The sequence below is a fragment of the Anarhichas minor genome, unplaced genomic scaffold (genome assembly GCF_050575085.1).
Source record: "Anarhichas minor isolate MPS153535 unplaced genomic scaffold, ASM5057508v1 ptg000017l, whole genome shotgun sequence".
Taxonomy (NCBI): Eukaryota; Metazoa; Chordata; class Actinopteri; order Perciformes; family Anarhichadidae; genus Anarhichas; species Anarhichas minor.
The window spans coordinates 15,602,698-15,674,786 of record NW_027466463.1 but is presented as its reverse complement, the minus strand read 5'-3'; the positions used below and the strand labels follow the sequence as shown (position 1 = coordinate 15,674,786).

At 40.9% G+C, this 72,089-nt stretch overlaps 4 protein-coding genes across 4 annotated transcripts in view; 2 read left to right on the top strand and 2 right to left on the bottom strand.

Annotated features, from left to right (window-relative positions):
* cpxm2 (carboxypeptidase X (M14 family), member 2) overlaps positions 1–20,367 on the top strand; it is a 23,535-nt gene extending 3,168 nt beyond the window's left edge. The window contains 12 exon segments of the mRNA XM_076093922.1: positions 3,042–3,151; positions 5,076–5,215; positions 8,409–8,493; positions 9,544–9,694; positions 10,942–11,030; positions 13,750–13,873; positions 14,553–14,749; positions 15,326–15,505; positions 16,244–16,541; positions 16,836–16,975; positions 17,489–17,588; positions 20,103–20,367. Coding sequence (XP_075950037.1) covers positions 3,042–3,151; positions 5,076–5,215; positions 8,409–8,493; positions 9,544–9,694; positions 10,942–11,030; positions 13,750–13,873; positions 14,553–14,749; positions 15,326–15,505; positions 16,244–16,541; positions 16,836–16,975; positions 17,489–17,588; positions 20,103–20,359 — 1,871 coding nt within the window. The 3' untranslated portion in view covers positions 20,360–20,367.
* A 7,229-nt stretch (positions 20,368–27,596) lies between these two features.
* On the bottom strand, positions 27,597–32,239 carry LOC142951978 (G-protein coupled receptor 26-like). Its single transcript, XM_076093924.1, has 3 exons — positions 31,572–32,239; positions 30,689–30,802; positions 27,597–28,126 (listed from the first exon to the last, which is right to left on the bottom strand). Exons 1-3 carry the CDS (start codon positions 32,237–32,239, stop codon positions 27,898–27,900), a joined length of 1,011 nt encoding a protein of 336 aa, XP_075950039.1. The 3' UTR covers positions 27,597–27,897.
* Positions 32,240–43,496: 11,257 nt separating this feature from the next.
* LOC142951977 (uncharacterized) lies at positions 43,497–61,891 on the top strand. Its single transcript, XM_076093923.1, has 7 exons — positions 43,497–46,666; positions 47,037–47,167; positions 47,437–47,537; positions 48,441–48,589; positions 49,371–49,599; positions 50,188–50,408; positions 60,434–61,891. The coding sequence occupies exons 2-7, from the start codon at positions 47,049–47,051 to the stop codon at positions 60,599–60,601; spliced, it is 987 nt and encodes a 328-aa protein (XP_075950038.1). The 5' UTR covers positions 43,497–46,666; positions 47,037–47,048; the 3' UTR covers positions 60,602–61,891.
* Positions 61,892–71,018: 9,127 nt separating this feature from the next.
* The window catches only part of bub3 (BUB3 mitotic checkpoint protein), a 5,454-nt gene continuing 4,383 nt past the window's right edge, over positions 71,019–72,089 (bottom strand). Inside the window, exon 8 of the mRNA XM_076093920.1 lies at positions 71,019–71,367. Coding sequence (XP_075950035.1) covers positions 71,358–71,367 — 10 coding nt within the window. The 3' untranslated portion in view covers positions 71,019–71,357. The remainder of the gene's footprint in view (positions 71,368–72,089) is intronic.

Here is a 72,089-nt window from a genome sequence, read left to right as displayed (position 1 = left end):
TCAGAAGTGGAGTCAAGCCGCAGAGGCATGGACGTCTTCTCTGCCTATGAAGCATTGTGTTTTGGTTTCCATGGATCACGATATATTTGCTAAACTGAAGCCAGGATGCCCCTGTAGCCTTCCTGTCATGTCAGATGACAGATTAAGCTCGCTCGACTAACAGCGTGATGTAGGGCAAAGCACATGTGCTTTGACCTCAGACTTTCCACAGCCCTGAACGTTGTGATATTGCCGCTATTAGACTTATTTACACAGTGTCAGATATTTCTAGCTTAATGAGTATTTAAAAATTCTCAGAGGTTAAGAGAGGCAGTGCTGGCCAACTGTGAATTTAGGTGTTTATGTCGAAGCTAAGGAACATACCGAGACAGAAAGGCTGCCGTTTTTTTATTTGGCAGTTGGGAATAGGAGCAGAAAGTTGGATATTCTTGCATGTTGGAAAATGGGAACTCCATGCGGACACGCCTGGTAGAAAGAACAGCAAACAGTCAAGATCTGGAAGGCTCGGGCTCCCAAAATCATGTTTTCACGGCTGAAACTGTGACTCAACACCAATCTGTTTTCCAAATCTGTTTCAGCATCTCCAGCTGATTTATGTAAAATGTAAAAATCATGCACTTTCTATATATCAAGAGCTGCATCAGTTTTAGAAATTGTTTAGCTTCCAAATGTTTAATTAATCGGCCATTGTTGGAGGTGTAGAAGAACCTCAGCGACTGCTTCATCCACACATACCAAAATAATAGGGAATTAAAAAAACAGGGTTCTTAGACCAGCGAGGACTTTCAGAGTTTGATTCAACAGATGGTCCGACGGCTCAGTCCTTACTCCCCTCAGTCTGACAGTAATGTGTTGAAACAAGATGTTTCCAGTCAGATATCACAGTTTGTCACATCTTGACAGTCAAGCTGCACTTTAACCTTTATCTTTTGGGCTGCTTCGAGGGCCAGGATGTCCCTAATATGTTGGCTCCTTTCAGAAAGCCTGTGGTATTAGAGTGGGTTTGATTCCAGGAGGATTTCAAATATAAAAATGCAGGGTCACATAAGATCAACACGTGTTTTATTGCTCTATAGAGTTACTGTGAATACTACGCTAACTAGTCTAACCCCTGGCTTGTTAAAAAACTTTTATGCTTCAGTTTTACAGCAGGAATCAATTTGCTCTCAAGCTATGTTTGCTTTATGCACCAAACATAAATTATCTCATGTGTGGATTTTGGTTGCTGATCTTCTTTGTGGCTTCTCTGAATCCTGGTTCATGTGATTGCCGGTCTTCAGTGTCTCAGACATACCAGGCCGCTATACAATGCAAAGCCAGCTTCCTTTATGGATCAAAGACCGGATATTCTTAACTTCAGAATATGTCCAAAATCACATGCTTACAACGTGTAAGAGCCCAACTCCACAGAACGTTTTGTCTTCTTTGAGCCTGTTACCCCTCTGGGAGTCCATTTGCGAAGGCAGTCTTGGCCGTATGACAGCAACATGTGCAGCATATGCTGCATGTAAAAACAGTCGGAAATTCTTCCTCTGAAATTATATCGCTGTGATCCCGGGTCGATATCTGCAAACAGAAACACATGGTGTGACCCAAAGAGTTGTTGGGCATTGGGGATTTCGCACATTAACCTTTATCTGCCCATTTGGCGCTCGCTGGTTGATATTCATTGCAGCGTAAAAGATGAGCCAATCTCACACAAAGAGCTCTATTTTGTGAACACCGACTCAGTTCCTGCAATCACTTAAAGACAGGCATTTGTTCAAATCAACTGCTAACTCTCTCCAGCAGCAAATTAAAACATTCTTAAGTGATGTGCAGCTTTTGAAGACTGTACTTTTCTGAAATAAAATAAAGGCCTGAATGCCTGCCAACCCATTGATGTGGCATCAGTGGGTGTGACTGGATAATTGCCATACTCAAGGAGTTGATTACAAGATGATTAGTCATATATATATGACTGCTAATTGCCGTCGTCTGCACTGCCAATAAAGACAGGAACTGTGGGACTCGATGCATCTTGGATTACTATCCTTCGGTTTGGACTGTGAGGAAACCTGCACAGTAAAGTCTAGTACCATCTTAGGTCTTGGAAAATAACCCCAATAACCCTGATGAGGTCATAGTGATGTCATCAGGGTTATTTCTGTTTGGGCTTGGAGACATCAGAAAACAGAATGCTTTTAAACCAAGGGCGTGGATTGTATCAGGCAGGAAGGGTGAAAAAGGCATTATTAGGTTGCTTTATGGGAATTTTGGATCCATTTTCTTTGAGCTTGACCCACGCTACGAACTTAAAGTCAGGAGATATCCGCCTCTGCTACTTTCATTTCTTTTCTTTTTTTGTATCTGTCTGTCGGAAGAGCAATTTAAAATAGCTGGAGTGCTCCAAGGGAACTATGTTGTGCAAAAGGTCTTGAAGGATCGCAACTTCTTATGATTTTCACCCGTCTGTCAGCTTATCCAATTTCTGCTAATAGGACTGGCACAAAAAAACCTATGCAGTTGGCAGGTAATATAAGAATATAGCTTTTAGTTATCCAAAACCTTTCTGACATTGAAATATCTTCCTTTGATCTAATTACATATCTTTTTGCCAACACCTTTGAACATTGCAATTTCCCATTTTCTACCATTCATGATATTGCTTGAGTCCTTCTGACAAGTTAACCATGTATTCAGGGTGCAGTTAGAAATGCTGAGAAAGGTGTGCAGTAGAAAATTACAAAAAAAAGGAAATGTGCCTAGTTTACAGTCATTAATCATCCATTGAGATTGATGCGTGTCAAGCTGTTAAACTGTTTATTGCTCACAATGTGTGTTGTGCTGACTACATTATGTTTTCTGTAAAGAGCACAACACAGAGTTCAGCTGCTGTCTTGTTTGCTCCACACATTTCAGTTCAAAAGTCTAAATTGCTCATTACTGTTGAGCCAAGGGGTGAGGAGCTATACTGTGCAGAAAGCAATGATCCCGGAGCAATGCAAATCGTGATACATAACATTACCATCGCAAGCCAATTTGTCATTCTCGTTACCCAGAATGCCCTCCAATGGGACTGGAGACATTGAAGATTGATGACTTTCAGCTTCATGCTTCAACTACGAAACGCTACGGCCTTGGAGCACACAGAGGCCGTCTTAACATTCAGGTAAGACAGGAATGTAAAGTGTTGGTAGTTTGGGAAAGCCTAGCAGAAGGGGGCTCGCATTGTACTCTGAGCAATCTCACCATTCCTTGGAAGGCAACGTGGAAGCGTCATTTTTTCCCCCACTGAGCAGCTATATGAAGGAAATATGATCCAGAGATAGCATCTTTTCATTTCAGGATCAGTTCAGGTTCACAGTCAAGCTCCATGGAAAGATGTTGGCTGCTGACTGGCTTTTGCTCGGTAAAATACGGATTTTTAATACTCCAAAAGCCAATCAACTGAGAAAGTAATATGCCATCAAACTAGGGGCACATCCCCAAACCTAACAGAAAGGATTGGCATTTGAGAGAAGAGGTATTTCCTGTTAGTGCAAGATGTCCTTTCAGGGTATTAACATGTGTGCAGCGTGCCTCATCTTCTGCAGGCTGCGCTGCAAGCAATTAATGAAACATACACACACATGCTCTTAATCCACACAAGACAACACAAGACAAGGCCTTATGCTTCAGGAAATCCACAAAAAAATGATTTTTTTGCTTGGCGTGTGTGCGCATGTGTGTGTGTGCACCTTCATCTATGTGAGGGCCGGTCAGGAATCATAGAGGGGCAGAGATAGTGTCAGGAGAAACAACACAGAAAGCAGATGTTGCCTGTTGCATCGGGCCTGTGGCCAATGAGCTTGCTTTATTTCCACTTTTGTAGCTGCTATAGTCTGTTTAGATTACAGACACCAACAGTTCTGTCATGAATTTAAAGTTGTCAAGGAGATTCATACACACAGTAAAACAAGAACAATCGAAATTCTAGACTGAATGTCTCAAATTGTAATAATTGTAAAAGAAATATTTAGAAAGTAAAAAGAAAGCATCCATATCCTGCAGCAAGACAGAATTGTAAGATATTTGTGACAGATTTTCAGAAGTAATGACATGTCCTGGGTCTGCACCTGGATCTGGATTGGCACCAGAAGTAATCACTTGTTCCATGCTCAGACAGACATTCTCTATATTTCCTTTTAATCCGTTTAAACATATATTGTTTAGATATTTTGCTATTTGACAGACAAACGGGACATAAAACAGATCCTCCTTGGCAGACGAATTCATTTGCAAATCTCACAAATCATTGAGCAATAAATCTAGTCGTGCATTTTTGCTTTAGGAATTTGGTTCAAAAGCAGCTGAACCCTTACTTTTTAATGCTGGAACATACTTCTCATAGCTGCACTTAAATGAAACGACGGGTATTGTTTCGGTTTCTTTTGTATTTTCTTTTTGTTATGGACATACTGTAACTGGTTAATGACTTCACCCCAATTCCAAAGGTTAATTTACATAATAAACCTTAAACTCCTCTTTGAGGTGGGAATATGTCAATTTGATTCATTATGTCTAGTCACATGTATCTGTGTTCAGATCTTTGAATAAGTAGCTGCTCCTTGTAAATTAGGAGCGGCTTACTTCAAACAGAGACACAGTCATGATACAGAGGTAGTGATAATACTGTACGCGCTCAGCATGTACAGTGCAGTATGCCACAATGTTAACTTTTGGATGGAAAAGATGATCAATGTGACCTGTCAGCACCCACACAGCCTGTGAGCGACTGTTCACACATCACACAGTGTCCACTGATACATTACAGGCTTCATGGAGAGAGCAGCATTATATTCATTATTAGTTTAACATTTTCAGCCGTTGAACCGTCAAGAAAATGTGTCCTTACGTTCCATCCATCAACACTCACAGATGTGTCCTGTGTTCATTCCCATGACTAAACTTCGTTGGCTTTGTTTTGCCTTTGTTCCCTCCAATTAGGTATGATCCTGCCTTGCCTGTTGCACCCAACATGGACTGTGTGTTTGTGTTTCCACATGTACATCTGGAATAAAATTCTGCCCTACACGGCTGTTTCTGGCCTGCAGGCTGGCCTTTATGAAGATGACCTCTATGATGGGGCCTGGTGCGCCGGGAGAGATGACCCGCTGCAGTGGTTCGAGGTGGACGCCAGGAGGCTGACAAAGTTCACAGGGGTCATCACACAAGGCAGAAGTTCCCTGTGGTCGTGAGTAGGAACCAAGCAGACATGCATGGAGAGTTGCAGATGGTCGAGGATGAGGATTTTCTCGTCCAAGCTAACGATATTTTGTGAGGGATGGGTATTATGCCAGTTCTCTAAATTGCCTTAAATCCTGGTGATATCTGGTGATGTCTGTTTGAATGTTGTTTAAAACCACGAGAGGACATTCATTTTTGTATATACAGAAAGGAAACCTCTCACATAGCATGATAATCCAGCACATTTAATATAGATCCCTATTGTCCATGTAAGAGAAGGATCAAAGAAAAGAAAGATTAAATATGAGGAAAAGATGAAGAAATATGTATTATATGCATAAAAACATGTTGCTTTAATAATCTGCATTGCGACATCACTGATCTGAGATCAGCAGTCCATTCTAAGCACAGGTTGGCATCATGAAGTTTATACAAAAACAGCTAGCAGCTCTGTGAGGCCTGAGATAAATGCTGACGTCAGCATGCTAAAATGGTCACAATGACGATGCTAACATGCCAACGTTAAAAAATATATACTGTTCACCATGTTCATCATCTTACTGTAGCATTTTAGCATGCTAACAATTGGTTATTTCCACCAAACACAAAGTACAGTTGACACCAATGGGACTTGAATTTTCGTACCAAATTTTGATGGCAATCCATCCAATAAACTTTTCACTCAAAAGCACAAATCACTCTAGAGGGTCGCATTGGAGGAAACATTAGGGGATCACCAAAGCCATTAGGGTTCTTCATCTGTGGTCCAATAATGTCTGAACAAAATGTCATGCCAATCCATTCAATAGCTGTTGAGATAATGTTGGTCTAAACCAAAGTGATTCCATGTGGCTTGCACGGCTAATATAACTCTAAACACAGTGAAGGACCAAAAATCTAATTACAGATGGTACAAGTTCCAAAATAAAACTGGAAGTAGACAGACAGCAACAATTGTTCCATAACTCTAAATGACTCTTGGATTTTTCTGTAAACCCAACTGGAAAATTTGACTTTGCAAATATAAACAAAACAAGCTTTAAGATTTTGTCCACATGGCGCTGAACCTTCACTGGTGTTTGCCCTTTTCACAAGTCTTTTCTGATCCCCTCACTGTGGGATTAAGGATTTATGAGTTTGATTGATTTGAGTACAGCCTCAGTCTTTCATCTCTGCGAAAAGGTCACTACATTGTAAAAATAACACAGGAGAAAAAAGATTTTTCTGCACCTTGAGCTTGTTCACCACACTGCGAATGACCGGGAAAAAAGAGCGATACAACAAGTAGGGATCACATTTTAAACTATACATTTTAATCATATTTACAGTAAGTGTTTACAGACATGAGATGAGTCTGCTGTGCGCTGCCCACGGTGTCTGTGAAGCTCATTAAGATATGAACTATAGTACCATCCAGTCTCAATGGCAATTTATACAAAGCGATGGGTATAATCTCACCTCCCGCTGCCTCAACTCATCAGAACATTAATCTGCCTGGTCTCAGTTTGAGTATGCAAACATTCAAAAAAACATTTATTCTAAAATTACAACCCGACTACGCATCCCCATGGCTTCAATTACTGTACCAGAGTGTGTGTTATTTTAGTACTGTTTATAAGGCAAAGTGAAAATATGGAATATCTTGTTTAATTGTATAGTGTAGTGTTGGGGAACAATACAGAAAACGTGTCCCTCATTGTAGAGGCTTGTGGCCTGAATTGTATTTTGTTAATGGCTTTGGGGTAGCATTTTTAAATAGGTATGCCTTCTTAGAAAGCGGCACCACTCTTGGTAAAACCTTTTAATGAAAGGAATTGGCAACAATAAAGTGATAAACTAAAGTATTTGCATTTAACCAGTGCCCTATATTCACCAAGAAAACCAACAACTGCTTCTGTGCACATTTTTCCCTACCATCTACTTACTGTACTCTGACTTTGCTCTGTAATAACATTTGACAACTGTTGGCCTTTGTGCTTCTTAATTGGAAAGGGTGAGCACAGACTTTTGGAAACTGCTGTGTAGTTAGAGAGTGGGGAGATAGTTTATCAGCCTGTGTTTGTAATTTTCCTTCAAGGCCATAGCACACCAGCTTCAGACAGAATTTCCCCCCGCAATTAGCTCTGTAGGGCATGTAACTGTCTGCGGTTCTGTCTGTAACAGTGCTTAATTAGCAGAACTGGGAATTCTTACCAAGCTGGACCAGCTCAGCACTGATGTCTTTATCTAGAAGCACGGGAGTCACTGTCAACCTGCATACTGCGCACACTGGGTATGTCTCAAAGAAGAGTGGACCAATAGATTTTCGTACTGTACAGAAATTGATGGAAGCCAATGGATGCCTGGAAAGGTAGGGGAAATAGTCTAAAATGGCTAAAACACACTAACATGGTTTTCAGAATGGACAGCTGTTATGTGAAGTATGCATTGATTTTAGCAAATTGGCTAAAACATGCAAAGTAATCTATGGTGTGTTTAGTAACTTAGTGTATCTATCTACATTTTTTTTTTATGCACTTCAACCTCATCGTCACTACAAATTTGATAACCGAACTTGAAGGCATAAATTGGTACTAAAAGAATTCAGTCCGAATTTTGGAAAATAGTGCACTTTTCTTTCATCTAACTAGAGTTAGATGATATTGATGTCTCGTCCTCATCGTGAGGTCAATGGATCCGGCAGAAAAAAAAAAAGCTTTAGAGGTGCTGGTAGGTTTTTTATTATTATTATTTGGACAAAGCCAGGCTAGCTGTTTCCCCTTGCTTCCAGTGTTTGTGCTAAGCTAGGCTAACAGGCAGCTGGTATAGTTTCATCTGCAACTCTTGGCAACAAGTAAGTGCTATTCACAAAAATGTCAAGCCATTCATTTAACATTAACGGACATTTTTAAATGTAGGGATACATTAATGCTAGTTTGAATTCAGAACAGCATCAGGAATTCAGAACCAAAACTCGACCCAGTTAAAATGAAGATCATCTACATGACAAACTTTCCTTTCGCTCACATTCCATAAACTATAAGCGATAAAAGCCTCAAGCGACAATTTCGTCGACCTCTTTTCCAATTGTGCTATTTTTAAACAGACTTTCACCCTGAGAGAATTGAGCGTGTCTGGACATGTGCTGAGCGACTTCCTCACAGTCCCCTCATTTGCATTGAATTCAGCCTGATAGGATATTTCTACTCTTCCTCACTCAGGAGCGATTGGGTGACCTCGTACAAGGCCATGGTGAGCAACGACAGTCACACCTGGATAACACTAAAGAACGGCTCAGAGGACTCGGTAAGTCACAATCATGACATAGAAAACTGCTCCAGCATTATTACTCGTTCTCCGCGTAGACTAGCTTCATAAGGAGTCTCGTTTCGTGTGTCCTTTGTTGACTGGAACATGATAGAAAAAATGATTCTTGCCTGAGAGCAATTACAGAGGAAGATTTAGATCTCTGCTTATTTCCAAGCTTAATGAGCTTGAAGGCAGTAGTAAATGCTGATGATCCTCAAGCAGATGGGAACCTCATCCTGGCTCATCGTCAGAGTTACGTCTCGGCACTTCGTGTAATTCAATAGATGGAAACCAAATACGGGCATTTATTGTAAAAAAAAAAAGTAAAGCAGCAATTCAGCCAGTAAACTAACAACAGTATTAATAATCCTATTATCAATGAACATGCAAATCAGATTATATTTTTGAGGAAAATCATATCCACGCTGCTCCCTACTGTGGTTCAAGTCCCAGCTAATGAAATTTGGGTGTAACTGTACACCCCCTTGGCTGGTGATGTCATAGATGTGGGAGATAAGGCCCTTGCAGTAATTTAGTCGACAAGCTCCACGCTCACCCACTCGCACACCTTTTATGTCAAATGCCAGCTGCACTGTTTGTCTTGCAAAATGCCAAAAGGTGCAGAGAAGAACTATAACGGAGGGTGATAAAATTATCAAGAAAGTCCCAGTGGTATCAAGGTTTAATCATGTTCTACAGGTGCATGAATGTGTGTTTGCTTTAGTTATTTTTACCAAAGCATGGAAACATTTAAAAAAAAACTTTTTTTCACTGTGCAGGTTATTCATATAATTTCCAAAAAGTGTCATTTCCTTTATAGATGGTGACTAATTTATTTTATTTTATTTTTTTAGGTTGTCTTTTAACATCTAGTCATGTACAATAAAAAACATTGTAGGTTAGATTTGGCTTATTTCAAGCTGTTGATCAAAAGGCACACAAATAAATAGAATGAAGCTAGCTAAAATCAATGAGGTTCACTTTACCAAAAAGATAGAAAATCCTGTTCTTTATTCACCATCTGGAGAAATGTGTTTGCCTCAGTAGATCTTCATTGGCAACAGGGAAAAGGAAATCCCGGTTCGGAACATCTTCCCAGCGCCAGTGGTCGGCCGATACATCCGAGTCAACCCTCGATCTTGGTTTCACAGCGGCAGTGTCTGTATGAGAGTGGAGATCCTTGGCTGTCCTATGCCAGGTGACGGGTTTGTATGGACAAAGCGGACACATTAATAATTCCTGCCACTGGAGGGTAAAAAGTCCGGATGATACAAGATTTGGGACTTCAGAGAGACAGAACTACAAAATACAGCATTCACGCTCTCAGAACGACACATATAAGCGGATTCTGATCTGGTGCCACTATTGATATGGCCGGCATTACTGTTTCATAAAATAAAACCGTTTTCTGATCTACCAGTGCAATGATTATGGTTTGGTTAGGTCTTGGCACAAACACCAATTGGTTAGGGTTAGACAAAGATCATGGTTTTGGTTAAAATTACTACTTGTTTAAGGGTAAGGGACCTTTGTCAACATACAATAAAGCTTCTTTCCTAATGGACAAAAATCGCACTAACACCAGGTCACATCTGGCTTTTGTCTTGAGTAGGAAAGATTACAATCAGCATTCACACGCTTTAAAGTTAATATACAATATATAATCAACAGGGATTTGGACGATTATTATAATTTATTAACATACAAAACATACAATTAATACGCTCTCGTCAAAGCAACCAGATTCCAGTCAGACGACAGTAATGGAAAACATGTATAATGGACACTTGGTTTCTGTAAGGGAAAGACTGCAGTCATGGTTAAACCTGGCTAACCCTGACCTAACCCTGACCATGTTGACTCCCAGTAGGAAATGGGAAGCAAAGCACCTGTGTTAAAGTCCAAAGTTTTAAAAAGTTTTTTTAATTGACTTAGATCTCCATTAGTTATTTGGTTAAAGGGACAGTTCACCCAAAACACAAACCTGGCCCACTTCCCTCTACTGGTATCTTGCCATATGTGCTGACATTTTGAGAGGATTTTCACAGGAACATTTTCTACTGAAACAATTGTTCCCAAACAGCGAGGTCGACTGAGATTGTTCACGGTAACTGGGACATTGTTTCTGGAAAGACAGGTTGCTGTTGAGATATTAATGTGCCGGGATCATTACAAATTAAAACAATTTAACTTCCTTTGTGTCGATGTGGCGGCAGGTAATCTTAAAAACCCCTGGCACAATATGCTAAACCTTTCTGCATGGCTGTATACCACTGGAGGTAAGAGAGATTTGTAATTTGGCTGGACTGAACCTAAAGTGGAGGAAAGACAGCAGGTGCTCAACAGTTATAGTTTCAACAGAACCTAACACCATTGATCATTCCTTTCCTTTGCAAATAAAAATAACTCATCCACCTCCTTTATGTGTTTTCTGACTCCCCACAGATCCCAATAATTATTACCACAGGCGCAATGAAGTCATTACAACAGACGACTTGGACTTCAGACACCACAGCTACAAAGAAATGAGGCAGGTGAGTCACAGTGAACAGAAAACAACAGATATAAGCCGCCTGCTTATTCAAAGACACCAGAGCGTGGAGCAATAAAATGTCTTGTGTAACTGCGAGCCAACACCAGACAACTGGTGTCCTTTGCAAGAACAAAGTGTGCAACTGTAACAAATGAAGTGAGCACTGCCAGCCACATGAAAATGCATTAAGCATCTCCTGGCTTGCATCATTACTTATTCATATAGTTGTCATGAACAGTAGCCTGTTCGTACTGAGAAGGGGGACAGCTGTAGTTGTCACTTCTTACACTATGACTGAGTGGTTGCCGTGTAACGCAATCGTCTGTAATGTTGACTACAAGTGTCCCAAACTGCTGTTATGACCCACAATTAGACTTACTCCAATCAATGCTCTGAACGTATGGTTCACTGTAAAGCTTCTTTTGTTCTGGTGTGACAGTCTGAAACTAATTGAATGTCTTTCTTTCTTTGAGGCTAATGTGTGTCACACAGGGTGTCCAGCCGCAGTAGACCCTTACAATGAAAAGGACTATTTTTAAAACTCCTAAAGCCTTTTCACGCTTGACATTCCTTTTCTCCATGCAGGTGCCTGGTACCATATCTCCCCCTGATCCACAGCAGTTTGAATAGTTATGTGCCAGAACCTCAAAGTGGAAATAGCCCATAGTGGCTGGCTTCTCATATAAAGTACATGCCCCATGAGAGAAGCGAAAATATATCTTATATTGCTTAAGGACTGTCCTTTTCTTAGATCACGACTGAATGTTACTGTAGTAGCCTTGGGGTATTGTCAGAGCGGGGATATAGTTTAAGACTTCATAAAATAGGTGGTGTAGTGACCGTTGCTTCTCAAAAAAGTCACCACGGTTGCTGATTGTTTGTTTAGACACGTGCCAAATATCGAAATCCAGTTTCCAACATATGTATTTTATTTAAGGAACATAAACAGAGGACAACCACTTTCTCTGTCTAAAACCATTTCCTCCACATATACTAAAGAAATCATATTCTCTTCATTAACTGTTGCATGGTCAAAACACCTGTATCCAATGACCCCACTGATTATAATACCTTTGCCCTAATTCACACCGGCACTAGGCCCCTAAGTGGTGGGGGGTTGTACAAAAACAAAACTAACAGAATGGCTGTTACAGGTGGAAAGAAAGAACATTTTCCATTTTCTTCAAAGAGGAAGATAGTGTATTATCTTGTCATTACCCTGGCACATCCCGGCCAAGAAATGTCTCTTTAATGGCAACATTAGTTTAAAGGTGCTACATTTGAATTCAGAGCATATCTTTTGCATATCTCAATGGCTCTCAACATAACGACGGCTGAGCCAGTGGCTCACAACTAACGAGTCTTTCACACAGAACACGACGACGGCACCACTGCACTCTGACGCCCATTATTTCCAATGGCCTGAGCAGCGGCACTACGACTCTTTGCTGCCTCTCGCCTCTCGCTATTGAACTTTGGGTGCAGTGCGCCTCAATGTGTGCTCAACCCTGCGGCGAGCGCAGCACAATCTGAAAACACCAAAGAGTCTGTGGCCATGAATGTAAGAGACGTCCGTAAATAAGAGGATCTGTTTTTTCCGGTAAATAAATTTCCCAGTGCAAAACTTGAACAAACCTCTGTCCTAAAAGTTGCATAATACACTAATAGCGCAATCCAGAGTTATATTCCTTGGCATAACACCAATGATCGTGCATCAGACCCTAGGCCGCCCTCAACGCTTATGTTACATATTCAGTTCTGTCAGCTTTCTGCTCGCTGTAAGTGGCTTTAATGATATATATTGGCTGTAATTCATCACTTTTATATAGTAAATCCATGGGCTGTATGCAAGCTTAAAAATGCACTTGTGAATGAAGTGAAGGTAGTAGTGTATGTAGAAATGTCCCGAGACAGTATGCTTTATACATTGATCCTGAAAAATACAAATCAGGTAAATTCATCAAGGGAATGCTGTGCTTTATTGAACCAGTAACAAGAACATCACTGCTGACTTGTAGTGCTTTGTTTTATGAACAAAACCAGATGTTTGTTCAATGATTGGTTGGAAAAGTCAAAATCCAACCACTTAATTAAAACCCCATCAGTCCTTACTGGTTAATGACTTCTGCAGCAGCTGGAAGAGCAAGTAAACACACATTTCTGAACAGCTTGTTAGTCTTTTTCCTGCTGCACTTCTTATCTGTGCCTCCACTCATGCCCACATGGGTAAATGATTAGTTGATGCCATTTTAATCAGCTCCTCCACAAGCCTGTCTTCCTAATTACCTCGACTGCTTTTTCTTCCTTCGCCAGTGTTATAAATTAAGTCTGTGACACTGCATTGGCGATATTATTTTTGAAATTTCCAATAACAAGCTCCCATTATTTAAAGTAGCAGTACACTTGGCATCAAGTTTTAGGTATTGCTCTTTAAAATGTATTATTAAAATTGTACGTTCATGCAGGACTCCTTTGCTCATAGTAATTGGCTCCTTAAGAGAATAGGTTTTTGTAGCTACAAGTCCTATATCCATGGTTTTACATAGGGAAAAGAAAAGTATTAGCAGCAAAATGTTCCTATAGCCACTGAAAACACAGTTTCAAGCTTTAAGTGTCTCTATAACATTAAATATTCCTTACTAAGTGTCCAACAGTTGAATCCAAAAACTCGATTTGTATTATTTAACAAGAGCTGATGCTTCATTTTTTACCTTCTGCAGCTTATGAAGGTGGTCAATGAAATGTGTCCCAACATCACCCGGATCTATAACATAGGAAAGAGCTACAGCGGCCTCAAGCTGTATGCCATAGAGATTTCTGACAACCCAGGAGAACATGAAGTTGGTGAGTATATTTAAGACAACAGACGTTCTAATGCAACAGGATTTGATTTAATGTACAGTTAGAAAGATGTACTCAGTGGTGTACAGTGCAAGTGTATCAGATGTGTTTTTCACTCGCACGTCTCACACAACAGATACAGTCTCATTTTAATCCATGCAGATGACGGCAAAGGTTTTGAGCCGGCGTGCGTCTCAGCTCCGTCTCACAGGTGAAACCATCACTTGAAGTTTTAGGGCTTCAAGTCAATTTTTTCCACAATATGTGCGTAAAAGCAAGGTCGATGTCCAATAGAAAGGCACCGAATAACTGTGCGGCTGGTCGCAGGGCGGCAGCGATGCAGTCAGCTGTGGGTGTAGTTCTGTTAGCTGATAACAGACAGCCAAAAACACTGTCCAAAACAACAAAAGTGGGCAAACTGTTTTTCCCATAGGTACATGTTTTGAGAAAGGGTGAGCGAGATTAGCCTCGGACGGACACAGAGGTGCACGCTCACTCACGAACGCACACACTCACACATGCGAGCGATCGCATGATTCTCCTGGAGGTGATAAAAATAACAACATCCGAGACATCGAGTGTTTTCCTCTGTCTCGTGTACGTGTAGTTGCAGTGATGGCGTATACATAACCCCCCTCTTTCTTCCCCCCGATCTCTTTCTTCGGTTGAACCTGTTGACCAGGTGAACCGGAGTTTCGTTACACAGCAGGTTCCCATGGTAACGAGGTGCTGGGACGAGAGCTGCTCCTCCTGCTGATGCAGTTCATGTGCCTGGAGTATCTGTCCGGCAACCAGCGGATACGACACCTGGTGGAAGAGACCAGAATCCATCTGTTGCCATCCATCAACCCCGACGGGTACGAGAAAGCCTTTGAAGTGGTAGGTCTGCAAGACGGCCATTAGTGACCTCACATCACGCGCTGGCCTCTGGTGAACACAGCACCATATCTGTCGGCAAGTCTTCACCTGATAAGAGCACATGTGGTGCGTGCCGGAAAATTGGTTTGAATGGTCTGGTGGAACATATAAAATGCCCTGATGAACAATGCACGTATAATATAAGTGAACATAAGTGGACATGAGCTGCCTGTTTTTCTGTAAAATACTATATTATATAAAAATAATAAAATAATCACATGTTATTATGGCTAATGCGATGGATACATCTTCATTAAGCTATTTTTAAATTTACATTGATTCTTTCTAATGTAAACGTCCTGCAGCAGTCACTCAGAATAAACCCCACTCGGCATCTCTATGCAGTTTAGCAGCTTTTTTTGGATGAGCTGTGATGGCAGAGAGGCAAAGTGTGGTGATAACTCCACACTTCCCAGCAAGCCTTCTGAACCATGTTACAGGGCTCCATCGATTATACAGCAGTTGTTACCACGAATAACTATAATTTCCTCTGACTTTCCCCCACATTTTGTTTGTTTCCCGTGTTCTTTTGCCCAGGGTTCAGAGCTCAGTGGTTGGTCTCTGGGTCGATGGAGCAATGATGGAATAGACATTCACCACAACTTCCCCGATCTCAACTCCATACTGTGGGAAGGCGAGGCCAAGAAGTGGATCCCTCGCAAAATGTTCAACCACCATGTGCCCATCCCAGAGTGGTACTTGTCCAAAAACGCCTCAGTGAGTGCGATTCAATGTGTATATTTCAGCATTCCTACAGGGGAAGGCATGCAATTTTCTGATTTCAAACAGAAATGACATATTTGTGTCCGAAATCTGCAGGCTACATCTTTAATAATGTGATTGCTATTCAGTTTCCAGTGACTTCACAAAAAGGGAACACATTATGACTCGACGCTCTTGTCCTACAAATTCCTTCAGTTTAACAAACTAATCCCACCGTAAAGACCATCTGCGTCTTGAAAAGGATAAAACCAGCGCTGTCTATTTTGGGAGATGCAGATGCATCAGCTACTTGTGACGAAGAGGCGGTGAGCTGAAATAGACCCAGCGATCTTTGAAAAGCTCATCCTCACTAGAGCTCTGACGTTACTGAGAGCCACGAGTGAGTCACGCGAAACCTCCAGAATAGCTTCTGCAGGTGCAGAGCTCGGATCCCCATTCGTGCTCAGCAAGCTGTGATATAACCAACCGGCGGGTAGGAGGGCTGGTTCAATTCATGAGTCCAAACAGCAGCGGCATTTTTTTTTTTTGCGATAAATGTGTTCACTTTCTTTCAGAATGTATATTAGTGAAATCAGTGCACGGCATGGGAGCGTGTGAACAGCTCTATCACTCCCCCTTGAGAGCACACTGCAATGAAATTGTTTTTCAGTGAGGGAGTTAATTTACCAATCACAGCGCTGAGGTGATTGCATGAATTACATTATCCTCCCCTCTCCTGTGTCCTCGCTGTAGGTTGCCGTGGAGACACGGGCTCTGATCGCATGGATGGAGAAGATGCCCTTTGTGCTGGGCGGTAACATCCAGGGAGGGGAGCTGGTGGTGACCTTCCCATACGACAAAACTCGCTCCCAAGGGGTGGCCAGGGAGCAGACCCCGACTCCGGATGACCACGTCTTCCGCTGGCTGGCCTTCTCCTACGCGTCCACCCACCGCCTGATGACGACCGCCAACCAAAGGGTCTGCCACACAGCAGATTTTGCCAAGGAGGACGGCACCATCAACGGAGCGTCCTGGCACACAGCGGCTGGCAGTTAGTGTTCATAGCCGCCCGGGTGTTTTCTCTCTGATCCTGACATTGTGTTTTGCAGGATTTCTCTGCTCAGCTCTGATCCTTTGAGCTGTAGCTTTGTTTAGCACATCTGCATATTCAGTACTGAACCCCTTTGGCTGTTTCAAAGCTTCCAGGTTTTAGCTTGAAGCATCGTGTAAGAATTCAAAGGCAGAGAAACAAAGAAAGGCTCAATTACCGCCACAACTTCTAACCAATAACTGGACAAAATGCTGACCGTATATTGATGCCGGCCTTGTTTCTCTTTCTTGGCAGGTATGAATGATTTCAGCTATTTGCACACCAACTGCTTTGAGTTTTCGATGTATGTGGGTTGTGACAAATTCCCTCATGAGAGCGAACTGCCCGAGGAGTGGGAGAACAATCGCGAGTCTCTTCTTGTCTTCATGGAGCAGGTACAGAGGCAAACAGCCAAATCACAGATACACACAAGAAAACCTGTTTGCACGCAACCGAGCCGCACACACGTGCTTTTTAATATTATTTTGCAGTTATTTTAGGAATATGGCAGCCCTATCAATTTGTTCCTGTTATTCTTCTCACTTAAGTATTTATAAAATGTGTTGTTTCAATCCTGAACAGTCACATAGTTTACACATACTGAAGAGAATTTAATTAAAATGTTGTGATAAAATTTAAACCCTTTCTGAAATTTGCAGTAAAAGCCAAGGATACTGAGGGTTGCAAAAGTCTTGTCCTCCGAATTCAGGCAAAATAAGGCTGCATTCTCAGCCGCACTTGATGAGAGTGCAGGAGGAAAGTTATTAAAGCATGCTTAACAGCTCTGTTGAATTGATGTCATCACGTCATGTAATATACATTGTCTTAAATTATGAAGTGGACTTTGATGGGGTAAACTTGAAACAGGATTCACACATGGCTGCGTGGGCCGTGTTTTTCATGTGCAGGTGCATCGTGGGATCAAAGGTGTGGTGAGGGACCTGCAAGGCCGCGGAATAGCTAATGCCATCATCTCTGTGGAGGGCATCAGCCATGATATTCGCACAGGTACAACATCGCATTTCAACTGAATCTCATGTGGGATTTAAGCTATTCATGGTTCATTTGAGCAAGCAACCAGTGCAAAACAAATGTTGTCGTCGTGTGAGTAAGCTTAGAATTTGCAATCAAAGCAGCAGAACAGAAGCTACCTCAGGGCGCACTGACTCGACTGTCTCTTCGGATTATTCATCAGGAATGAGTCACTCTTACAGTAAGTTAGTATTCTAGTATAACATTGAACAAACAGCTTAAACAAAAGCAGCTGGAGCCGGTTGGAGTCTGACTCAATTCATAGTCATAGCCAGTGTCGTCGAGGCCTCCTGCTCAGAGTTTGACTATCGATTGTCCCTCCTCCAGGCAATCCCTGCCTGAATGCCTGAAAATGCAGCATTTAAAGCCAAGTAGTTTTGTACTTGAGCGTGAAATCGAATGTCGAAAAGGACATTAGCCATTGTTTTTCCTGGAACTAAGTACAAGCCACTGTTTCCTCTCAGAAACCTCTTAGTTGCAGTCAGGAATGATTTTGAAAACTGTACCTTTTCAGCTGCTTTGAATTTGCTTTTGAACTGTATGAACCTTTCAAAATACACAGCAGTTGTTCTCCCATCTGGATAAATCAACTGTATTCACTGAGAAGGCAGTACAGACAGCCTGGATGCTACAGCACATTCATATCTGAAAGATGTTTTAACAGACTGAGAATTCATAAGCTCATTAGCATTTTACATTGAAGCATTCAGGAAACAATTAGATTCCCTTCTGCCATCCGAATGTGAGTAATGTGAGCGCAGATGTCCACGTGTAACTGTTTGGATCGGCAGCAGAGACGGACATGCCATCATATTTAATTTGTCTCTGGTAGTTCAGATGTGTCAGGTGTTTTTTTTTTGGATGAGCGGAAGGAAGCGACACTGTCCTTTTTGTGAGTTTGTCAAATGCGGAAAATACACCACAAGCACACTCAGGTTATATAAAGCGGCAGCATTAAGCAGAGAGAGACCAAGAAAATCAAACATGACAAAGCAGAGCTATTTTTAAAAATCTAGGTGGGAATATAGAACACCTCCCTTCACAAAAGTAGAACACAAAGAACTTTTATTTTAGGCTTTTGATGAAGCCTTGCTTTTTGCCACTGCTTAACAGGCTCTTTAAATTCAGCTTTCTAGGACAAGATTTGCATATTGCTGCTGCTCCACTAATAATGTGTAAATCTAACTGTTATGCATGTTGTGATTTAACTTAAAGTGGACATATCATGAAAAACTCGCTCTTTCAGTGCTTGTGTCTGGACTTCTTACTTAGTCACTAAATGTGACATAAGTCAACCCAGTCAGTGTGTTGCTGGCTGCCTAGATCAGAAAACATGTGATTTACCAAACCACTCAGATTTAGCTTCCCATCCTGTGTCACATACAGGCTCATTAGAATATAAGCCCATGGTTTAAGAACTACCTTTGAACAGGTGCCTGATATTTTTCTCACAGGCCAATCAGAGCAGACTGGGCTTATTTGAGAGGGAGCCTTAAAGAGACAAGCGCTAAAACGGAGCTATTTGCAATCTTTTTGTTATATTCATTAAATATAACAAGTAGGTTAAGCGTTCTCATTAGATTTAAAGGGTAACTACACCAAGTTCAGTGTGGCAAACTGGAGAGATTAGTTATCTCTGCCAGGAGGATCATGCCATTGGTCGCGTGTGTGCATCCAAGAGTGTGAGTGTGAGTGTGAGTGTGTGTGTGTGTGTGTGTGGGTGTGCACCTGTCTGTCTGTCCATGGCTAATCTCGCATTCCGCTGCAGCAGGAAACGGCATAATATTTTGGGTGGCCAGTTATGGCTGCATGCTCAAGGACCCTCGTGATTGCGGTGACTCAATCTTTCTCACCTTTTATGAGCTGTTTTACACTGCCATTGACTGCCTGCTGACTCCTCACTCACTACTCGTATGCTTATGTTTGGCTACAGTCGGGCTTAGACTACAGGAGTTTTGGACCTATTTAATTCCTGATTCATCCCTCTCGACAATCAGAGGACAAATGCGGTCCTGGCCCTTCGTTGGTACCAATGTTCTGCCCAGATTATTTGTTACAGATACAGATATTAAAACTTACAGTTAAAATCTCACCTTCTGTTCTCCCTGAAGACTTGACAATCCGTGTTGACCACGTCTCCACAACATTTCTCATCCAGAAACATTCAGCCCCTCTGCTTTTGTTTTTTCCGCACTGCAAAGCATTGGTTTACATCTGCTTCCCCAGGAGATCACGTGTGAATCGTGTGATCACGTGCTCATTTTTTAGTTTGTATGAAGTGTTTCAAGAAGTCCATTGGTGCCTAGACGGGGGGTTAGCCAATTGTTGGATGTGCTCATTCAATCACACAGTACAGCAGTGTTCGTTGCAGACACACTTGGCAGAGATATGCACTCTACTGCATGCACCTCTATAGTTTGAGCATGCAACACCCCCACTAAGAAGTCACTACATACATAAATAAATAATGGTTTTCTGTGTGTTTTTCAGCTTCTGACGGGGATTACTGGCGCTTGCTGAACCCGGGAGAGTACAGAGTAACAGCCAAGGCTGAAGGTTACAGCCTCACTAGTAAGAAGTGCGAGGTGGGCTACGAGATGGGCGCCACCAGCTGCAACTTCATCATTGGACGCACTAACCTGTCCCGAATCAAAGAAATAATGGAAAAATTCAACAAGCAGCCAATCAGATTGCCAGTCAGGCAGCTCCAAGTTCGCAGGTCCAGAGAGAGGCGCCTGGGAACATAATGACTGGATGAGGAGGAATTAAAAACAAACATCTACTCTGATCAAACTTAGGTCAACTCCAAGCCTGGGTTTGGATGCCCTTCAGATTCCTCCAGAGTGCTGTCAGTATTAGTGTGGTTGAAAATGTGGATTAATTTAAACGGGATGCTTAAATGGGATAATTGTCTTTCTGTTTTGTTTTAGTTTTTTTTTTTTTTTCCAGGCATAAGCTCTCTCTGTTTTGATTCCTCTCATCTCAACTTTTCTTCTTATCCACTATATTCTGAAAAGTTTTTCAATTTATATTATGATATTATAAATTATATTATTATTAAGATATCTACCACCATTCCTTGTGACATCAACTATAAACTCTGACAGAATCTAATCACATTCGAAATCTGAAATACAAGTTACGGATAAGGATTCTGTTTTAGCATCTACTTTTAACCACTGTGAGGAATGGCTATGACTTTCATTATGTACATACGTATGTAACTCAGTTATGTAAATCATTACAAAAGCTTTATTACCTTGCACTTGTACAATCTTTGGTCCTTTAAAAAAAACTTTTGGACTCAGTGACCATTTGTGTGTCATTTTGTTTTTTATACACTTTGCTTTTGGCCATTTATTAAATAAAGACCATGTTTGCACAAATTGAAACTGGTTAATTGCTCATGTGGAAGTGTGTTGATTTTATTCATGGTATCTATCAAGCTTTTTGTAACTTTCATTGAGCTTAATTCAGATCAAAAGGGTTGGTAACGCTTTATTCCATAATCTAAAAAAAAATCCTTTGTAATTTGTTACAATTTATAGAGAAAAGTGTATCAAATTTGTTCAGTGTTTAATTTATTTTTAAATAATATAATGAAATAATAAAACATTAGAAATGTCAATGTTTGGCAAACATAGTTTAAAATATATGGAGAATAATTTTTCCAATTACAAATGAAAAATGTATGAATATAATTTACGGGCCATAAAGCATCACTGTAAAACGTTTAGAAAACACACATAAAAATAAAAAGTAAAAGTAGCAGCACAGTGTGTTGGAGGCCAAATTAATAAGACAGCTAAACTGTAGTACATATAAAAAGTAAAGAAAAAATGGTGAACAAATGCACATAATTACACAAGTATTAAATAGAATATATTCAATTTAAAGTAAATTAAAATAAATCAACTGACACATACAGGAACATCTACAGTAGGTCTGCAATGGAAAATAAAATACATCCATTTTTTTGTTCTCTCCTTAGAGATGTGATATGCCACATCAAAATGACCAGGATCAAAGGTTATACATTGATGAATAAATTCAAAGGATTTGCAGTAGCGAGTGACTACATGTTATATGATTAATATTTAGAAATGAACACTGGTTTTACATTCGCTCCTGCTTGATTGAACATCCCAAATGGAAAATAAACTTCATTTCATTCTGTAATCACTGTGGCTAATATTAAGCATCCTCTCATTTGATGTCTGCAGTGAAATTGTATTTTGGGAGATTCGAGGCGGAAAGGCTCTAATTATCTGAGCTCTGCTGGGGCTTTTATGGATCACTGGCTTATTCTGACAACAACGCAATGCAGCCTTCCGTCTCTCTGGCCAGCATGCAATTATAGGAGGACCTCAACCTCACATCTCCTCCTCCAAAGGTTATTGATCAGAGGATCACACCTGTCATCGCCTCAGAGCATTGGGGAGTAGGACATGTCAGAGCTCGTTAATATTAAAATGCTTTTTGCAGCTCTGTACTATAACCAGTGACTCGAAATGTGTACATCATACAGACGGTGGAGTGTTTCGAATAAAAAAAAGGTCCATCTCTTCATTTCATTCCTGTATGAACTGACAAACTAGCAAGCTAATCGTGACACAATAGCCTAGTTTCCATCCAAATGCATCGCACATTTTAAAAGTCGCTACATCATGTCACAACCTTGCATATCTGTGAAATCATAACGTTACAATTTTTTACATATATAAGCCTATGTACAAGAATCAATAAAATCAAAGTAATTTTTTTAAATAAAAAGTATAATTTCCCTGCAATGCAGAGAAGAGATGCGGTTGTAGTTGTGCTTGAGGAACCAGATGTGAGACGTTTGACAGTTCAAAGAGGGGATGTTCATTAATAGTAAGAACTTGTAAGACAAATTCAGGTCCAAACTTCTCCCATATGGTCGACAGGAAATCCCAGTGAGTTACGGTGGGTGTGGATCGTGGTGGGATGGGGTGGGATGGGGGAGGGTGTTCAGTTTGCAGGGTGTGAAGTGCAGCCGCTGTGGCCTGCAGCTGTGATACCGTGCAGATATGTGGGAAGAACAGGCACCGGCCGACCTTGTCAGCGGTTGAAAGGCCAACGCTTCTTCAGAAGTCGGTCCAGCCTTTGAAGCGTTGCGAGGGCCGGCCTTGATATCATAGTGAGTCGCCATGCCGCGTTGGTAAACCAGCTCTTAATCTCTCTCCCCTCTGCGGCTCCGAAGCCTCTGAGACAGATTAGACTCTCTGCTGGCTCGATGGACATCAAAGACGACAACCAGATCAGCAAGCGGAGGATTGAAGTTGAAAAGTTGTCAAGGTTTCGACACATAATACTGTGTTAGATTTTGCCAATTGAACACAAGGTACAACCATTTCACAGCAGTCCATCTAATAGTTATTTCACTCAAAATAACTAATGTCGACCTCATGGTGGCGCTAGAGGCAAAGTGGAAGGATCATTAAAGTCACCAGACTTTATCTTCCCGGGACCATGAATGTCAAAACGACAACATTTCACAACAATCCATCCAATTGTTGCTAAGATATTTGCCATCTCCATGGCCGTGCTGCTAGAGTGGCTCAAAATAAGTAACTTCACACACCAGATGGTTTGTTTGCATGAAACCATCTGAGAAGCCGTCATTGGAAACAGTTTGGAAAAGGGCTAGCGCTTTCAAGAAATACTCTGCAGGTGATTGGATGATCCATCTGTCAATCAAACTCTTGCCAAAGCCAGTCAGGACAAGGGCAAACACATTTCCCCTCAAGAAAAGCCCTCAGTTCTAGTCTTTGTTCTTCTCTCAGGGAATATCCCAATTCTGATAGAACTGATGCCATTGTAGAATCTACGCTAATCTCTTTGGGATCCACTGTTGTTTAGAACGGGCACCTCTTCACACACAGAATCCACACCTGTAGCTGCCAGTAGCACCTTACTTGACGCCGATTGGTGCGGTCACTAGCTAACCGGACACAAATGCATTACTTGGAGCGTGACAATATGGATTTTGTGTGAAATGTGACCCTGCAATACTCGTGTGATATTGCGAGAATCCAGCTGCCGTGCTAGCTAACAAAATAAGACCCAGGCTGTAATACACAGAATTATCCTTTCTGCAACATATTTGCTTGGTCTGTGAACCTGTCAAGAAACTGAAACTCTACAACAAATCCAAAAAGCGCGAGTATCTCTGTTACTACCTGCTGGTGTGAATTGGGCACAGATCAGCAGCGTGTGCACAGTATGAGTGAATAACAGTGAAGACGAGAGACAGTCCTGTTAAACGGCAGCTCCGGCGCAGATGTGACAGGTTTAGGTATAACGAGCAAACCGACTCCACCCAACGTCATCACACACAGCTGGATGCTCTGGATTTAGTGCTGCATGCTGCAGGAGAAGTCGTCTTGGTGATATTTAGTTGGAGAAATAAATAGTACTCTCTTCATAGCATAATAATTTATTACACATATGCAAATGTCTTGCTGAAATACCATCAAATTGTTAGGATCCCTCACAGCCGATATATGCACCTGTCAGAAAAACCATAATCCAGATATTTATCCAGATGTATAAACTTCCCCCCCGGTTTCATAAAAATATGATAATTATTAAGATTACAAAACACAATTAAAACCAAATAAATATATACTTGGTGGAGGTACAGGGACATTTTGGAGCAGCATCCTCCCATATGTGATAACTGAGCATACACACAGTCAAACAGAAAGCATATGGTGGCATATGGGAGAGACAGTATGGAAAGTGGGATAATGAGCACCACATGCTTTTTGTTTATTGATATATGAAGCACATATTCACACTGGATCCCCCATCACAATTCTCACAAATTCACCTACATGTCATTCACGTGTGGAGGCAAAAGCCAAGGTGAGGTCTGTTGGGGTTTGAATGACACAAATCATCATTCATAGTCTTCATTTGAGTCTTTTATTTTTATATTTTTGGAGGAGAAAAAAATCCAACAAACCAACATTCCTTCTTTGGCCTTTTCATACACTTTTCTGTCGTTTTCTCTGTACCTGTCAAAATAGATGTTATTCTACGCTGGATAAATGTGTCATTTTATATTCACACATTTAGGAGGAACATTTATCTTCAACTAAATCTTGATTCCTGGAACCAGGTCAAAGGGTTATGAAGAGAAAACATTCCTTTGTTTAAAAGAGCGAGGTCTTCACTTTTCACTTTGAGTTGTGGTTTATTTCTCACTGGGGGGGGGGGGTCAGTTGACAAAGTGGGTTGAGGCCAACCATGATTAAGCCCGCGTGATACCATCAGTGCCACCCACCTGACGATAATCGCTGGCTCCTAGGGTGTGAAGCGGAGTACAGAAGCTCAGATGTGGCCAGCTCAGCCAGACACTGATGTTTCATTACCACCTGTGCTGCGGGTGTGAACAGAAAAATTGCTTTCCTCTGGCTCAGACTGATTGTAGGTGGAAACAGTCTGAATTGCTGCAGACACGAAAGCTGACTCACTCTTGACAAAATCCTTCCCGTTGTTTCTTAAAGACGTGATTGCGGATTTATCACCGGTTGCGTTGCCGGCAACCTTTTCTCTGGTTTTCCGGTTAAGTTGTGTTGATTTTATGAAGTGTCGTAGCGTATACTTCTGTGCCATAGGTCCACTGCTGTCCAAAAACTTTTAGAAACACATAAAACCAAAAGCCACTCCATTATATTTGGGTGACACATAACTTCACTACAGTCAATATAACCAGCGCAATTTATTTTGAGACAAAGCGCTGATTTTCTAGTTTGAGAAACGGAGAGAAAAAAGCAAACTGGCTGCCTTCATTCTAAGATTTCATTGTAAAGTTCAGGTCATTTATTATTCTTACTCAAGTAAAACAATTATTTGTTAGTATTCAACAACAACATATTCCGTGCTGTCAAAGCATCATGTGAGATAGTTGCTGAACACCAGAATTACTTTGTTTTTAGGTTTGTTTTAAGTTATCCATTTGAGAGGTCTACCAGAACCCAATGTGCATAACTGAAACCACATTAAGTCGTGTAAATTCAGGAATTTAAAATTTCCATCACCACCATAAAAACCAAATATTCTCATCTTATTATTCAAAGCTGGAAACAGCAGTCTTCTTCATCATCACCACCACCACCACCACCGTCATGAACTGTTTGTCATCCCAGCCATCTGCGGCAGCAGCAGCATCGAGCCAGTGGTTTAATAAATTAGGTAGTACATAACAAAACACTTCAGGCAGCCAACTCAGTTACCATAACAAAATGAGGTATATTACACTCAGTTCACTGAGACCCATCAACAACAGTTCAAGCTCAATTTGCATGTGAAGCAGCACATTCTGGAACACTCAAACGAATACAGTGTCGTCATAAATTACGTGTACGTATATATCAAAAAGACACAAAAATACTTTTCACGTTGTCATTTGTCTAAATCTGTCCACATATTATATTGTTTCATGTTTAGCTTGTTTTTCACCGAATCATCATCATCATGTGAGAAAAATTACTATACTCTACGTCAGTGCAAAACATCAGCAGGTTACAGAAATGCAGATTCTAGATGGTTATGTGTTGATGAACAGAAGTGAATAAGGCATTGATTGACCCCTATCTATACATCTATGTCGCAATGCATCATATATCCAAGACAACCATTTCTCCTCTGTATTGTCATTAGATCCTTAAACCTATGAACGCAAAATAAAAGCAAAAATTCATCAATTATTAATGACATAAATATTTGTTTCTATCTTCGCTTATGTTTTTAGAAAAATTAACTGCAGCTACTAATACTTGGCTCACTGGGCATCATTGATCAGATTTGGCATAGTGTGATACATACAGTATCTCACTGTTGGCCCCGTTCATGTACCATCTAAACGCATTATGTATCCACCATGACATAACTACGGCGTTGAAGCGCCTCTATCGACAGCAAGCCACCTATATATCAAGTGGAGCCTAGTCAAAAGCCCTCTGATACAGAGCTGCCTGTCTTCTGATACAGAACAAAAAAAAAACGAATGTAATACAACAGATCACACTTTGTCAGTCAAGAGGACTCTTGGGCTTATAGGTCTTCAAGAAGACCTGGAAACTACTTCACTGTACAAGTAATGGGACTAAATAAATATACAATATATCTATATATTCAAAGTGAGAGTAAAAAGATGATATTAACATCCTTTTATAGATATCCATCTCATTAAAAAAACATATACACATTTCCTAAAAACAGTGTAAATGAAACAGAAGTCAGAGACTATTTCTGTCATTGCTATCATATACCACAAGATGCCATTAGTACGTGATCACTCCGCTAAGTGACGGAAATAAAATACTTTATTTTTTTTGACATTTTTCTCTTCCTTGCCCATGTCCTTACTCCTCTCTGTGAGCACAAACCCGGCCAAATACAGTCGATCACGTTCCACTTGACCAAACAACCTGAGGAGCACACGTCAGTCATCATGACGGCAAAGGCAGCCGGTTTAAAGGCCTATTTTTTATTTATTTTTTAAACGATGGCAATGTTTTTACGCTCGTGAAACACAGAAAGACACGCTTTTTTTTTTTTTTATCCTTCATTGGCCCTTAAACTACAAAGGCAATACTACTACAAAAATAAAAGTACTTTAAATGTGTTGAATCAGGAGTGTGTTTTACCCCATCAAGTCTGAAATAACCTGAGCCTAAATGTGCAGCAGCACTCTCTGCTGTATGTTTTCATCTGTAATACAATTTGGGGACTGACAAGTTTTGGTTTGGCTAGTTTTCAGTGCTACATATATTGTGAACATATCATTTGCCACTTGCAAACACTTTGCACAGACTAAAAAAAGACATACAGCCATTTCCTATCCTTTTTGTTTTTTAAAGATAATATGACTATATACCAGAGTAATGTAAAAATAATAACAGTATATATTATATCAGACTGAAAGATTTCATAATGAGGCTACAAACTGGTCGATCTTCTTGGATGAGCACATCTGTCTCTCCAGGTGGATGTGAAATCTGCCGTTACTTATTGTCCTCTCAAGCTCACTGCACTGATCTGTTCTGGGAACTCAGTGTGCAAGCACAGTGGTATTCCTGTGCAAGGATTTGCCCTTGTCTGTAGTCACATTTTTTTTCATTTTTTTTTTTTTGGCTTGTCAGACCAAATTTCAGCAGACGTGTACAGGAACAACCTTTAGTTCTCTTCTTCGTCGAAGATAAATCAGCCTCATATTTCCCCGACAGTAGCCGAGATCGACCCTCGGTCCCTGTCACTCTGCAGCGGGTATGCTGTGTACTTGGGTCTCGTGCCCACGCCCGGATGCGTTCAAGGAGCTACGCTTCAGCAGCCTATTGATGATGTCGGTGCACGTCTTCTTGTACTGGTGTCGGAGCAGGGAGTACACGAAGGGGTCGCAGGCTGCCTTGCTGTAAGTCAAGCACTTGGAGACAATTCCCCAGTGGGGGTTGATAGGCACCGCTGGAAATAACTCCACAATCCTGCAGGCAAGCATAAAGAGAGGGTAGTGAGCGAGGGAGAGCAATGGGGGAGGCACGCCAACAAGCTTGAAAAGGCATGCGTGCCCTGAGCTTGTTATGCTGAAATAGAAATACATTTGCAAGACATTGTTGCACACAACATTTGTTTTGTTATCGTTGGGAGCAAAGGGCATCTTTTCTCCTTTAGTTATGTAAAGATTATGTCTTAAGTTATTGATAAAATTAAAATGTCTGCAGCAGTCAAGTGATACATGCAGTTTCGACCTCCTCTCATGCGTGTGGATTTACAGTGTGAGACTACTTTTTATCTCACTTCTCATTTGCAGCCAGCAGCATAAATGTCAGGAAAAGAATAAAGGCAGCACTGGAAGAATAAAACAGACCTGTCATGGCAGTAACGAGTGTCTGAAAACCAGCCAATTAACTCAGATTGTTATTCAATACAGTATTAGACTTTGGGCTAAGCAGAAAATCATAAAGTACAGAGGACAGTGAGTTCTTCCAGCTGTCTGAAAACACTGTATATTTTATTTTAAAGAGCAGATGATGAGCTTTTCCTGTTGTCTGTATCACAAAGTGACTCATAAAAACATACAATTGGTGCTGTCACACAATTTTTTGTCAAGTATAAAATAATTTTACCACACATGGTGTCATAAAATGTAAAAAAAAAACTAAATTGGCTGATCCGCTTCTTCTGCACTCTGCATGATTATTCAGCCCACAATCAGGCTCTGTCAGCACATTAACACTGGCCTTATATGGGCCAGTAGCCATTACTTGCATTTGCCAACATACTCCACAGGACCAGAGCAAACAGCAGGTTAAGTCAGCTGCCACAGCGCACAGCGGGGCTTTTACTATTCACAAGATGACCCTTACAACAAATGGGCATCAGAGAGGCAGTGCAGGAGCTTTTAGCATAATATATGCATGTTGTACTTAGTAAACTGCCATTTGTAGAATGAGAGCTTGTACATGGCTGCTATGGCCATTCATTACTACACAGCAAATTGTCAGTGCTCTTTGCCTGAGTGCATGAAAAACTGCATTTATGGCAACCATGTTTTTTTTTATTTGTTTTTTTTAAGTCCAACTTCTTCCATTTAAGATTGTAATGAAAGATATTTACAAGATAAAACTTAATTCATATCCTGTTTGACACTCATCCAATCTTCATCTTCATCCTTTTCTCATTTGGTTGAAATGATTACATAAAGAGTCAGTTAACCTAAATTACAAAACAAATAGTCCATACTACAAACTCATTTTGAGCCTGCTTTTAGTATATATAGTGTGTCCTCACTGGAAAAATGACAAATAAAGTATGCTATAACCAGACAGACACTCGATTTCAGAGACTGCAGCTGATGGATACTATTCTCCCACAACACAATGCCCAAAGCAAATGGAGCTTCAGCTGTAAAATAATTCAACTGAATTGTGGATGTTTAACTTGCAGTGATCTTCCAGAGTTGTAGTTTGATGGACATCTGAAGTTGCACATATTGGGTCATTTCCTGTTAATATAAAGCAGTTAAATATGTTAATATTTTGCTATACGAACTGTGATGATTAGTATTTGGTATCGTCGTAGAGTTAGAGGTCAAAACTTCAGCGACATTACATTGAACCACAACGCGTTTTGGCTTGTTGTCTTATCCACAGCTCCTGTTTTTGGAGTTAGTGTGCAAGATATCAACATACCTAATCGTAGTATCAACAGGAAATTACACAATATCTGTGACATCAGATGTCACTGCAAATTAAACTAAAAAAAACAGATACGTCCAAAATTGTTTGTATTTTCAATTTTTAAAGGGAATGTATTATGGGTTTGGGGCACAGATATATTTGATTTAATTCAATAACATGCTGACTTATTGGTACCCAGCCATGCAGACTAATCTGGTTTTATGTGTCCAGGTGTCCCTGTTGCTCTTGATAATCTGTTCTTTGTAAAACTGTTTGAAGTGAGGTGAAATAGAATATTTGAATGTAATTGGGGAGAACTGACAGTTGAAGTCTTACAGTCTTATGTAATCTTCATGTATCTTGGATGTTTTCTCTTAGGTTTCTTTCCTCTTCCTGCATGTATATGGTTTTCATATTCTCGCGTCCTTTGCATGATTTTACAAACTGTTTTTTTCTCACATGTCCACTCGTACATCACTTATGTGTCTCACACATATGGCCTCATGTGACGTCCTCTCTTTTCCAGTGAGTGATGCTCGTGGATTCTGCCTAACTCTGATGCACAAGTCGAGCTTGAGGAGAAAAGTGCTAATGCAGCAGCAACAGCAGAGCAGAGGCATATTACTTATCACAAGGTCAGCCAATCTCATCTTCCAACTCTGTCCAGTGTGGAGAGTAAGCAGAGAGGAGGCAGAAAGGAGGAGGAGGAGTGTGTGTGTGGAGGGGGGGGGGGGAGGGGGAGGGGGGGTTGACAGCAAGCAGAGGAGGGAGGTTTGGGGGATACCAGCAGAACAAAAGGGCTGCGTACGCCGCAGTGTGCCAGCGTGGTTTCCCTCTCCCGCCTGCACGGGTCTCTCGCTTTCTCACCTTGTGATCACATAGGGAGCAAAGCACAGCATGAAGGTGCCGATGAAGGTGCTGATCTTCCTTGACGCTCTCTGTCGTCTCCTCTTCTGCTCCTCCAGGCAACGCTGGCGAACACTGGAAACACAAGTGACACAGATTGAGGAAAGACCACAAAGTGTCTCTAGAAATATCTTAAAAGACATGCTGCAGTAGGACTGGGTGCACTTCTGTTTTTATCTCTGTTGTGCAGGGGTTATACTATATGGGAGGCTGAGCTGTGGTGCACTGATGCAAAAGTGTGGATCCCCACTTCAAGAATTACAATTTCAACAGTTTGTTTGTGAGCCTAAGTGCACCAAAGGCTGTGATGTCATGATGACACACTACTTCAAGTAATATTTAACGAAATGGAGGTCATCAGTGAGTTAAGACGGGCAGGAGTTAGAACGCCAGCATGCACCTTATAGACAGTAATCTACAGTATGTAACCAAACACAGACAGAGAGAGAGAGAGACAGAAGAGAGAGAGAGAGAGAGAGAGAGAGAGAGAGAGAGAGAGAGAGAGAGAGAGAGAGAGAGAGACCATATTGGTCCTTAGAGCATTTCAATAGAATCTGATTTTGCATCCCCTCAGTGCGAAGATGGCAAAGCATTATTAACTGCAACATTTCAGGCTCTAAAATCAATATGAAAAGGAATTTTCTACAACTACACTTACTGCTCCGGGGAGACAAGATCAGAGGGTTGATTTGTACACTTTGTTCTTTTTTTCTAAATGCTCTCTTTCAGCCGAACAATCTTAAAAGCCCCTTATTGCCCTCCAGATGTGAGTCTACAGTACATATTGGTATAGGGTAACATGCAGGAGCAATACAAATAGGAATAATAAGTTAAAGGGGCTCACCTGGGGTGTATATCCACCAGCAACACCAACGTTTGCATTGTAATAACGTCGATCCGCTTACAGTGAAACCTTGCCACTTTAAGCACTTTGAGGTATGTGACACACAGCACTATAAAAGACAGGAAAAATGTGAAGGAGTGGAAAAAGACGGTGAAGATAACAAACTGGGTCCGACTGCTCGCCCTCGGGTTGGCCAGGGTGCAGGACGCGTAAAGCCGGTGGTATCCCACCCAAGAGAAGCAGGTGGCCACGGTGGAGAAGGACATGGAGTGCGCCCACGTGTACCCGAGCACAAAAGCCGCGTCTCTGTGGCGCATTTTGGAGTGGTACCTCAGGGGGAACACCACGGCGATCCACCTGTCGATGCTCAGAGCTGCCATGCTCAGCATCGAGTTCGTGGACAGGAAGGTCTCCAGGAAGCCCACGATCTGGCAGAAGCCGTCTCCCCCCGGCTGAGCCTCGCTGATAAGTCCCACCAAAGTGAGCGGCATGTTGGACACGGTCAGCAACAAGTTGCAGAAGGTGAGGTTGAGGTTGAACAGACCTGGTACCTGCTTGCGGATCTCCGGGTTGTAGAGAAAGCAGATCAGCACCAGGACGTTGGACAGCAACGAAACTATGATAATCACAACCACCAACACAGAGAGGATCACCTCCGCAGTGTCCATCCTGTGGGCCCCGAAACTCACTTATCCCCACTTTTTGTGCGCATATCCATTCTTGTTTTGCGGCTGCAGAACGGCATTAATCACCCGTAACCGTGTCCATGCATCCCCAGATCTCTCCACCGGTGGAGTTCCCCTTTTTTTCTCTCCACTACATGTCTCTGTACGCAAGCCAGCAAAGATGATCAGGAGGATTCCGGCATGAAGTATGTTTTGGGGATTCGTAAAGAGGATCTCCCCCCGTTCTCCCTTTAAACTACAAGAAACCAGCTCTCGTGCCAAAGCGGCTCTATTCTGGCACTGCGTCTTGCAGTGTGGTTTTGTCGTCCTGTGATGCGCTCTCGAGGCATCACCCCTCCGCACACACTGCACAGTGTGTGGGCTACTTGATCTCTCCCCCGTCTCCTCTGAGAAACAGTGAAAACCCGATAACATGCATACGAGTTAAATGGGGATTCCTACTAGAAAAGGGAAATTGCAGTGATTCCCCCAGAGAGTTTCCTTCCTTTCACACAAACCAAACTTGCAGAAAAAAATGTCAAAAAGATTTAACAGTAAACTACTTTTTTTAAATGTATTTTTAACTTGGAACACAAGTTGTCATTCATATTTTATTATAATTGCCTGCATATTAAATGATGCCACTATTGTTTGGCATGTTCAAGGTGATTTTGTCTTTTCTTTGCTTCTTTAAATCCTTTAGATTTATTTTTAAGGGAGACCTGCAGGCTGTAGTGTCATGACAGTAGACACAATACAGGCAACATATTCAGGTAAAAATAATTGTCATATCCTGGTGAGAAGCACATATTGTAATTCAAATATAAAAAAAAAAAAAGTTGATGAAAAAGCAATGGTTAAGTGATTATTTTTCCACTCTGGCTCATTTAATCAAACATTCATTTTTAAATCAAACTGATAATCAAACCTCATGCTTTGCGTAAATATCTCTACTAATTAAGTCTGCTTCATCAGATTGATAAGGAGCGACATCCTCCGTTCCCCTGGAAGCCGGATGACGCCCCCACACTCTGCTGCCCCTCTGGACTTGAATGTGGAGAATCTTTCCTCTGAAGCGTGGTACCAATCGGAGTGTGCTGCGGCACGTGAGCCACACTGAAGGCGCTGGAGTAGGGTGAGGTGCTGGATGTGGCTGCGATAAGCGAGAAGGGGTGGGGGTGTCAGAGTGAGTGTGTGTGGGCGGAAAGAGTTATTGTTGCTGCAACACGCATGCACATTGCATTTGACTGTGGATATGTGACATGCAGGCCACCGTGTTCTACTCATTCTCTCCTGGGTGGCAAAAAAGTGAACAGGGGGGAAAAAATGAGAGATTTTCCTTGAAAAGGGGGCTCATTAAAATGCATCCTAGTAATGGTGTCTGTGGAGTACATGGGCTCATGTTTGCTCCTGATGCAAAGAGAAGGCGGCTGCAGGGGAAGGACAGACAACCCTGCCAGCTGCTGGGTGTTATTAAGCTGAAATGCAGCACCATCTTTGCCCAGAGTGAGGCTTTGGCTATGATGGATGCATTACCAGCATTATACTTGCACATGTGATGGGGGCAATCAGCCTTTGGAGAAAAGGCACACTCTCAGCACTTCCATGCAACTGCTTGTACGGCTCTCTCCTGTCAGTTCAGAGGCCTTATCGGCACAGAGCCACCGGTTGATCTCATACCCAAGAGCAGCTTTTTTTAGGCATCACTTTAATTATTCTTTTCATAATCAAATGCCAGCTCCATAGACAATAACATTTGTGTGAAAAAAAGTAATTCTAAAAATATATCTTTGCGTGATGTGGGGGTGTTTTGGTGAGGGGATTGTGCTTGTGAATGATTTTGTTGATCTAACTGGCAAGTTTTCCTGACAAAAAGTGTTGAGCTTTATATTAGAGATGCATTAGGCAGAACAAAGCAAACATCCCCATTGGAAATAGCTTTCGATAAATATGGAGTCTGTTTTTCAAAGACACAAAATGTTTCACCTGAAAGAGGCTTGATTTGAGGAGAGCATTATGTCTCAGCAGATCCATGTAAATGAGGCCTGAGTGGAGGTGGACACATGGGCTTTGTTGCCGCCTGGCCTCAGGTGATATCCCCTTGAATGAATAAAGCACAGCATCTCCTTTGTTGGTCGAGTACGTCTAATTGCCAGGTAAATAGTCATTTTCCCTCACTGATTTCACCATCCATCCATCACAAAACATTGACGAGTTACAGAGGGATTTTTAAGAGTTGAGACTAGATCGTTCAAATAAGTTAAACGTTTGTACATATTGTGTACGTGGTAGGTTTCGGTTTGTTTATTTACAAGTTGACATTAGGGCAACTATTTTCATTATCCATGTCCATTTTTTATTTTTTTTATTATTTGATTAATTGTTTAGTCAATCAAATTTCCTAAAATAGGGAACAATGATCATCACAATTTCCCATAATCTAAGATGTCTTATATGAATTTGGAAACATATCAAAACCGAACAAAGCAGCAAATCCTCACATTTGAGAAGCTGAAACCAGTGAACTAAAATGATTGACTCATCTTTGTATACTTGTTTTTACCAGTTTGGTTAAAGGAAGAACCTCTGTGTTTTCATGACCTTAGAATGAGCTGTTTATATTTACACTATTCACTAAGCCGGCCTCCATGTTCCTACAGTAGCCCAGAACGGACAAATTAAACACGAGCTGAGAGGGACATTCCCGTTTTCCCGTTTTGCATGTCAGCCACTGTAGTTCTCCTACACGCTTGACACACGGGAGAAGTTTCAGTTGGTTGCAATCTGCAACCTCACCACTAGATGCCTCCAAATCCTACACTACACCTTCAGTGATTGCTCACCTCTGGCTACATTTTAATCCAGGTGAAAGACTGTTACCATTGATTGTCTTCTCAAGTGTGTAAATATGTACGTATGGATGTTTGTATCACTCAAATTTGGATTTTCGGCAGGAATCTTTTGTGTTCAAGACATCTCAAATCTTCAGATCTGCACTTTGAAGATTATACCTCTTGTCAGAAGATTTAACAAGTGCAGGACTTGACTGTGAGAGACGGTAGGATGAGATAAAGCCTGCAGCACTCCTCCTTTTTGCTGTGACAGAGTGGATTTGAATTCTCTGCCAGTTCCAATTCCACACTCGACTCTCCTCCGATTGGCAGGCCGGCGTACATTTTAAACCTAGATGTGTGCTTTAGCTCACGTTCTCCTGACTCCCATTTGAGTATAGACTTGTCACTTACATTTTGAACACCTCTCAACTAGTGACGCAAGATTTCTATATTGAGTTGAGAGGAACTCACTTTAGAACTTGGTGTAAATCAATCGGTATACTTGAGAATACATGTTATGTAACTCAGAAGAGTGCGTATGAGCTGACTGGAAGCACAGCGGCCTTATGGCTCATAAAAGGTCACATGGGTGAAGACAGGAGGAAGACTCACTTTATATTTAAATAATGAAATACCAACCTGCGAGTGAAGGGAAGGTGTTGACACTGCTACCGTTAATGCTGAGATGCCAGCTTCCTGATACCCGTGGCTCAGTCATCACCACTGCAACCCCTTTGATGCTGGACAGTCGTTATCGTTAGAAAAGCCTCCCCGATGAGAGGTTGATGTCCATGTCCTTACGCCTGGCTGAGCAGTGCACCACCAAAGCCCTCCCGAACGATCTGAAGCCCCTGTCATTTCACATCAGCTGTGGTGATGTCGGGGAAACCCGGCACTGAGGCCTGAGCTCGCCATCAGCTAATAATATTTAGAAAACTGTTAATACATTCACTGGGCGATGTGCAAGCTTACTTTCATTATGGAATTAATTTAAGGCAATGTGACAACATGCTCAAGGCTGCAAACTGTCTCAAGTGCAAAACCAAAGGATTTTAGTACGACAGGATGTTAGTGTTTTACAGTATTGACAAATTGCTTTAAGCCCCTTTGTTAATATTTGGACCATAAAGCCAACCAATTATGCAATTATATCTGTAGCTGGACCGTGTTCTGCAGATCATTTCAGCTTCTGTAGAGTGGAGTCAGATTTATGGTGTAATTATGTAAAACTGTTGAACCTTACAGGAAAAAGATGTATTTTTGGCCAATGTTGACAGAAGAAAAAGGTCCACTGAGTTTGATACTGGAGGGATTTGCACCACATTACAAAATAAAAGATGTTTTTGCACATTCACCCTTGAAGGCGTCAATCCAAGTCATATTGCAACTCAAATATGAGGCTCCCTGTCTTTCATATGGTTTATTTCACAGATGAGTTCACAGTATCATCATCTCGATGCCTGTGCTACACCAAACAGCTGAAAGCAAACATAATCTGCAATGTATTGATCTTCTTACTAGCAATTCTCCTGCAATGTATCACCTGTCAGACTTGACACAGACGTGTTTGGATTCAATGATGTCCAGATAAACATACAGTGGGGGATTAAACTGTCTATAATCTTTCCAGTGTACATGCTTTCCCTGTATTGAAATGCACACACTGTATATATGCCTTTTACTCAATTAAATGTCTCCTCTACACTGGAGTGAGAAATAAGTTATTTTTCCTGACACCAGTTAGATCATTTTGTGATTCAAACACATCATATGGTAGTCATTTGAAGGGGAAATTTAGTTTTCTAATATACCGGTTGTGTCTACTGTCTGAGAGCGAGTGATTTATGTTAGTCAGCAAACAATGAACTATAACTGAAACCTGTTTCATAGACAGTAAAGGCAGGCATCAAAAAAGATCCATAAAGTATTGCACAGGAATACAGCTATTGTTCTGTTGGGTGGAGCGCCTCAGTGAGAGTGAATAGACAGCACACAAGGTATTAAGTTTATTTAAAATACAGAAAAAAAAACAATTGTTCAAACAGGGAGGCAAAAAAAAAAAAAACGTGCAATAAACCAACCTGGTCTCACTCCCATATCGTCAAACTAACGCAAGACATTTACTGAGGAAACCCCTGTTCATGTCCCATAAGAAACTAAGTGAAGCATTGACATTTTCCTGAACATAAGTGATTTTACTGCCCATGAAGACAGAAGTGCATGTAACGAGTGGAAACTGACAAGCCGTCCCCGACACGTCCAAAACTGACGCTAGTGGGGCCGATGGGAGTAAAAACATGTTGCATAAACTCACTGAAACACAGCGACGATAGTTTTCACACCAGCAGCGTGATGACTGAGATTTTCCCCTAAAAGATCATTAAAATTAAATTCTTAAAACAGTGTGAATTGTGGAGTTAGAAATAAAACCCCTGACATTGCTCTATTAAAAATCAGAATGTGTTTTGAGAAAATGGTGACGGTTTAATTATGCAGACTTAAAAAGGACTTGTTTAATATTTTCCAGACGTCACCTCAGGGCTAGCCTCTGCTCAACTAGCTGCTTTAACTCAACACTAATTAGTCCAGATAAAGCAGTGAACATACTCATGCACTTAAACTGATAGGTGCATCTTTATCATCATCAATCTTAAGTAGTATGTTCACGTATAAAGGAAAGAACAGTATGCTGGCACGCTTTGGTGCACTCAAGAAAAATGTGATCTTTCTGAGATGCATTCCTTTGTGCATCACTGCAAAAACTAGACAGAGTTTCTCAGTGTGTTGTGGGAACGCCTGGAAAATACAGTGGGAGGCAACAGCATCGCGGCACAGTTCGTCACTGAGAGGATAAATCAATGTGCAGGAGCATCTAGGAATAAAAGCCATGTGCACCGAGGAGCTGATGGCACTTCTCTTGTCTCTCTGAGATATGAAATATGTGATAATAATATGATTCTTGCTCCTGTGAATTCTTTCTGGATGCCCTCCCCCATCACCATACGTGTAAATGTAGCACATGTGGACATCTTTGGCTAAACAGGAGCCGTTTCCATCCATCCTTGATAATCATGTGAGCTCAACAACCTGCCGTGTGTCTGTGTTTTATTCCAATCAGGCCTACTTATCCGCTGCTTTGTGTTGAAAAGTCAATTTTCTCATTCACTGATCTAATTCATTGCAAGGATTAATTTACTCCTCTAATTTGATTTCACAGTAATTTAATGAATCCCAGAAATGTTCCATTAGTGTTCTATTCACCTTTGAGAGAAACCTTAATTACAAACGCTAATGCGCAATTATTATTTTATTTCCGGCTTATCACAGCCAGCATGAACAGAATGCAACAAGGAGATGACAGCAGATTTTGGCTTCAGAAAATCAATTCCATATCAGCATGATTACATGGATATCAGAGCGTAATTTGTTTTTTTCCCTGTTTGCATGAAGCTGCTCCGTCTACAGTAGCTTGTTGGAGGACTGAAATTAACCTCTGGTGTCCCCTGTCCAGCAGCAGCAGTGATGGAACCATCATTAAGGATTTAATGGTGAAAGATATGAAGCTCTGTAGATCAGATTCCTTAAAGATAAACAGTATTACGTCTCTGAAGGGATGTGATGGAGTCTGCTATCGACGATGAAATTTAGCACCAGAACAGGCGTGCATTCCCTTGAATTGGGACTCAATTATTATGTCTCATTATCACCTTGTTTACAAGTCATATAAAAAAACATATACAGTATATATATATATAATCCTGCTCAACAGTTTAGCAATCACTGTCGTCCAGATTGAAAAGCAAAAGCTGGGACTCTCCTGTCTGTTGAGGTGGCTGGTTCATAGAAGCGTTTATCTCAGAAGTTCATTGTCATGATGACACGAGCAGAGTCATTGAACCGTGCACTCCTGCCATCTAGTGAAACACTGCGGTATTACAATCAGACGCAAAGCCTCTGTTGAACATGCTATTCCATGAAGGAGCGATGGCTGCAGCGAAATTAAAACAGGGGTTCCTCCTTGTGGCAAAGCAAGGTCAATGCAGTTTGTATATACTTTATCACATGTCTGCTATTTATAGTCCACGCCTCCTTGGGTGGCATTTGTAAATTGCATGTCTGCTTGTCATGGATATCAGAATAATGGTGATGTAATGCGACTAAAATATTGGCCTTTCAGCCAAGAGGCTGTCTGACCAGCTAGAAGATTCTTACCAAGTTGTTTTTTTTAATCATCATTCTACAAGAAATAACAAGGTGCTGTATCAGTTTCTGTCCAAATATTTGCACAATTTGCACAAAGACATTGAATCCTTCATAAAATAAAGTGCTTCTGAAAAGGGATTAAAAATAGAAAAATATTCCTGATTTTATGGACGAAGTGATGGCAAGTAAAGGTGAGCCCACTTTTAAATGTCACAGGTCAGAGTAAAGGGCCCAAGACAAAACTCCATTTATCTCTTCAGTGTTTTGGGAGCCATTGTCCTGCTTCTGCAGCTGGGATGAAGCCACTTCACTCCTTGTTGAGATTACCGGCAGGCACACACGTCGGCCATTAATGTTGAAAAGCCACTGCTCCACCTCTTCCCCAGTGCTACCCCGGGAGCCACAAGCTCCATAATGGCTCCCACTCTCTGAATTAATGGTCGCTCAGCGGCCCTATGAAAAAACGTGATTTTAATTATAGGCCTCGAAGTGAAAGAGGGCGGCAGGGAAACCTTTTGTGCCTCCAGAGGCAGCGCAGCCGAGCTAATTCAAGCTTTCTATGGATTGCACTCCTGAGAATACGGGTTTTATAGGGAACTGAAACAGGAAAATATCACACACTTAATGTGTGTATATTTGAGTTGTCCCTCTATAGTCTTATTTTTGGTAAAAAAAATAAAAAATAAAAAATAAGTCATCAGGTTCTCCAAAATGTGCAAATCTTTCACTACAAAATAGATAAACATTGTAGAAATGCTATAAGTATGAACAACATCCTATGGAAGCAAATGTAAATGTATGTTAACTCCTGCATTCCTGCAGTAAAGTGTAAAAAAAAAAAAAAACACCCAGACTTTACAGTGCAGCTTTAACAGAAACTTTATAATCTATAAGGTTATTTGGAGGTATTTGGATCTAGCATTATTCTTGCTTTACTCTTTTAACACTGTAGCACTCACTGCCTTGCAGCCATTTGTCAGACTATACTGACAGAGGACTGCTGCTGCAGGACCCACGCCAGGCTCAGGATGTCCGTCTGCCAGTTATGTAACAGTATACAAGCAGAGATGGACGGGCAGAGTCAGCGCCTACAATAAATGTCCTTAATCCACTGTCAGCAGCCAGAGTGAGGATTTCTCAACAGTGGCAAGAATATTCCAGCATACCAATAAACAGACATTTAGTGTATTTAGTGTTTAGTTTTACTTATTAGTGTGTTGGATTATACCCAGATAGACAAACATTATTCAGGATTTGAGGAGGCTCTCCAGCATAAATCAACAACATTTCGACAATAAGCAGACGCATTAAAGATACCAGTCCTGCAGAGAGCAGGGGGAGACAGCCAGTCCATTGAATATCCCTTTCACCTGAAACCCAAGAAGCACCTCTTAAAGAGAGTCACTTGCAATCAGAAAACCTCCATTTAATTACAACACACAGGAAATTACCCAGTGAATGGGTCAGGCGCTGATAAGAGGCTGAGCCCCGGGGATGACAGCTCCTGAAACCCGAGGAGACCCAATCTCAAAGCAGACTTATCACAAAGGCCAAGTCTGGAAGCCTGACAATCTGATTGTACTGTCATCCAGATTCATAATTAATATATTTATCAAATTAATCGCTGAAAAGAGCCCTGGCCTCCTGAACAGTGGGCAGATTCATTTGCCACTGGCTCGGCTTACCGATAATAACAGTGTTGTCAGGGAAATAGGGCCAGAGTGGGTCAATGCCCCAGACCTCATGACAGACAAATTGCTCGTCTGTGTAGGGATGATATGGGGAATTTAGAGAGTGAAAGAAAGAAAAAAAACGTCATTGTTTGGTGACAACCACAATTGCACCCTTGTTTCAGATTGTGAGTACCAAGTTGGAGGAACATGAAAGGGAGATTTTCTGTTGGGGGAGAGCTGAAAATACCTGTTGTTATACCTCTGGTTTTACAAATCAGTCATCAAAAGGGTCCGTCCCTGCCATATGTTGTTCAAGTGAAGAAGAATGTTTTTAGTGTTTCATCACCTAAATGAATATGAAACACTGTTATAGAACCCTGACCTCGAACCGCTGTTATTTAACCAGAAAATGTGTATAACTCAACCAACAATTTCTTTTTTTGACAATAAATAATTAATAATCTGGATCCGAATACACAGTGAGATATAGATTCACACAAGATTTAAATTTGCACAAGTGCAGTAGTTGAGGCGAATATGGTGATACGGTTCAAAAGTGCCCTTAACAGAGAAGTCATCCTCTGTTCCCTGGGCAGAAATATCCAACACATTTCAATGTGTAATGTCTGGCAATGAATTTATTATTCGTTAACTATTTTCAATCTGATCTCAAATCATTAGCTGATGTTTGGAACAAGAAAACTTTACCAAGTTTACCAACTTCGAGCTTATCGGATAGGCTCATGTGTTTTGATTGAAAATGTTTTTTGGTTGTTATTCATATACCGGCTAGAAAGGAATCTCTTGTACCTCCAAGGTAAGTGATCGGGGACATAATGTACAGAGTCTGTTCAGTGTTGAAAGGCATTCCTGAGTTTAGCCAAATGCTAGAAATGAGAATACCCAGCAGTCTGAGTTAGACAAATCAAGTATATTTCAAAGTAAAATACTTTTTAGTACAAAAGTCTCTCAGCAAGAAAAGACTGTCGATGGAAACAGAAAGAAGGAATTCAAAACAAAAGTTTATTTTAGTTAACTGTATCTTATTTTCCATTGTGCTTTTAAATTATATTCTAACGTCTTTATTAACCTTAAGTAAAGCTCTTTGAATAAGAAATCCCCTACATGCTCCTCACCCACAAGTGAGCTGCCACAATAACATCATGTGCAACATGTCACCCGAGTCACACGAGCACATTAGCATTAGCTCCCCGAGGGTCTAGCGTAACCACATACTGACACAAACAACTGAACCGTACCCTTCCCTCAGCCAGGAAGATATGTGGAAACCAAAGCAGGCAGGGCTCAGTCGACTCCAGTGCTCCTCTGCACCGTATAAATTAAATGTTGTTTATTGTGATTATTCCATCGCTAATGTGTCAGCTTTGTATTGTTGCTTAACTATCTTCCTAAAGACAGCTTTTCCTCATCTCCAAGTTTACATGAAATACAAAACTACGTTTATAAGATCCGTCTGTAAAAGCCAAAAATGATCACGTCCTGTATTGTTGTTGTTGTTGTTGTTGTTAACTGAGTGGCCTTTAATAGAGTACACATTTCCTCTATCAAATACATTGTGTCCCCCCTCATTGTGTAGGAGGCTGTAATTACAAATTGGACACATATGGTTCAATTTAGCACTCTAATGAGAATCTTGAAAAGCTGGGTGCGAGTGAAGGGCCCCCTTTTGTCTACGGGATTCCCATCTGGACCCTTGAAAAGCATGAAATGAATCATATTCATTCGTCGTCAGTAACTGATTGTGGATCTGTAACTACGTGATAAATGTATTACGCGCATCTAAAATAGAGACCATTTTATTTCCTATTTACCAACTTCCTGTAGAGTCCAGATTACATGTATCTAAATGCAATTCAATGTTCCCACAGAATATCTCTTTCACATTATTATTATTATTATGTCTTTATCATTTCTGTTGCTTTATTACTTGGCTCCTGTTGTGTAAAGTCAATTAGGGTATTCATGTATGTAATACTGATGTACCCACACTGAGGCTTTGTGATCGGCTCAATGATGCCTTTCATTGCAGCCTGTAGATGGCAACACTAGGCTTCTTCATTCTTTGTAGTAATTATTAAAGAGCATATACATACATACTTTACTACACACAGTCATTTTTCAAAAAACAATATACCTAAATGAAGTAGTAATACATTTTTCAGAGTAGCAATACAATGTTTATCTTTTGTTTGCCTTCCTTTAGAGGTCGCTATGGTAAATAAATATAGAGTAACTGAACCAAAACCTAATCCCAGATTTTAGCCTCAATGGAAGCTACTTTCGGAGAACATAGACAAACCAGTTGAAATGCAAAGTTGAGGACGAGGCAAAGATGTTATTTGAAACTGCATCCAGGGCATCATAAAGAAATGCTCATTATTTATATGAACTAGTCCCTCTATCCGTTTATAGCCTGAAGACATAAAAGTAAGCTTATTTTCCTACAACAAATGCTCAACTAATCTCCAGTTGTTTTTGTAATAATGTTGTTTTAACATGTTGTCCTCCTCAGTACTTATGCAGTTGGTGTTTATGCTGTCCATCGGCAGCTAGTCGAGGTCCTCTTCCCACAGCGACAGCCCGGCTGGTTCAGCTTTGCAGGTTGATTGGACCGCCTCTTCACTGCCAACGACTGCACCCGGCAGGTAGCAAAGGCCTTTCAGCAGGGCCAGCCTGCATCAATCAACTTAGTTAGAGGGCTCTTTCTGTAATTGCCAACTATTACAATATGTGGCACGAGAGGTTCAACACTATTTTCAAACATGATGAAATGGCATCAAGGCCTCCTCTCACATCCAGGGATAATTGAACAATTAAACTTTAGCATACAAATTACCTCTTCATATGGCACAGCTAATTACTGAGGCAGGCCAGTCACAATGAAGGTTTTTCACGCTTCATTTTTTGAGCCCATGGTTTAACTGTTTTAACTACATCAGTGGGATTATTAGTTATTTAGTTTTGTTAGTTATTTCACATTCAGCAAATTAGCAAAAAATGGGTTCTCTGATCTCATTTATAGAGTATTATTCTGAATACCTCTTTTCAGCACCCATGCGTTTTCAGGTGAAATGGTCATAATTATACAGGGGATTGAGACCCGGGAACATTTCCAGACCATTTACTTCAGGTCATCCATCTGTGACCCCTATGAAATATCTCCATTAGACAGGATTTAAATCACCCGGTTTGATTGGGGCAGTTAAGCTCTTCATACTCTTCACTGTAAAATGCTAATTCTCCCCGAAAGGAATGGACAAGAATCCTCTGAGAGCATATGGAGAATCTCTCATATTAATAATTCAAAGGAAATGAGCAAAAATTAGTGAGCAGAGTATCAGCCGTGTCATGTAGCCATTACTTCTGCAAATGAGATATTTGATTTGAAGGATTGAGAATGGAAATATCACCAGCGTGAAAAATTATTATCTTTTTTTTTTTTTTTTTTTTTTTTTTTTTAAACTTAACTAGAAACTGAATATCATCTGCTTGTACTAGCAGTCCGATTCTGACAAATACATGAAATTCATATACTATCATTCTCCAGATTATACTTACCCTTTATACTGTCTATTCAACACTAGCTAAGCCCACCCCCAAGTATGAACTCTGATGTCTATTTACTCTTTAGAGGGGACCTGAAAACCCTCAGCAACTCATCAAACACACAGCGGAGCTCTTCAGGTGCATTAGGTGAAAACAACATTAACGCAACGGTAGATGCAAGGCTTCGGGAACCACTTGAAGCATGCGGTGGACCTGAAGTAGGCCTGTATTTCAGCCCATGACAAAAAGGCTGAAGACAATATGGCTCTTAGAGCAGCAGTACGTATAACGACACTAAAATAAGCAGCTGCTAATTCATCTGTGAAATACTTCACGTCGTTATTTTGGTGAGCCTAATGCCTAAAAGGAACACAACATGCAGCCAGTGTAAAGTTTGTGGCAGACAAACATGCTCTCATGACCATGTTTGACACCATAAACTCCTCGTCGGTGGACAGTCAGAGATGAGACAGATTATGAATTTGATATTAACTCCAACCGAAAAAGGCCAAACTGGGAGCACGGGGCACATTTAATATCTAAACACACACACAAGTCATTTGCAAGTTCCAATACAAACTGATTATATGTGTTGATACGTGAAGGCAAGAGATGAAAATGATAAAACGTATCATGAGGCGGTGATTGTAGACAATATTAAACTGCACAAGGAAGCTTTTGTTCTCAAATTCCTGCAGCAGTTCAGCCAGTATTGCCTCTGCTTTAATTTAATATCTATTTATTTTACTCCATTGTATGGGTTTTATTGAGGTTGCGCCTGCTTTTATCGCCCCGATCTCAACCAGAAGTGAAGGTCAGAGGAGGCAGAGTGCCTCTGTTTATTGGCTTCCATTGAGCCCATATGAGCTGATTTGGCTATCTGCTCTTGATATTAAGCTCTTTCATGGTATTTGGTGCTATCCGGATATTGTTTATCACCATATTGAGATATTCCGTGTGTATTTACTGCTGAATTAAATATTGTTCATCACTTTTGTAATATCCTCTCAGTAGGCTCATGCAGGATGTGAGGATTCTTCAGGACGTGCAAGCAAATCCTTACGCAGAGCATCTATGAGCTCAAGGGGGGGGAACAACACAATATGCAGTACATTTCATTAGTATTCTCCCATATGCTATGAAATGTAAAATCTTATTATTTTCAGCCAACTGTTCTCTGACTTTTCTACATCATTGTGATAAGTCTACTCTTTGTACTCTCAAGGGTTACCTGAATAACAACTGTAACTTGCAAAGCTATATAAAATGTATCATCTACCTTGGAATGCATGTAATACTACCTCAACGTTGATCCAAGTTTACAGGCTGGCTCTCTGAATTATTCCACATTTATCTTTTAAGGCCAGACTGAGAAATATCAGTGACTTATCCATCTTTCAGTCACAATAGTTTGTCGAGTGTGTTTGCTTTAAAACGATGGCTATAGATTGTTTATATTCTCTTATTTTTTGGGGATGTGAAGTCTGAATCTGAACTAGGCCTAACTTTTTTATTTTTTATTTTTATAGAGACTTCTTTCAATCTGTATGAGCAACGGATTTATAATGAAAATACCCAAATTGTTGACACAATGTGCAGGTTCGAAGTTCATTATTCAATTGTAAATGTTCAAATTTCCATTTTTTTTTGGAGCTGGAGATACAAGGTTTTTAAATCAGACAGCAAGAGTAAACTCCTTCATCACATTGAGTAGGGCACTTTTGATACTAGAGTACATTCATAAATACTTCCAGTTTGGCTCCGTGAAGTATTTTTCCACTGTGGTGTTGTGTATTTACTCCACCACAGCTTGTCATGCAGACTATCGGTCCAAAGCATCACATGGGAATAACAGGAATCGCACAAACACTGCGGGACTAAGTGACGTGTCCTGACGTCATGTCCCCGTATGCGAAATACGATGCTGCAGGTGGCACCACGTGGTATGTTGTTTACGTCTTCCAGGAACATTGGCAGTGCGGCTGGAGAGCCGAGGAGGCGGCGGTGAAATTGTGAAATAGCTTTCCTGGATCGAGTTACGTTGCTCAGCATTTGGAAAGAGACCCGTAGACTTTGACGTCGCGAAAATGTCGAGCTGAATTCCCTCGTTTTTCCTCTTGAACGGCTCTTTAAGCAGCGCGAGACTCCCATCAGTATGTATTGTTATTGTTTTAGAGCTCGTGCCAGACTTGTCTTTTACTCTTTGTTCTCTCTACAGAGTCCTCGAGATCAAGTGTCGTCATCAACGCTGTAAAGCCTGAATGTAGCAGTTAGCATGCTTTTCAAGCACAAGAGCAATTAAGATAATGTTTTATATTTAATCTGTTTTAGTTTAACAAGTTGGATTTGGCTACAACAACATGTTCAGTATTGTCTAAACACCATGTTGGCACCATTTTGTTACTGAGGAAAGCCAAAACCTAAAGCTATGAATGCATTTCCCTCAGTAACATTGTTGTTTTACTGAATATGTTGCCTTTTATTCAAACTGCTTCATACGTTAATGTTGTTGGTTTTTTTCAGATAAAGACTAGAATGCCTCAGCTTGGAAGTCTGTTCACACAGTTTCATCTCAGCTCCAAAGCTTCAGAAAGTGCTCAAAGGCAAAGCCCACATCAGACACCAACACTACCTGACTTTATACAACATGTCAGGTAAGCATTGTGTATGTGTGACGTCTCATTGATAAATATGTTTATATAAGTAACAGGATTGTTTGTAGTGATGATGAACCTCACTCTGCAGTTCCCATTAGCCCTACAGCATCTTCCAGCTTATTGTTTTGGTTTTACAGCCACCACTTTACTGTTATGCTCTAATAAACTTAGTTATAAAAAATAAAAGCTGCTGTACACTGCCTGCCCAAACGACAGACAGGCAAAGTTAGCGACTAGCTTTTTTTTTACATGTACTTTTACTATAGGAAACTCACCGGGATAAGGAAGGAAGACGTCTACGGCCATCTGCGTATCCGCGACCAGTTTCAGGCCGCCAAAGATGACATCAACATTGTTATCCTCACAGGTTGGTATCTAGAATAAAATGGCCTTTCATTAAAACAATCTGCACAGTAAATCTATATAATACAGATTTTTTTTTTTGGTGTAGGATTCAATATTATCTGAATGTTGGTTTTCATAATATTGAGATATTTCTTAAACTTTAGTTTTTTCCAGGTCTTTAAGGCTGAGTCACTGCAGACATTTTCTTGTCACAGCAGGAGAAGCGCAGGTGTTACTGATAACACTAACGATGGCTTTGCTCTACAGGCTCTTTTCACAGCAGCCTTTTTTAACGTGGCATTGCAGAGTTAACACAGGTGTAATCAATAACATTAATTAAGGCCCTGTTGGCTATAGGGGGACCAGGGCCCTGCATGTGCATGCTGCCTCACTGGAATGACTGTGAGACACTAAATAGAACCATTATTAATTTGATCATTTACTCCTGTGTTTACCCTGCCGTGACACGTCAAAATGGCCGCTGTGAAAAGGGCCTATTAAAGTGTCCCTGTAAGCCAGCATGAAGAATACCAGCACGATCAAACTGCAGGCGCTAAATGGAATTCAGTCATCCATAGTGTTATTGTTTCCCACTGTGACGTGTCAAAATGTCTTCATATTCACATTACAGATTTGTTCGACAGTGTTGCAAACGCACCAATAGTGATCACAATATTATGTATTCCCTTATGTATTTGAGGTATTACAATCCAATTATTTATACATACATAAATATTTTAGCTAATAAATTTGCAGAAAATGTTTTGTATCACAATACATAGCGCTATCGTGATATATATAATTAACGGTGATGGAGGATTTCATCCATTTTTTCCTTGAGGTCTTGAGTACAGAATTAGCGACAGCATCTGTGGTATTCTGTCTCAGTAAAACCTCACTAATGTTTTCTTTTTTTTACTAAAAGGCCAGGGGATCTTCTGCATAGATGTAAAACCCTGGAGAGGCACAGTGTCCGCTCACAACAAGACCTGGCACGTGCAAGTGAAGGAAGAGGACCAAAACTTTACCAATACCTGCATTGAGCAGATTGAAGATCCCGTCAAAGCTATCATGGTAAAAAACGAAATAAGACACATTTAGCTGAAATGTCGAAATACCATCATGAAAACCTAAATGTCAAACTGTCTGGCACTCTTGTGTCCAAGGTCCAATCAGTTGTCCAGGACATTGTTGTCATCTGAACTCCAGCCGGGTGAAGAGATTCTGAGTCACCATAACAATTTATATGGAAATTTCAAACACTACAACGGGGCTTCCCAAACTTTCTAAGTGGTCGCTCTTCATTTGAAAGGCCATAATTATATTCAGAAAGGGGGTGAAAGCAGGCAGGTGCCTAAACACAGCTGTCACCTTATGTGCCTGGGTCTGTCAGGAGTCATTCATTTCCATCTCTATAGACGCTCAGTTTGGACTGAGAGCTTGACAGAAGAGCCTGATGGCAAACACACACCGCATTGTTTAAATAGTTCTGCTTGAATCGGCACGTATTAACTTAGTTATTCTACACAAAGCAGATACAGATTCACCGTCTGGGCCAATTTAAAGTTGTATAATTTCTATAAGTGGGTCCTTTTTTTATTTTATTGAAAAGTGGACATCTGCATTTGTGTGTCTTTTATGTCATTAAATAACTGTTTATCACAGAGGCATCCTGTGTGAATGTTAGCACATCTGACAAATTTCTAATTTTTGGATAAAAAAACTCCCAATGCTGAAATGATCAACCAATTAAAGGATTTGTCTGTTAATTGATTATCTATAGTGGTTACTTGAAGACCTACACAGGTGTAACACTAACTGTCATTACTTGCATCCCTAAATTCTTCTCCTCTAGACCAAGACCGCTAACTTATGCAGCCATTTGCAGAGGAGCGGAGTGCCTGTGCGCCAAAGCCTCTTTTTCCCCAGGGTTCTCCTCCTCTCTCCAGACTGCGAGCTAGATGAGGAGCTGAGGAAGAGGAGGGAGCTGATCTCTCACGGCCAGACAGACGACTTCCTCAAATCTTTCAGGGAGGGCTACATGGCCTGGATATCAGATGCACTGACTCCATCCTGGCTCTCCGGTGAGCGGTTCTATAAAATATAAGCCATTAATACACAGAGGGATTCAATTGATGTTCTATTGGCGAAATCTGCAAGTGCAGTTTCCAAATCGGCTTCTTTCCAAAATCGACAGAATGAAACAGACTGTTGCACTCGTGTAAAGAAAAGTTCAACATGTTTTTAAAAAAAAACATTGAATTATCAGTGTTGTTTCTCTTCATTCTAGTGCAGTGAGTGAATCTAGTATTTCATAATAACAATTTTGAAACCGCCAATGAGTTTTGACCATGAATCGCAATGTCCCCAGTTTGAATTTTACTGAAGACCTTTGTTGGATGTCATCCCATCTCTCCCTCCAATCATTTCCTATCACCTCTCTCCTGTAGACTCTCTAAAAACGACATGAAATGCCCCAAAAGTACTCAAAATATGATAATAATCTTTCTGACCTTGCAAATGTTTTCACTTGTTTTAACTTGGTAAGAGGACTCAACAACTTGAGATGTTTTGATATATTCTTTACACTGTAATTATGATTTAAATTAAGCAATCTTTTGACAAAAATGCTACCAGGTTGCCTTTTTCCTCATTTTTATTTTGTCCTGCAGGTCGTCTGTCGTACAGGCAGATGGAGTCCGTGCGTGAAGTCCTGAGGAGGGTGGGGACGTGGGATCTGGTGAGTCTGCACTGTGGCGAGCAGCTGAAAGGAGACTTCCAGGGCTGCCAGTACATCGCTCTCAACCGACAGGAGACAGAAACGCTCGAGTTTTCCAGAGTCAAGACCCTGTCGGCTGATTCGCTGTGGGCCCTGCTGGGACACGCTCCTCAGGTCAGTCCACTGTGATGAGCCCCCAGGACCAGAGGTACAGTCTGTAGATGACAGTATGGATGCTGTGGCAACGGCTCCATATAATGTAAAGCAAAAAAAAAGGCCTACATGAACCTGAAGACCAGCAGGTGGCAGTAGTACTTTATGACTGTCTCGCTCAGTTTTCAGGCATCTTCCTCTTGTTCTGGGAACTGGAAAAACACATGTTTGATTAAGGCTGGAGGTTGCAGAACACCACAGCAATTTTACAGTTATTTGAAAACAATTAGGGACATAAAAAAAAAATTAAAAATCAAGTTATTTCTGTATACACACTCAATTTGGTGATTACAATACAATTTTGGTCAAGAGACATTTAATTAAAAAAAAATCTGGTTGTACAGTTCTTTATTTATTTAATAATCATCAAGCAAATTACATGTTTATTTATTTAGAAGTGATGCAATTAGACTAAGAGCGGTCTTTAAGAAAAAATACAATCGAGAAAAAGATGTTTTTTTACTGTTTAAAAAACATGTTTCACACTCGTCCACTCTCTCAGATCCTTTCCAATTAACACTCCCAGAGTTAATTACTGCCTAAACTCTTCAGTTTTTTATTGCGGTGTGTCACTCTGCCTGCCTGCAAGGTACTCATTAGCTCACTCGGTTGAATCAAGGCAATTGCGCGGCCATTAAATGTGAATAAGCATCATTTGAGCTTATTCACGTTCTCTGATCGGTTGATAATAATTGTTTATGTTATTGGAAGGTAATGATTTGGCTAATTGGTTACATGTTGTCTCTCCAGGTGGTATGAAAGGTAATCTTAACTGTCAATGTGGCAATAAATGTAAGTGTTGCAGTGGTTGATGATATTTACACAAAATTATAATTTAGTTTTCGGTTTCATTTTTTTTGCCTGAAATCACTCACAACCATTGAATTTGTTTTGCGACGGTGCTTCAATACTACTTGTAAGAGAAATTAGTTGAATGAAGTAATTGTTACACAGTCAAAGGTCAGAGCTCTTAAGGTCCAGTGGGTACGACCCCTGGTCAGCATCCATTACGGATTTCGCACCCACCCTCAGCACCAAAACACTCAGTCCGGGTTTTCCTTTCAGACTCCTCTCAGGCTTTAGTTCACACCCCCCACCCCAAAAATCCAGACTGTATGTACTCTCGCCTCCAGCTGCTGTGTATTTGATACATGACCCAACAATCATTAGACGGTCTCCAGCGGGCCCTTTTCTTGCCCAAGGGGACACACACGGTGACAACAAAATATATTATTTTCAAAGAAATATTTGTAAATGGAGGCAGTGTGAGGCGAACCCCCACCCAAACATCACACAGAAATGTGACTTGGAGAATATATGGTAAATATTCTGCTACCCCACTTAGCATGTTCAAATACAAACATACATACATATGTGTTTCCCATTATCAGATTCCAAGCATTTAGCTGCAAACCACAAGAAGAAATAGATTCTGCCCCTGGATTCGTACGAAACTTAACATTTGCTCTTTTGGACTCCACGACTGTGTCGCCCAATCATCAGACCAAAAAAAAAAAAAAGAAGAAGTATCCTCGCTCGTGTGCAGCAGCTGCGAGGGGAAGCTTGGGGGGTGGCAAAGAAACTTGATAGCTCCCCCAGGCGTATTTTCAGAGCCCAGAAATAATGCATGCTTTTTGATTTGTTACTTGTAAACACACAGGATAGAAGATCTGCGATATGAGCCACGGTTTCACTCGGGCATCTGTTTGGTTGTAAGAGGTGGCACCAGATGCATCCACAAAGCCACCGTGGAGGCACTAGGTGTGTTTTCTGTGGGCTCAGTCGATTACTCTGCGGAGAATGGGATGTCTACATGTCCCCAAAGTGGAGAATGATTGAGTAGAGTGGCTGTAATTTATTAATTATGGTCTATATTCTTAGACCACGGGTCTGGCTTCATTCAATTTGTATGGATTGAGGGGTAATTACGTTGGGTGTGTGTGTGTGTCAGGGAGAGAGAGAGAGAGAGAGAAAGAGCTAAGGATCTATTCATGTCATAATTTAAAGTGCAGGTTACTTATATTGTTCATCTTCATGTCGTCTCCTCTTCTGAAATTTGACTTCATGACTTCTTTGTACCAGTTTATATAATCCGGATTATTGAGGAGGAGTAGTAATGGAGCCCTCGTGTTTAAAAAAAAGTCTCCTTACTCTCGGTCAGCATATAGAGTGTCTAGTAATTGCATAGCTGAGAAACAACAATTGTGTTCCTACGAGCGTAACTTGACTACTTCACCATGTCAGCTGATTAATAGAGGCGAAGCCAGCAGGCGAAAGGCTGCAAATATACTGCCAACATCTCGGCTAACAACTAATCAGACTTCGGTTACCGTAGGTACAGCTCGTCTTTCTGACCGTCTACAGATTCCGCACAGATGTAGCTTGTTAATTTAACTCCGCGCTGACATTCCTCTCCGTTTGGCCATCTCCCAGGCAGCACGCGTCACAGAGCCTGTAATGGACGGCCTACCGTGCGCCCGGGTGCTTAGCACAGAGAAGGCGGAGAGGGGAGACATCAACTGCTTTGTGGTGATAATGAATGGAGGCACACAAAAGGCCAGGAGATGGCCATTTACAAAGCCTGCAAATTCTGCTGTCTAAATAGATAATAATGGCAGCCGCTGCAGCTTTTTGGTCTCTTTTTATGTGGAGAAAAATAAGTATTTTATCCATTAAAAGAAAATATATGCAGCACCCATTTCTATTGATTATAAACCATTTGTAAGAATCATTCACATATATGGCAGAATCCTTTTATGTGCTGTATAAAATGTTATTTGCTAAACAAATTAGAATATGAACATGGCAGTGCCTGTCATTTCTCTAAAAGCCTGTGTACTTGTGAGTGGATGCTGTTGGACCGCACAAACAACACAGACGTATGTATTTTCAGTTGCCAAGAAAAAGATCCTTAAAAGTTGTTTCACCGACTGAGTGCACTTTATCAGATTGTCAGCCCCTCAGAGTTCAGTGTTCATCGGGTTCATCAAGAACCCAACTAGTGGAAGAATGATTTCTGTACTGAAGAAAAGAACACCGAAGAATTTCCCAGAAAGAAAAAGATCTCTTCGTTGTGTTATTTCAACAAAAATGAAAATTGTGGGGAAATTACCGGCGATGTTCAGATTTCTGTAATTGCAGCATCGCTCTCGAAAGGAAACTGGAATTGCAAATAATTTGCACCCGAGTGTGTGTAGGAAGCTACAGAGGAAAGCTAACCATGCAATTACACACGAGAAGGGTGCTGCAGATTCACAAGTGTCTGTAATGAACTAGTGAAGACACCAGCACTCGTACACTGGAAGGCAATGATAAAAAGCTGCCTTGTAATAGCGTGTGATTAAACTTGGTAAAATCTATTTTTTCACTCGAGCACTATGCCACTGTGAAGAGTCCCGTGGAGAGATTCTGCATCTGTCAATTTGAAGATGACTCGATGTGTTTCCTCCAAATTCATCACCCGGCATGTAATACCAGTCATGTTTGAGGGCTCTCCACGCGCTCTTTTGTTAATTTAGTTAAACATCATCCAGTAGAGTTCATGTTTTACACATTCCTACTTAACACAGGTGGAGATTGAGTTTCAGTAAATTTGAATACATGTTTAAAATAAAGCTCCAGACCATTAATATTCATTACAGAATAATTTCTTTGAATGTGGAATGAGCTGTGGTTGTGCAAGACGTGGGTAATACCTGTGTATTATTATCTGTGATACCCATTAATATTCTATGTTTGTACCGAGATTTTTTTATGGTGATATACAGTACAATGATATAAAACAATAAAGGATACTATTTTATATCATTGTACTGTATATCAAGATAAAACATTGTGTAAAATATCTCGTCCTTTTTCGATATACATTCTCGTACCATCTTATCTAGCATGAGGATCAGATGCCTGTCTTTGTCATTAATGACAGTAAACTGAATATCTTTGAGTTTTTCACTACTAGGTGGATAAAACAAAGCAGTTTGACGACATCACTCTGGGCTCTGGTAAATCAGCATTATTCACTATTTTCAGACATTTAATTGACAAAATTATTAATTCAGAAAATAATGTGCAGATTACCTGGTAATGAAATAATCATTAGTTGCAACCGTGATGATGTGATCATAGCCTACTAATATGGCTCCACTGGAGCTCAATAAAGGATAGTATTTAATTATTGCCCAGACCTTTGCTATGATATATTTAAGACCAAAGAGGCTTCATACAAGATCTTTCCTATTAATGATTCTCTGACATCATCCAATTTAGCATCAAAAGCTAGATTTAGTATCTAATGGAGACTTTTCTTTGGTCACTGGCCAAGTTGTTAATTTTAACTCGGGAAGCTCAGCTATTTGTTTTGGGGAGTCAGGATATTACAGTGGTCCCCACAGTGTAGCTTGTAAGATATGATCAATAGGGATTCATGAATAATGAAGAGGCCGAGTGGAGCAGAGACACTTAATTACAGTTTCAAAAGCCATTCTCGTTAATTGAGGAGAATAAAGGTGGTGAAGTGGACTGAACGGCAACATTTTTATCTCTGACTTTATTTTTTTTTATTATTACTGAACAGAAAGACCCACGGTGATATCTAAAAAAAACGCCAGCTGGTAATTGTCAAGTTCTCACTGTTTTCTCATATTGATGCATTTCTATGTTCGACATTTAATATCATAGTTTATTTTGCGTGCACAGTCCATTTCCTCTGACCACCTGTGAGCAGACTATCGTTCTTTTAATGTGAAGGCTAATATGCTGCATATCCAGACAGTGTGTGGCCGCTGTGTGTGCAGCAGATACAGTATGTAATTGACAGCCTTGCCATCTGTTACAGTTATGTGAAATGATGGATAAACTAGTTAACAGACACTTTGGCCCATTGTCTGTTGTTTTGATAATCACCCTTAATAACGGACGGCATCAATATGGTCTTTAAACCTGATTTGGGAGTTAATGGAGTCAGATGGGGGCAGTCAGTGTATGCTCTGGGGGTAATGCTGTTAGAGATGTTCGTAAAGAGCAAATTAAATCAGTCATAGATTGTGCCCTCTCAAGTCAGCCAGACAACCAGACCCATTGAGGAGAAAAAGGAGGGGGATCCATATTTTAACCTCTCGTAGGAAATGCACTTATGTGGATGGAAATAAAGTCAGAGCTGGCTGAATGGATGTAAATGGTTATTGCCGACAGTCTAATGGCTTCCTGTTAGCTGAGGCAGGTTGGTTGGAAGCAGAGGCGTACGTAGCTATTCAGAACTTAACTAGCCATGTTTTTTTGCATTCATGACTTAAGACAAATGTAGTTAATGACGTCGTCGGTAATGTCACCAAAACAAAGTTTAGGCATCTTAATGGATGGTCCACATCTGGAGCTCAATTTTTGATGTTTGAGCATTTCATGCGGGAAGTATTGTGAAGTGATTTGTCGAGCAAGACGATAATGGACTGATTCCTTTCTGGGGATTCATTTACTCTCCTTTTAGCGCTGAAATGCTTCGTCGATAAATAAATATATTGGTGAACAGAAAATGATGCGACGGCAATATTGATTCCAATTAACTTTTAGCAAAGAAAAATGCTAAACATTCGCTGGTTACAGATTCATAAATGTGAGGATTTCCTGCTTTTCTCTGTCTTATATCATTATAAAATTCATACCTGCTGCTTTTGATCTCGTGGTTGGTCAACACAAGCAGTTTGAAGATTGCAATTATTTACTTTCAGTTAATGAAAATGTGTTTGTTTTTTAATGAATTCATAAGAAAACAGCCTTTTCCCATTTTAGCAGGTAGGGATGCAAAGATGTGTTCTTTGCACTGATGCACAAGTTATATATTATGAAACAGTCATAGATTATATTGAATTGAAAAAGAAAAACAAGTTGTATTGAATTGCATCGTCAAAACGTGACATCTTCATCTAATTGCAGATAATCCAGTGATTCACACCTCTCTCAGCAGGTTGTTGATTTATTCCCCCAGTGAGCCAAACCACACAGTGTTTACCTAATTGCCTCATTAAATACATCCAAAACCTCCACCACTGTTGACTGCTCCCATCGCATTTGGCGCGTCGACAAAGATGTTTGCTGCACCAGAGGTGTGTTACTCGGTGTTCCTCCCCATCTGTGTCTGGTGAGACACGGCGTGGAACAAAGAGCCCGTCGTCTGAAGCTGGTGTGGCGTTACGCTCACTCAGAGTTCACCTGAAACACTGCACCCATGGCTCCAGGTAACAGCCCCTGCTGACTGATACCCCGCTGGGATTCTTTGACTTTATCGGGAGAGGAATCTGAACTTTGTGAATGGCAATACACACAGGTGGTGACACGTCCCTACCCAATTACACAGTTCCTCACATTATTCACATTCGTCAGACCTGTCAGACCTATAATCACATTTATACTTAAACAATTAGATCAGTGTGAAGTCACGATGCAAGTTTATTGGGTTTTATTTTCTAATTAAAAGAAGTAATTTGGGATGTTTGACACCAAAGTGGTTGAGAATCTGTGCCACGAACATCCCTACAGGTGGAAGATAAACGAACCAGTGAGAACCCTATCAGCTGTTTGTTAGGAGACGTTAGAATGAGCTGTCGTCTTGAGTTTAAGAGGGTGAAAGGTGAACAGTGAACCAGAGGCAGGATTTATGACTGTTAGCAGACGGTAAATAAGAAGACGGGAGTTTGTCTCGTTGAAATGTGAGGAGTGATGTCATTCACACCACTCCCCCCCCCCCCCCCCCGACACTGAAAGTGAGAGGCGGATCAGGGGTAGACTCCGTTAGGTGAGCTCTTAGCCCTTTGTGTGACACCCAACCTTAGCCCCAAGGGTCCTGTCCTCACCATTAAGTGTTACACACACACACACATTCAGGCCTGTCTGTGCTTGGAATGGTAATGATTCTCGTACACTCGTGGACATGTCACAGTCAAAAGGGAGACATTATTTTTTAGCAACTATTGATCTATTGTCTGGTTGATGGACGTGCAGCTGTGACATGCTACATTTAAGTGTAGGATGCAGGTTGCACTTTGAATAATGCTTTTTTTCCATGTGAGCAGCTCCTTTACACTTTGTTATTCTACTGTAAGTTAGATACAGTATCGTCTTTACCCTCAGACACTTGCCGCGAGTGGCTGAGAGGTTAACATGCAGTGACAGTTACTGTACCTGACACACCATCTCTGCTGAACAACACCTGGCAGGCAGGTTGTCTAGACCACACAGAACTCTCCTCTTTGAGCTTTTGCCAAAGACAACTGCATGCTTCCTTCCTGTATGTGGCACAACACGATCAATGCGGCAGGTAATCAAACCTGTTTTTTAATTATACGGTATTTCCTTGTAGCGTTTCTGATTGGCATTCTATGTTTTGGATAAAACATCTTAAGTTTGAGCCATAGATGTCTTAATTGTGTGGTTCACAGTGAATATGTTGGTATAGGATACGTTCATTTTAGCCTAAATGATTCTCTGTCTCCTCCAGGTATTATTGGTACATTCCCAATAATATATAACAATTATAATATATAAGAATTATATATAAAATGTTCTTTGTTCTTTTGATTTCATATGATTTTCTAAAGACCGGTTTCCAGATTGTTGTAGGCAGTTTGACGAGGAGTTATTTACACATTTGTGCAAACTGTAACTACTGAGTGCATCGTGCAATTGTAACCAAATAAGATGTCATATGCTCATATCAACTCAAAATAATCCTGCAATTTGATTGCATTCTGCCCTCTGGCCGTTGCTACAGAAAAAGGATAAATTTAAATGGGCATAAATTCAATTCATCCACAATTCATCCTTCTACAAAAACACAATATTCTCAGACGGGGCATATTCCAAAGCAGATCAGGATCTAGATGCAGATTTCAGAACATTTTCCTTAATGAAAATAGCATTTAAAGGATTGTTCAGCCTTTATGGAGGTAAATGCTTAATGGATGCTTTCCCACATAGGCAGTATGTGTGTTTCATAGCCTCTCGGGCTGTTCTTGCAATAAGAAGTGAATCTTTTTTCTTCTTCTGTCCGGGTTTGAATGTGATGCAAAAACAGTATTTTGTCTGTGCCACAAAGATGGAAGTACTCAACTTTAGTTCCATTAAATGAGTTAATTGCAGATTACCAACTATTAGGTTTGGCTGTGATTTGTTAGAATAACTCCTCTATGATGTCTTTGTGTTGGTTTATGCGCCTCTCTGCCACCAGCTGTCATGACGCTATTTGTTCATGCATCCTAAATTAAAAGACACTCATTCTGAAGTGTCTGACGCTATTGTAATACAAGCCATGTGGCATTCGACCATGGCTCCATGGCTGCAATATAAGACACAATTGTTCCGTTTTTTTGTTTTTTTTCTCGCTTTCTCCCTGTTTTAATGCGCAGTAATAAGTAAGTAAATGGTGGAAAGATGTGTGTCTGTAATGGCAGTGGCCTTTGTTGCAGATAATTAGGTTAGCAGCAAGAGTGTGCAGGTGTTGAGGGTGTGCTGTGTGCTCGTGTTGTGTTATCGACTTGCTCATATTCGTAGGCCGTCAGGGGTGTCGCACTTCCCATCAGCCCCAAAGCTCACCAACCTCTTCACTATTAAAATGATCACTTTCAATAGCAGACAAAGGAAAGAGGGAACATATCTAGTGCAGGGTATTCTCCCCACCTCTAATGCTTATCTGCCTTTTGATGTCGGCGTAATAAAAGGCCTATTGGGCTTCCACAATGACCTGCAAAATGGACAAGGGCCGATATACTGGGCTCTGACTGTCGCTACCATTAACTAAAAGGCCCAGACATTATGGAGAGCCGGGGATGAAAGAACATGGAAAAAAAATAATAATTGAAAAATTGCCTAATGCTAAAGTGAAAGAAAATGGAACTGTGAAAAGGCACTGTAATATTCTGTTATCCCCTGTAAATGCAGCCAAACAAGAGATGCAGCGAGGCATTCTTTTTGAAATGGATGTGGTTCAATTACCTGCATGTCTAAATCTAGTTAAGGCTTCTATTGTCAGGCTCAAACATAGCAGGCAGTATTGATGTAATGTTAAAGCGTATGATGGCCTACAACCTACATAAAATCAAGAGAGGTGTGACTCCATTCAAGATGTGGAGGGGAATTAAAAAAGCTCAGTGAGAACAAGGTTAATTTAATATTTATTCTGTTTCAGAAAGCCGTTCGGATCAGACATTTAGCAAGGTTGTGGAAAATATTACATATTTAATTTTTTTGAAGAGTAATTGGTTCCTAAGGAGGATCTTTGTGCAAGTATTATCTTCCAATAAAAGGAGAAGTTATTTGTTTTACCCTGTAATACATTTGGTAAATGTATATAATTAATTATTAATAAGCCTGATATATCAGAATTTTTTTTTATTAATTTATCAGTAATCGGCAATTGTTTTGCTTATCATTTGAATCATTTTAAAAGAAAAATAAGCTCACAATAGGCAGAACCAGACTGAATGTGGTTAAAAATTTAAAAATACAAAATATTTCTACTTCATTTCAATAAAAAGTTACCTGCTACTGTAATTAAAATGCTGCTGAATCAACGGTAATTACCAAAGTTAGTCCTGTGATGTCGTGGATGCCTCGCCATCTTTTACCTGCAGATCATCAAATCAATCCTTTCCAGGTAAAAATGGACCTCAAGTTTGACAGACGTTTTTATTTTATCCATTATTAAACCCTGTCCCTGTTCCAACAAGCCACAATCAATATGTTTGTACCGAACTTGAGTCTACAAGCCCACAGACAAAGCAACAGCTTGTCCACGTAGAGTTCAAATGTGAAAGTCATGAACGTCTGCTTGGCTCCAGGCAGAGGTCAGGAGGTCTCCGTCAGGGGTCTTGACCCCAGCAAAAGCCCTGAATATCCAAGAACCGCTCCCTGTTTTTCAGCCGCTTCTGTACAACACTTCACTTTATAATCTTGATTATATGTATTACCTGCTGACTTCTCTCTGTCCTACTCTGCAGGTAACGGTTAAGATGTACAAGCGTGGATCTCAGGGCTGGCTGGGAAAATCCCTGAACGCCTCCACCACCATCCCCTCCAACACTGCTGTGATCTTCAGGATCAGCGGGGAGGAAGCCGATGCCAAAATCCCAGCAAACACCATTCACAGCATCTTACTCAGCAACTGACCGTGTGTGTCAGTTGATAAAGAGGAACGCCATCACAACGTGGCTCTGCGGGGAGACGAAGCATTCTTAATTACAAGAAGAAAAGCTCCTAATTTAGCTCAAACCTACTCACGTTTTTAATGAGTGCCTTTTACTATGCAGTGTTTGCAATTTGTCATATTGTACTAAAAACACAAGTTCTGAATGTCTTTAAGTGAGCATTTATTGAAGAAAAAAAAAAAAAAAAAGAGAAGAAAAATGCCAATTTCCCTGATTCTGCGATCCTCAGTGGCAATATTATGTTAATGAAATGGTTTCAGACAATTACACTGATTAAGTTTCTCTTGTTTTGAATTTCCAGGGCTGGCCCACACTTTACACTAGCCATTAATGAATCATTATGCTCGCTGATTGTGTCACATCAGTTCCGGATTGAAGTGTTTAATGTGTTAATCGTGGCGGTTAAAAGCTGGTGGACGACTGCCTCTGTGGGTTTAACGGGCAGTGATTTATGCTCTGTTTAGAAAGTGTAACTGTGAGGTGCTTTATTAATATGCTCCACCGCACAGAGGAGACGCTAACATATTCAAGAGCGCACAAGCGTAGCCACCCGCGCCATTCATAACTGTCGGAGTCACTTTCCATCAGTTACCAGGCTTACACGGCTGCGCTAACAGCTAGCAATTGTATTTTCTTTGCCTGGTAGCGGCCAAAATGAAGTTATTTACATCGAGATATCAGTGCCTTTAGCTAATGCAATAGAAGGAGCTCTCTGTGTCGATGGTATCTCTTTGCATGGCATCTCTCATACCTGAAACATCATTACACTATACTCAAACGTCTGTTTACTGTTTCACCTGAGGGACAGATTGCACAAACAGTACCGTTCTCTTTGCATTTGTAAGTGCAGATTTTTTTAGACTCTGGTTGTTTTCAGATATTGGTCAACATTGCTTGAATGTAAAAGTGTTCTGATGAATTTATTGCTTTTGCATATTCAAACTTAAGTTCTAATGATGGTCCTGAGGAAGTGTTTTCTCCGCTACACTTGACAAACAATATTGACAATATCAGACGATCTGGGATGAGAAGGGTTGTGAGACATTGCTATATATGATTCTGAGTGGTGGGTGCATGCGGGTTAATATGAATGTTTTGCGATTTGATTTTTAACTTCGAGCACTTTCAGTATCAAGCCTACTTGATTGTTAACAATACTCTAGAGTGGAGTGATTAAAGCATGGTTGTCATGCTTTAAACATAGTTTTTATGTTTACATATATTTGTACTATCTGGTGTCATAATAAAAAATATTTTATGATTTAATGCTCCTTATTCAAAGTCACTTGTCACTACTGGGCCAGGAGGTTTCTTCAAAGCTTCATTTGGGAGATGTAGGGAATCCTTCAACGGCTGACTTTGCTCTTTGAAAGCACGCAGCACGTCTCCCGTGCGGTAAAAGTCTGGATATTAGGAATGGATGACTGGCCACGGGGACAAAGCGAACTCTGTTGGGCAGCGTGGTGGCGAGAGGGAGGGGAAGCAGAGCGGAAATGGACATGGAGATCAGACCAGAACATAGTGCGACAAGGTAACAAGGTAAAGTGATCCCAGGCTGCAATTCCTCAGGAAACTGAATCAATGAGGGTTCTGTTTAAATGGAAATCCTCCCGGATATCGAGTTTATGTGAATCTATAGCACAATAGAATTAGTTGTAAATATGTTTTCCGTTGCAGTAAACGTCTGCGTCGTATATTCTACTGCTGTTCTTACCATCTGTAAGTTGCATGTTTTGACGTCGAGAAAGACTTGGAGAGCTGGCACATCCAGGAAGTGATGAAGTAGAAGTCTTGACCCTGCAATAAGACCAGGTGTCCAACTTTGACCTCTCGCCGTTTGGCACGGTCCACAGGGTTGTCGGGTCAGGTGACTGGTTTGACCTTTCCTTTGTACAGGACATGCAACTGTAGAGCAGCCTGGACATAAAGGACAGATCCCTCTCAAATGACATTATGCGAAGGAACGAGCCACTGTCTCAACCACAGCCATTTAGTTGGAAATCCTGCACCACAGTGCTGCATTCATACGGGTCAGTACTCGAGGACATAACTGGGTTTCCCCCCCTCTCAAAAATGGTTTGAAACACTTCCTTTCACCTGCTTGAACGCAGATGCAGTAAAGACAGTTTGATCGCATTATGCGAGCGCCCCATCTTGTGCAATTTTGCTTCTTCAGCTTGACTAGCTCAAAGGTTCTGATCAGACGGAGGTCAATACACTCTTTTTAACTGTAACATTTTCTGAGATGCAAGCCTGTTTCATCTGTAAAGGGCCCTAGAGATGAGATTGTGTTGTACTGAGAGTCTAACCCCACAGGAAAAGCTGTGTTTACTGTAAGTGGGGGAACGGTTAGGAATGACTCTTGGCTCTGATTGTGCCCTGACATAAAAACAACGTGAACAGTAAAATGCATTGGAACTGTAAGTGCATTGATATTCAGCAGTTAACAATCACTTTGCGTCTCTTATCTTCATGTTATCACAGCAGCTACCACGGCTTCAAGTTTTACAAAAGTATTTCTCCTTATTGGAACTTTGACACCATTAGTGTAGCTTCATCCACATTTTGAAAAATAAGCAAATTTTCTCACTGAGCCCTGGTATCTAGCCATACAGATAGCTTTGGTTTTAGCATAGAAATAGGAGTGGACCAGACAAACTACTTTACGTGGTCTAGTACAAAACATCACATCATCAGATGTTATGGTGACAACACGTCAGTGCCCCAGTGTTAAGTGTGGTCACAGAGAGAGCGGACGCAGCTCCGAAGACAAATGGTCGAGTAATAAACTAGGTAGCTTGTGTTTCTCCGGAGAAGCCAGGGGTGTCACAAGCCTGCTGTTTGGCTCATTTTTTGTAACCAGTGTAGCATTAAAGCATGGTGGAAATAGCTGACTATTTCTAATTAGCACTAACACAAATTACAGCTGAGGCTGATGGGGATATCATTACTGCAGGTAACTGATCATAAACCAAACGGACAAATTTACAATTCATCCTGAGTGCTGAAGGAGACCTGAATGTCCCCATGAATGTAGCATGGCAATTCATCCAATAGTTGTCAAGACATCTCACCAAAAAAAAAGAATGGTGAGCGAAAGGAAAAGTCAGGGGACCATCAAAAGCATTGGGATAGGCTACATCATCTGTGCACCGTAAATGTCTGTACCAAATTGCTTGCAATACAAGATATTTCCAACTGGACCAAAATGGTGGACAGCTATGCTGCTAGCGAGGCTAAAAACTCAAAAGCTACGATCTCTCCAGAAACAATGTCACAGGTTACTGGTTAATCCAAGACCTTGCTGTGTCTTGGGTCAGGACACTGCTGCTTACAATTATATATTTATTGTTTTTTGGGGGTAAAATACTTACATTTTACTGAGAAGGGAAAATAACTATTCGATGCTCACAACTTATGCAGCCTGTGATAAGGGGTTTACATGGCTTTACATTAACAGGTCAAACGCAAATAAACAGGTTGGGAACCACTAGTGTTCAACATTGTTACAGCTGTATAAACTGCTGTGAACATGTTACACAAATACAGGATCCGTGACAAAGGTACACGATGACTGAATTGCACCTGAAAAAGCCAATAAGCAGATAGACCTTTCTTAGCACCATGTATTCATATAAAGCTGATGAATCAGAGGGTTAAAAGTGCTTATAAAGAAAAGAAATGCTGCGATGTAGCATAGGGGGCATTTTTTTGAATGCACTTTATGACAGGATAAAGTGTAATTGTGGTGAAAACATAACTACCAGCTACATTTTGCAGGCTTTTATACAAACTACTACAATGTGGTGATGAAAGGAGACAATGCCCACAAAAACCCCTATTCTGTGACCGCTACTTTACTGAACAGCAACAAAGCTGTGAGAGTGTGAAAGCAGTCGGATTCAGAAGAGATTAAATGTTTTTCTCTTGCAGATGGACAAAATTAAGTAGGGTACTCAAAAGTATCATCAAGACTCTATTAAATGTAGAGTTATTAATACACTTCAGTGTCCAATAAAAAAAAAGAACAAATGAATGGGCACATGGGGTAGCAACAGGCAGGGGCTGCAGAAATTAGCCGGTCTTTAAACAACCCTCAAAAGCACCACACTTGTAAAAAAAAACCTACAGGACAACAAAAGACATACAGGAGTGAATGAAATGATGCTTCCTTGCCAATTACTGTGGGGAAGCGTGGTGGCGGTGGAGCTTTTTTGTGCTTCACACAGGCAGTCTTTTTCTCCCCTTGTCCCCGGCTATTGAGTGGGATACATTAGCCAGGCGGGGATGGATGGAGTGGAGAGGAGCAGAGCGGCGCTTTCGCAGTCATACAGCTCACTTCACGCCTGGTGTTACAGACCTCTCTTATGACTTCACTCACAGTGCTCGCACAGAATGCGATTTTTTATTTACAATGCAATTTTCTACCTGCTTTCTAAGACTTTTTAACAAAAAATTCAGACGTGGAAAATATCTGCTCTCCTTTATCTTGTTTGGATGAATTGCAGAGATGATGTTCGTGTGTGGTTTAATTTTTCATTGTGCTGACATGGAATCTGTTTTGATGACTATTTGCAGTAGAGCTAAAATTACGTAGTAAGACATGTTAAAATGTATTTCAAAGGAGCTCTTACTCTTTTCATCCCCCAAACGATCAGTTTTTCCCTTTTCCCAGATTTATTTTCAAACTTTAGAAGCACTCTCCCTGTAAGCATGGTTGTGGTGATTTTCAGGTGGACGTTTAGGTTAAAGCCAGTTGAAATTTGATTAAAAAGTGAATGTTTTTCGGTGACAATTTCAAATTTCAAGACTTCACATATAAACATGATCATTGAAATGCTCTATAACCTTATTTTAGACATCTTTTGACACGAATGACTGCAACACAGATGTTATATTTAATTGTAAAATGTTATTTTTCTTTTTTTTTTCACGCATATGCCTCTGGACCACCTCAATGAATGCTCTTTTTTTGATGCCAATCCCAACAGACTCTGCACGGTCACAGTGTGCGTAAACCTGCCGTCTGTGACAACTATCAGCAAGGTTAATGTGGCGGATAACAACATCCATCATTCAGTTTCATTAGCGCTGTCCTCTGACCTGTTCCACATAATGTTGTCAAATGTGTCAGGCGCCAGATTATTGGGAGGTATGATGATCAATAGATAAATAAGAGAGCTGTGTGCAACGCTGCTGGCACCGCTGCAGAATAAACCTCCATCCAGCATTCTGCCGCCTGTCACAAATCTGAAAAACAAATGGACTAGCCCAAGGCAAGGGCCATCAATAATAATATAATGTGTGGACGATGATGAATTAGAGCCAGACTCCGCAGTGCATCGCCGTCATACGCACAGAAACGTCACTAGATGAATGCATCGATCACTGTATTCACATTAGTTTGCTTAATCTGCATTTGAGTCGATGGGGCAGCACAGCGGTTCACTTCACTGAATTCAGAAAAGTTAATAATGTCCAATAATCAAAAGCTGTTTATGAAAGCACCTCTTTTTGTGCGTCATTGATTGGACTCTGTAATGCACTGCAGTCACTGATCACTCAGACAGAATGCACTTAGGAAATGACAAATGTATGTTATATTTCAATAACATCGATTTTTCCCTGCTTTAACCACAGGTTGGAGTTTAAACAAACATTTCCACATCCATAATAGGCTAAGTATAGACATGAACTCATAGTAATATGGAACTCTCCCTTTCAATGTTCTCGTTAAACTCTATTTCTGGGATGTTGGAGGAGGATATAACCTGGGAATTGTGTGATTTCAACCTGATGTTGACTTATGTCTGAATGTAATTTTACTGCTTTCATCATGGGTCTTTGTAAAGAAAATGTAGATATGTTTTATAAATATAGTAATTAAACCTGAGGGTAGGCATTTTATGTTTGGCATAGTTGTTTTCAGCCTTTCAGTATATTGTAATTAAAGTGGTCTGAGAGAAAACTAGATTTGTGCGCCTCCTATTGGCTCTGTTTTCAGGCTCTAGAAGATCTGGCTGATGACGGGAGACTTTGGAAGTCGCAGGTCATTTCAGAGAGGGCCTTCCTTTTCTACGAATGCAGACGAGTGTGCACATCCCTTCAGATCTTGAAAGCCTGATTCAAAGACAGAATATCCCGCAGGAAAAGTGGCTTTTCCAGCATATAGCAACTGCCTACACTGCAACGCAGTCCCCCAAAAAAAGGCAGAAACAATTTCACCACAGGTTAATAGCAGACCACCTCAAGGTGCCACTCAGACAGAACCAGCACGTTCTGATGTAGCGTTTCAAAATGACAACCCTTCAAAATCTCATTCGTGAGACAATTTGACTAGTTTCAGATGAGATTTAAGAGGAAATGGTGCATAGTTACAAAATCATTTCACGACAGGTTAAGACCCAAGAGATCCACAGGTCTTACAACTGCTACCACAATAGAGTCGGTGTAAATGTTCCTGCGTACTGAAAACTACCACGAGATCACAGTGTCTTGACCCAAATGTCACAGGGCAAAGCAGACAAGAAAATAAAAACGAAACAGAGACCGCATGTGTTATGTTGTGACAGAGAAATGTGAGAAAAATACAAGAAAAAACACATGGATCGACAACAGAACGGTAGTGTCCCGTATTGATCTGTGATGTGAAAAGGAGGGCCGTAGGAGGTCAGACCCTTGTGCTATATGCTTGTAACTATATGACTTGGAGCTGTAGTGTAGTCTACTTCAGCACACGGTATGCACAGGTTTATCCATCTCCTCTGTTTGTTCCTCAGAGCAACAAAATGACACAGACCCTTAATTGGCTGATGATAGCTTGAAATGGTATTCTTCAGGGGATTTTGCTAATAACCTCTGGTAAAGCATGTTGAAATGGATACAAGGAGTCAGCTAAATATCGCCTGCGGTCACTCAGAGGCACACAGGGAACCTGAGCCTCAAAGATGTGGTGCATTAGTTCTGCTAAGCTAACCCTGAATGCTAATTGCAGGAAGGACAAACTGTAACCCTTGCCCTGTGGCCATGAACCTATTAAACAACTCAGAGGGTTTCATAGACATGGAGAGAGTACGAAAAAGGATGCAAACTGATTTCAGTTTAAGTGGGGATAACAAGTTTTACAAAGCCCCCCCATGAGATCTGCCCTCACCGTATTTTTTTTTGACAGCATAAAGAAAACTGTCACTCTAAGGCTGACCGCAAATCATCTATTACAATGCAGCAAGTTCTATGTTTTCAAGCGGAATATGTTGTGCGATCCATCAGCGTGCCATCAGTTCTCACAGAGCCTGACAGGTGGTTTTCTGTTGGATGTGGATCTGTTAAGTTTAAGTACTTGTGGTTTCACCCCTGGAGGACATTAACAAGTCATGGTTAGCACCCAATACTTGGGAAAGGTGTCCTTCCTCAGTAGGAACCATCAAGCATCGTCTCACTGTTTTGAAGGCAACACCTTCAAACACTTCATCAGAACAAAACATGATTAAATCAATCAGTATACCTGAAATATCTCACTCGTTTGGGGCTTAGCTGTTTCCTGTTCTGGGCGAGCAAAAGTCACAAACAAGAGTTCCCCTTTCTGAGTATTTTCACCTTTAATCTCTGCAGCTCTGGTGCCCCCTGGCCATACATTTTCAAACCTGACCCCGATGCACTGACTGCCCCCCCCCCCCCCCCCGCCTTCTTTATACATTCATCAGTTTGACAGGTGGCATGAAAGCTGATTTCAATGCTGCACTTTTTTTCCCCACTAAAGCATCAATTTCCACGACACCGTTTGAAGTGAATGTTTACTGTGATGTCTGGATGAATACTTTAGAGATCTATGTGTGGCTTAACGTTGAGCGTACGGAAACAATAAGAGTCAGTCTCCTTAGATATTTTAAGGTTCTCTAAATCTGGTTTCATAGTCTTACAGGCCTGGTTCTAAAACACCAATGCCAACCATTTATTAACCAAATGATGAATCTGCAGCACAAAGCCTAGGAGCCAAAAAGGAACCTCAAGCCCAAAATCTGTGACCCTCCTGTCACGCCCAGAGATTTGTGATTTACTATAGCCCAGCTCCCAGGTGAGAGTCCCCTTCACCAGTCAGCCCCATGCTGCCTGCCTGGCCCGGCCTGTAAAGAGATGGATGGCTACGAGTGTGAAACCTAGCAGTGGTTTACATGGCCTTGAGCTTTAGCATCTAATTAGGCTCTAATGTAACTACAATGCTCTCGAGGAGATGTTGTCTTGCCCACCAAAGCTCTTTAAAAAGCCTCCTCGAGGCGGGGGGAGCTCTGGGTGAGGTGCTGTGGCAGGCCACAAGTGAAAAGCTCAGGTTTTGTTCCCGCAGCTGCAATGTACTGGAAACAGCATGCCAAAATATACGCAGGACAAGAACAGGGTCTTCATTTTGGCCCAGCTTGATGTTTGTGTGCAAACCCCATTTTACAGGTTTCCCCCTTATGCTAAGCTAACCAGCAGCTGACTGTAGCTTCAAATTTACCGGACAGACATGAGAGTGGTTCTTTTCTAACTCTCAGCAAGAAAGCGCATTAAAAGAAATAAGCAATAAGTACTGAACTGAACTGTCCACTGATGGGGGCTTCCTGTTGAATTCAACAGCTGAGACAAAGCAAGATATTTTCCCATTTGAGATGATCGAATGCCTAAAAATCAGTACATAATTAGGGGAAACCCATGATAGTTGCCAAGGAAAAAAATCATGTAGAGCCAACTCAATAAAACAACTCATTTTTGTGTGTGTATACAGTCAGTGTTAGACAATGGATGAATGCTACTGTATGCTTATAAAAAAATTACTAAAATAGTTTGATCTTTATTACTAAGGAGGAAGGCAAACCATAATACAGAATGCTGTCAACATTTTCCTGATGCATCATGTGATTTCCCCATTTCCTACACATGGAGAATGGTATCATTAGCTTGATATATTAGAAACCGGTCCTGACAGAGATAAGGTGTCTGGTTGAAGGTCGTCTGTGCCCTCTTGAGTGAACATAAGAGCCTTTTGTGGTTGGGTTAAATGCACATGACAGGCTGTTGGAGCACGATCACCCATTTTAATTGTCATGTAACGGTTTCATGTAGAGCCAAACTGTCTGCAACACTTCAGCGGTTTGAAACCAGAGCCTGGCCACACAACCACAGATGTGGTTAACTGGGGCTTTGCTTTAAGGAACAAAAAAAAAAAAAAAAAGGAAGAACCCAGGAGAGATCTGTGGAGACAGGCTTGGAGGAAGATGCTGATAATGTGAGATGTATCTGCTGCAATTTGTTAAGTTACAGGCCTTAATAAATCATGTACGGCACTGATCAAAATGGAATTCCTTGTTACTCTTTGCAAACTGTGTTAAGGTTGAAAAAAGTGCTTCTATGCACCTGACAAATTGGCTGCGAAATTATTTTTTTTCCGATAAAAAAAAGCTAAACGTTTTAATGCGCCCTCAAAGAACTCAATTTTCCAATTTAGCGGAAGCCAAAGACAGGAAACAAGGTAATTCGCTGCAGCCTCAACAACAAACCCCGGCGGCCTTTCTCCGCCTGCTTCACGGGTTGTAATTATGTCCCAAAATGAATGCCATTTCATATTAAGCTGCAGTCATAATCCAACGTCAAAGATGGACTCATTATCGACAATCATGGGAATTAGTTACATCATTTAACCAATCCAGACTAATCATTTCCAGGATACCACAGAAGCAGATAGAGCCATTAGAAAAAATTGGAGCTCTTAAATAGAATAATTGACATCTATATCTTCTCTGCTGCTTCGGCTGAAGGGCTTCAGAAATTGCATTAGTTGCAATTGAAAATCGTAACTGAGGGGAAAAAGACACCACTTAGACTTTTGCGGTGCACTGCTCTGCGTTTACTGTTCCCATTCATATAATGCTGACTGCTGCATTAAAAAAAAGGTCCGACTCTGTCACCAGTGTAACAACTTACGACACAGCAGCAGATAAACTCAGCGATATGGATTAAAAAGGTATAAGTTCACTGAGGAAAAACTCCGCTATCACCCTTTATCTCCTATAATAACACAATTTGTACAATGTTTTATGCATGACACTCTCTGTATAACATTTCTCATTAAATGAGATTAAAAACAATCCCTCAGTCTGCCAGATGCAACCGGGCCATTCAGTTTAGTCGTTTGCTCCCAATTTTCCCCAATAATAAAAGCCGGATCTGGTTTAGGCCGCGGACCTCCGATGTCTATCAATACAGGTCACTGTCTGGGGGCAAGTGGAGCCCTCGGCAAGACAAGTGGATCATCGCTTTCCCTCAACACATCATCAAGAGAGCAGCCTCTTCAGCCCGGACACATTCCTGGCATTTCTTTCACAGGTAGTTCATGTGACAAAACTTTAAAGATAAAAAAACGTTTTATTATACTGTCAAACTGTTACAAGACTGATCCAAGGACAGCTTCAGTGTAGAGTAAACACAACTTTTAGAGGACTCCAAAATGACAAAAAGGAGTATGTAAAAATGTTTTAGTCAAGAGAAACCATAGTTGGTTGTCAGAAAAAAAACATGACAATGAAATATTTAACAAGAGCCACAAATGAGAAGAAATGGTTTCACAATAAAAAACTGCTTTTGGAATGGCATGATGGCAAACAATGTGGTAATGGTTCTCTGGACGCCAGCACCCAAATGTGATAAAGGCTTCATACGCAGAGGGAACCAGTCCACGGTGGACTTAGGTTGACCTGTAAACCAAAAAAAAAAACAGGAGAAAATGGATTCAAATCAACTCAGGAGCAGTCACTGACTGACCCAACGCACAATGAGACATGTCATTGAATATTGTTGCATAGTGTCCGAGGTTCACACACACACAAAAAGATCTGCTGAAAATACATGTTTTATAACTTTATTAATCCAAATTCGTTATTGTGAGACATAAAATACAAAAAAAATTCATACTTCGTCTTCACAAAACATTCTTGAAAAGTCAACAATCACAATTCCTTCTGAGCTAAAAAAACATTTAATCAAACGATGCGTTACAGCAGTGGTTCTCAAACTGTGGGGCGCGCCCCTCTAGTGGGGCGCAGCGGTATTGCAGGTGGGGCGCAGGGGGAAATGCAGAATTTTTTTATTTCAAGAACTTTATTCATACCTGCAAACTTGTCGCTTTTCGGCAAAATTCGCCGTTTTGAATCAAAATATATCATCCACGTGGATCGTGTAGATCCGTAGAGGTTTTTTTTTTGGGGGGGGGGGGGGGGGGGGGGGTCAACTGGCCAGCCAGTGTTTCTCAGATTGGAGTGAGACGAGGAGAAAAGGTGATGTCGTGATCTTCACAATAAAACATCTTTGATGTGACGTGTCGAGTCTTGGCCAATCAGCGTTAAGATGTCTACACCGTCTTTTCCTCCGTTACAGTTTAAGTTACGTTATGTTCCGTTACCGTTCACACTTGACTTGC

What these genes read in the sequence shown, in the direction of transcription:
- LOC142951977 (XM_076093923.1), top strand. Translation starts at nt 47,049, where the DNA reads ATGCCTCAGCTTGGAAGTCTGTTCACACAGTTTCATCTCAGCTCCAAA. An exon ending in GACTTTATACAACATGTCAG is followed by an intron (nt 47,168 to 47,436) that starts GTAAGCATTGTG and finishes CTTTTACTATAG; the next exon opens with GAAACTCACCGGGATAAGGA. An exon ending in GACTCCATCCTGGCTCTCCG is followed by an intron (nt 49,600 to 50,187) that starts GTGAGCGGTTCT and finishes TTTGTCCTGCAG; the next exon opens with GTCGTCTGTCGTACAGGCAG.
- LOC142951978 (XM_076093924.1), bottom strand. Translation starts at nt 32,239, where the DNA reads ATGGACACTGCGGAGGTGATCCTCTCTGTGTTGGTGGTTGTGATTATC. An exon ending in CTGGTGGATATACACCCCAG is followed by an intron (nt 30,803 to 31,571) that starts GTGAGCCCCTTT and finishes TTGTGTTTCCAG; the next exon opens with TGTTCGCCAGCGTTGCCTGG. An exon ending in GCTCCCTATGTGATCACAAG is followed by an intron (nt 28,127 to 30,688) that starts GTGAGAAAGCGA and finishes GCTTGCCTGCAG; the next exon opens with GATTGTGGAGTTATTTCCAG.